This window comes from Stegodyphus dumicola, chromosome 3 (assembly GCF_044657685.1).
Source record: "Stegodyphus dumicola isolate Sdum_Otavi_A_Nest chromosome 3, ASM4465768v1".
Taxonomy (NCBI): Eukaryota; Metazoa; Arthropoda; class Arachnida; order Araneae; family Eresidae; genus Stegodyphus; species Stegodyphus dumicola.
In genome coordinates, this window is record NC_140770.1 from 146,477,232 (window position 1) to 146,549,320 (window position 72,089).

Sequence of the window (72,089 nt, forward strand, 5' to 3'; positions counted from 1 at the left end):
CAAACTTTGTTCCCCGATGGTGATGGTGTCTTCCAAGACGACAAAGCCCCTGTTCACACAGCTCACATTGTCCAGGACTGGTTTTCTGAGCACGAGGATGAGTTGTCCCATCTCCCCTGGCCACCACAGTCACCAGACCTGAATATTATCCAACCTTTGTGGTCTTAGGTTAGCTCCTTTAATGGAAAAAGAACAAAATAAAAATGATATACCTTGAAAACAAGAATACTATCTGAATAGTGTTGGCTAAAATTTATTCAGATGGTTTTTTGCATTTATTCAAACATCTCCGCATATAAATGAGAATTAATTATATTATATTAGTTTTAAAAGTAAAACTTTTATAATATCATTCTATATAAAGCTGTTTGATGTACTCGTATAATGGAAAAAATTCAATTACTGCAGTATGTTTTAATAAAATTTGAATATAATAGACTGAATTGCACTACATTAGACCAACAAGCAAAACATTTTTATTTATTTATCTTTATTTTCACTATATGTGTTTGTCATATGTTTGTTACTAGAGGACTTATTTTATAGATTTGAAGCTAAAGAATATTTTTATGTTTTTACTTATGCAAATTAATTAATAAAAAGAACTGTGATTCAAGTATTGTCTTTGTTGTGATATAGATTGAATCTTATTATGTTATGGAATTATCATTTAAATATTCAGATACGTGTAATATTAAGAGCATATGTATGTAAGTATAATTTTTCCAAGTATAATAAAAAGTAACCATCAACAACAAATAAACTTATAAGTAAATAGTATCTGTAAATTCTGTATGTAAAGGTATTATTTTTATTTTTATTTATTTGTGTGTGTATTATTTTAATATTGTTTATAGCTAAGTAAAGAAAAAAAAAATAATGGAATTTTTTACTCTATTAAATCTATGAATCCCACAGTCATCTGAGCATTGAAGTAATTTTTATAGCATTTTGCACTTCATTCTAAAAGCATTATAATTTAAAGGTGTATATCTTGAATCAGTATTTAAAATCATAAAGAGTTTAGCAGCTTTTTCTGGAAACACACACAAAATAACATTTTTAACAAATTTGCTACAGTAATAGACGTTTGATTCCATGTGAGCAAAATTCAAATAACATATTAAAAATAAAAAACAAAAATTAAAGATTAAACCTTATCCTAAATTAATGGAGGTTGAGGGATTTCCCTCAACCATATTAAGAATGTGGTTGAGGGAAAGCTCTTGTCAAAAAATACATTTTGAGATAAATAACATTATGCGTGTATTTAAAAGAAAAAATTGAAAATTCAATAAAGGAATTCAAAAAGAAAGCATTTTTAACTAAAAATACAAATTTGAAATATGATATGTGAAAATGTTTTAGAAACTTTTAAAATAACTTGAATCATACGAGAAATTTGGCAATTTAAAAAAAAAATACGAGAAAGAATCTGAACTGCAGACAAAAGAAGGGGAAAAAGCCACACATCTTTATAGGAGTGCAGAAAAAAGCTGAAATTCGGATTCTCTAGAATGTTAAATTTTAGCGGACAGCGCTAAAGAGCCAAAGTTGCCGCTCCACACCTAAATTGCAACCCTAAAGCTTAGATTCAAAATGGCTGACGAGTCAGCCTGTATCTCTAGTAGCTCTACCTAGAACTAAGGCTCCTATATACCAGGCTGAATCATCAGGCATTCGCTATCCCAAGTGGGAGATTAAATGGCGGCTGTGTAGTTACGGTGCAACAATTTTTTGTGTTTTTTTTTGTGTAAAATGGGCGGATGTGCAGCTATTAATTGTTCAAATCATTCACGGAAAGGTCATACATTGGTAAAATCTCCTAAAAATGAAGAAAGAAGAAAAATATGGGTAAATAATTGCCGAAGAGACAATTGGAAACCTGGTCCAAGCGCTGAAATTTGCTTAGTAAGTATAATGTTAATTACGCCTTGATTTAGAGTTTATATCTTCTCTGATGTTTATAATGTGTAAGTAAAGTGAAATTCTTGTGTACAATAACCTAAGTATCTGCTAATTTCTGTAATAATAGCTATAATTAAATTAGTCTAGGGTTAATGTACCCGTCGCCAAACATCGCCAATGTGGATGTTTTGAATGTGGAAAAGAAATTTCTCTTCTAATATAAAGCGCAAATTTTGTTTTCCTGTGCTAATTGTGGAAATTATACTAATGTAACATGAAAATCATTAGCATATTGAATTTATTAAAAAACAAATCATAATTTGGAAAGTCAAGATAAAATCTGAATGTTTGCTAAAGATATATGTAACATTATACTATAGTTGCAATATCGTTGGAATGATATATAATTTTTTTCTTTATTTTATAATCACTATTGTTAAAAAGTTAGATGAGTTTTTTATGCACGGTGCCCACTAATGTTTCTTGGTTAAAATAACTTCCAGAATTTTGACATTGACATCTGAAGTCAATAGAATAAATTGAATAGTATGAGACAAAATATATATAATCTGACTTCAATAATTGCAAGTACCATATATTTATAATCACAGTATTATACAATTTGGCAATGGAATAAAGATTTAGAAATGAATGCAGAACATTCAAATAAGCACAGAAAACTTGTGAAACTGCATGTGTATTTTTCAAAAATAATTGTAGTGTTTTTAATGCATGTGTAGTGTTTAATGCTTGCATAACAATCAAATAAATCTGCCTATAATGATGAATTTCAAAGGCCAAGCCAAAATCCTTTCATGAATTTGATACTTCTAAAGAATGTGATCTCGTCAAATTAAATCCTCATGACATTGATAAACAGTTATTACTGATATGTGTTACAAAGCAGATTTTTATACATGATAAATAATATTTTCTGAAGCGTTATTTTGTGTTGTCATCTCTAAATAAGAAATTGCCTACAAATTCAGAAAGCTACTGAACTACGTTCTAGAGTTTTTAATAACTTTAATTGGATATGTCTGTGGGGATGTAATTTAAAAAATTGTCGTTTAAACTGGCCTTGATGCTTTTTAAAATGCATGTTGGCACTGTGCTTCGAAATTAGGCCTATGTTTTGAATGATTAGAGAATTAAAAATTAAATATTTCAATTAAAGCAATAAACATTACTACAATTATAACAAGAATCATAGTCTGCTCTAATTATAAATGTATTTATCGGCCTAGTATCTTAAAAGTTGGGTGAAGTGAACTCATATTTTCTTATCTATTGTAAGAGCACTATAGCAAGAAATATAAAGTTTTATTTTAGTTGTTTTTAATTTTATAGCAAAACACTACTTCATTTAATTTTTGGATAATGTTCTAAAGAACACTTTAAATTATAGGCAAAAAATAAATATTGGATAATTAAATTCTGCCCAAGCTTACAAGATGCTGCTGCTGATATGTTAGACATGGTTTGTTTATTGTTTCAGTTTTTTATAATACTGGGCCTAATTTAATTACCTGCATATTTATTTATTGCCTATACTTACTTACAGTTCATGCTTGCTGCCTTTGACACAACCTCACTGTGTGAAACACTTTTCTCACATTTCTTTCGTGTGGTTTGTTTTTTGTACTTTTATTTATTTTGTATACTTTTTTTTATTACTTTATGTATTTACAGGATCATTTTGAGGAATTTCAATTTGAGTCACTATGCAAAGATCGTTAAAAACTAAGAAAAACTGCAGTACCAACACTCTTTAGCATTCCAAATCCACCACCATCTGTAACTGACAAGAGGATAAGAGAAGTAAGATGTCCTAAGCCAAATACTGAAGTGGTAAATTATTTAATATTCTCCAAAAAAATTGTTGAAAAAATCATTGTTATTACAAATATATTAATTCAGTCAACCATTGTTTAAAAAAATAATCACAGCATAACATGTTTACTATTTCTTTTTGAATTTAGGAAACTCTACCTGCTTCAAATGAAGAGTTGTTAAAAAAAATAGAATTCCTTGAGCAACAGCTTCAAGAAAAAGATGCAAAATTGACATCATTTTTGTCCGATGAGCAAGTAGGAACCCTTGCTGTGCAGTCAAAAAGGAACTGGTCAGAAAAGTCCATTATAAAAGGACTGAAGATGCGATTTGCTTTGAGCAAACATGGATATAATTACCTCAGAAGTACTGGATATCCAGCACCATCGTACAGTACCTTGAACAGGAGGATTAGGGACATAAAAATTAATTTCGGCATTTTAGAAAATTTGTTTTTTTTCCTCAAGACAAAAGTTCATTCATTGGATGCTCTTGATAGGAACTGCTGCCTTTTAGTTGACGAAATGGAAATAGCTTCATATCAAGATTTTGATACATCGTCTAAGTCATTCATTGGAAATGTTACGTTAGGAAGCTAAGCATTACACTATTGTAATGCTTAGAGGCCTTAAAACATCATGGAAACAGATTGTTGCCAATGAATTAACAGGGCCTTCAACATCAGGTTCTGACATGAAAGATCTAATTCATAGAACTGTAGTAGCAGCTACAGAAATAGGTTTAACTGTAAGAGCCTCTGTTTCAGATATGGGAAGCAATAACAGAGCAATGTGGTCGTCATTGGATGTGTCTGTCTCTAGGAGAGATAGGAAGACAAATTACAACATTGGAGGACCTGATGTTTTCATTCACAGTATTGCAGATGTACCACATCTCATTAAAAATATGAGAAATACATTTCTTTCAAGTATTATAATATTACCAGAGGAATTTCGCCACCAGCATGCCTTGCCATCGAGGATAGTATCTTCAGTGTATGTGAAACGACTCTGGTCAAGTGAGATAGAAGCAGATGCTGCCCTGAGATCTCTACATCACTTGAACAGAGTTCATCTCTTCCCAACACACTTTTCCTCGATGAATGGGGCATCTGCTGTGCAATTGTTTTCTGTAAAAACAGCTGCTGCTATTGAAAAACCAGGTATTTTACACCAAGTTGCAAAAGAAGCATTAACTTCTGCATGGTGGCTGAGACTTGTAGCAGAATGGTTTACAATTATGACTACAAGGCATCCAAAAAAAGGCATCACTATCAAAAATCAAGATGAGAAATTTAATATTTTATTGAAATTCATTCATGTGACTGAAACTGTTCAGTTTGGGAAAGCATGGAAGCCATTTCAAACTGGCATTATTATGAGCACATTGAGTGTTGTGAAACTCTCAAAAGAATTATTTTCCGAGGGGTTTACATTTTTCTTACCAGGCAGGTTGACACAAGATGCGCTGGAAAATGCCTTTTCACAGATTAGACAAAAGTTGGGTGCAAAGCCTACTGCTTTGCAAGCCAAGAGAGCACTGAAATTAGTGTGCCTATCACAGTTCATTTCAGATATCAATAATCCAAATTATTGTTCTGAAAGTGACCACAGCCTCTTTGATGCTTCTGAATTAGAGGTTGCTATCAGAAAGGAGGTCTTGCATCCTATCTCCAATTCTGTAGTGCCATCTACCTCTTCTGCAGTGGCAGTGAAACGTCGCTTGCCCCCAGCTGTGGAAGAAAATGATATACATTACATCGCAGGAGCCATATATAATAAGTTGTTGAAAAAAAAAGCATATGTGAAAATTGTAAAACAGCTATGACCATTTCAGAGGACATGCTGGAACCTGACATACCCGAGCATCGCACAATTCTTACAAAACATAGCAATAAAGGTGGACTGAAGGTCATCTCTTCAGGAATGTATCAAATATGTAGGGAAGCTGAACGAGAATTTCAAAAATGTAAAGATGTACTCCTTCGTTTACAATCAGCCATCACAAAATAATTAGTTGAAAGAATAATTGATAAATGTACGCATGTGGCCATGCCAGAATGCTGTAATCTTAAGAAAGTAATTATTGATAATTTTTTTATTACTAGATGCAAAGGCCTTACACAGCATCTTATCAACAAAAGAGCCCATAACGTTTCATATTCATCAACATCGGCCAATAAGAAACAAAAAGTAAAATAATTTTAGAAGGTATGTATGTTTTATATTAAATAATTTATGTGTTTTATGTAATATGTATTACTTTTTCCTAGGCTACGAGTATATAAATTTCTGTGTTTGATGTTATATATGTTACTTTCTGCTAGGCTATGAGTATATTATTATGGTATTATTTTCTTGTTTCTAATATATAGAAATATAGCATATTTTCCAGTATAAAATTTCAGTTCAGTTTTACTTAAAAGTATGCGAAAGCAGATTTGTTTCATGCATGATCTTTATAATACTGGTATGAAATGAATGAATTTTAATCTGTAAACAATTTTTTGTTAATATTGAAATGTGTTTCCTTGGGTACATTTTTAGGCACTTGTGGATCATGTCAGACAACATGCAATAGAAAAAAGATGTCCGTGTGCATAAATTTTTCATTGTGTTACTTCATTTTATCTAAATTTCAAGGATAATTCTTTTCATTTTTATATGGCATGTTATTAGTATAAAGGCTAGTGAAAATAAATTGGTATGTGTATCTGTTTTTGAAGTGTAATGCTTAAATAAAAAGATGGTGTGTGTTTCTTCATTTAAATAAAATTTCAAAGATAGTATTTTTCAGCGTTGTACTGTTTGTTATTTCTCAATGTAAAGGGTAACAAGGGGAAAAAAACTGGTATGGTACATCTGTTTTTTAAGCATGATAATTTTATTTATTTCTTTAGTGATGCATATATATAGAGAGAGAGAAGGTATTTGGTCCAACTGAAGTTATAATAAATCTAATTTTACTAGATCTCTCCCTCCCCTCAGGTGTAGAAAATTTTCAAATGCAGAAAGTTTATTTGCAGAATTAATTCATTTCTGATAAACTTATTATCATTAATTTTTTATATACCATGTTATTAAGTTACACGTATGACTACTGTGTAATAAACTTGTATTTAGGGCAAAAAATTAACTGTTTTGCAGCTGGTGACTAATATCATATGCTTCTAAGAATATTACTTTAACTTTTTTCATAACTTTTGTATTTCAGGAACATGAAACTGTTATTTTGATATACTTAAATAATAAAAGTGTGTATCTGAATCAATTAATGGATACAAATATTTTACAGTTATTTTTAGAAGATATTTGCCATATCGCTTCTAATAATTCATAAAGTATATTAAAATATAGGTAAATAATTTGGTGCAGAATTCAAATTTAGGGTTTGAAATATAGTGAATCATGAGACTAAATGATTTTTATTGTCATGATTTGCCTGGGCTTAAGAATGTACTTTTCGCCCGGTGGAAATTGTCATCAAACTGTGCTGAACAGGCTTTTTGTTGATAATAACTTCCAGGCTTATCAGTACCTCCTTTTGAGTGGAGGGTATACAAATATAGTACCCAATTTAAATTACATTGTGATTGTAATAATATTGTGGTATTAAATAAGTGATTATAATTACAATTTAGATAATTGCTTTGTAATTATATTACATTGTATCTGTGAACTCTTAATTTCATTACTTTATGCAATTATGTTCTAAGTGCATAATCTAATTGCAATAATATAATCTATTCACAATTACAAAATAATTATAAATGCAGTTACATCTTAAATAGAGGCCATTTTAATACTTTTAAATTTTTGCAAGATAACTTCCCATTAAGGTTCATTTGGAGGAAACTATGCAAATACTAAAAAAGAAGTTATGTTAAATTTACATATTTTGTACAGTAGTTTCTTGTTATAATGCTGTTCAATATATCTTCAATACTTTTGTAAATTTAACGACATTCTTTGCAATTACTGTGGAGCTTTAAAAAGAAGTTTCTTAGTTAGGCTTTCTAATAAGAATGTGTTAAAAATTAAGTATTATGTATAATAACTAACAATTAAAAAAACTTGACTGCATGAAAATCTTGTAAAACTCGAGTAATCGTCCCCGACACTATCATCTTTATGTATTTGAGTACTATATTATTTGTAGAAATTAAACATTGGAAATTGTCATTATGAAATCGAAATCAAAGTAAAGTTGAAATAAACATAGAAGATTATAAAAAAGATAAATAATGCAAACTTTGCAAAAACAAATCAAAGAGAACATAAAAATAATATAAAAATAAAATAGAAAATAATATAAATAAGATCAGTGAATGTACATGAAGATATAAAGGCCAGAAAGGTATTAACTTACATTCTTTCTAGTGGGGGAGTTGGCAGTGTGTTCTCTTCGTGTCTGACTCAGAAGTGTAGGGTGTCCGAAAATTCTTAGCGGCAGTAGGGGCTTTGAATTATATCAGTCGGCAAGACCTGGGTGAAGAAATTTATGGTAGTGGGTGGGACTTGGAATTCTTGAGGGATGTATTTTGTGGAGTTCTTATCTGAAGGAGACCGTCTGTTAAGATTTTTTTAAAAATACTAGTGAATGGAAATTAATTAATTTCTGGCTAATTGTCGTGTCGCAATGATTAAGAATTTAAGAAAGGAAAAAGGCATTTTCGCTATCCAAGAGCTAGTAGACAGTCTAAAGGCAGGAAATAGGCCCATTTTTTTAGTAACAGTATATGTCTGAAGACAATTAGCTTTTTACAATATATACAATTGAGTAATTACACTATATACAAATCTTTCAACTGACAGTCATCCAACTTATACCGCCTTCTCAGGTTTAGGAATAAATTATCATATCCCTATCAGTTAAATGATTTAGAGTGAGTATTTAACGCCTGCTCTTTTAAGGCAATGGTTGATAAATTGAAAGGGAATTAGATTATTTTTGAGAATTTTGATAAGGATCAAAATTTCGCGTTGTAAATCTATTGTATCTGTGCATATAGTTTTAATTCGTTGTATTTGATTAATTATAGTATTGTTAATTACTTTTTTGGGTATGTTGGAGTTCCAATTTATTAATTTGTTAGTATTGAAATTGAAGTTTCTTGTTTTGTCAAAAAGTAAAATTTTTTTGTAGTTAATGATTTGAAGATCTAGAAAGTCTATGCTATTTTGTGAATTATTAGTTTTATTAAGTTTAAGACAATTCGGATAAATGTCGGAGTTTTCAATTTTACCAAAATTATTAATTGTAATAAGGTCATCAATAAATCTGTAGGTGTGTTTGTAGTAATTTAACTCTCGTGGTTGTAGATTTTTTTGGAAGTTAAATTCTTTGACAAATAAAAAGATATTACAGATCGAGGTGCTGGAATGTAAGCCCATTGGCAATCCTCTGACTTGTTTAAAAAGTTGATTTTGAAACTTGATGTAGTTATGAAAAAGTGTGCATTTTAGGTAGGTTTTCCATTTGTCAAGAGTCATGATATTGAGTATATTAGGGAAAAGTTTTGGTAGATCAAGTAGACTGGTATAGATTTCTTCTAGAGGAAGTGAGGTATATAAGTTTTCAAAATCATAGCAGTTAATGTTTTGGATGTTAATGGTATGAATGGTATTAATGACAGGAGTGTTATTATGAATGATCCAGCAATAGTTATGATTAGTGTTACAATCATTGAAAATAAATATACAGATTTTATTAAGTTGAATTGAAAAATAATAGTCTATATTTTTCTTGTAATTATTAGTTCCATTAGCTATAAATCTAAATTTTAATGGTGTTTTATGGAATTTGGGAATCGCATAAAGATTAGTAAATCTGTTGTAGTTTGCATTGAAAGTAATATTGAGTTTCTTATGAAAAGTTTTAATCCTGTTTATTATAGATGTTTCTGTAAGGTTGGCTGATTGATAAGTAGTTGCGTTGAGAAGTTCTTTATGAATAATCTCAGTGTAGAATTGTTTTCATATAATGCTAAAGTTATTAGTTGCTTTATCTATTTTTGTAATAGTAAAAAAGCTGTTTTAATTTACTAATATCAGATGTAAGTTGCGACCAGTTCAGTGTACTTTTAAATTTGAGGTGACTGATTTCTGTGGATATGCGTTGAAGAATTTTAGCTTTCCATTTTAAGAAGGTATCTATGGGAAAATTCAGTTGATAGCTTGCTTTAACTATAAATTCGTTGATGTTGTTTTCGAAAGTCTTGTAACAGTAATTTGTAGTCATGTTTCTGACTGGTCTAAATTTTGTACCATAACTCATTAGTGTTTTTAGTTGATGGTTTTGTATGATATTCAGGTTGCCAGTAATTATGTGCTGGTGATGAGAATCTACGTAATTGCTGTAAATTGGTGTCTTACAATGTCATTCTGCAGTTTCATCTATTTCATGGTGGTTAGTAAGCAAGTTGCTTAAGGTCCTTTGATATTTAAATGCAATCATTGGTATAGTGTCAACTGCGGGGAAGTAATCTTTACAATCTCTGATGATTCTTGAGAAATGAATATTGTCAAACTGCGGATGCAGAAAATTGACTTTAAAATAAATTTTGCGTTGAGTGAGACTATTAGAGAGTCTGAAAAGACTAAAATCAAGAATCATGTCTTTAATGATTTGTATGTCGTCGTAGCTTTCTTGAATGAATTTTTTTAGTTTGATAAGGAATTTATTAGTACAGGAGTGTAACCAGTTGAGAAGTTTCTTGGGAAAACAGTCTGAGTCAAAAAAACATTTCAATTGTTTTTTCAATGCAAGTGTATCCAAAGTGGATAAAAATCTCGCATTATTTTTTATTTTGCTTCCTCTTTTTCCTCTCTGCGTTTTGATGCTGTAGAGTTTAAATTGGCTGAAAATATATATATATATATATATATAAATCCGAAGACCTTGAAAAATCTTGATAATATATCTGTAACTAATACCAATTTTGTTTCTGATGTTAATGCGAAAAAATACGCTATTTAAATTTTTGTGAGTTCATGCCTGATATTCTTAAAATTCACTTAATATAACATAAATCATTAAATATGAAGTTTTACAAAATCTTGTATTTAATTCTAGTTTAGATAATTAAATCCGATTATAACAATCTTTGCATGCAAGTGTTTCGTATTTTTTGTAAGTAAATAATTAAATTTATGCAACACTTTATTTGACAAAAGAATTTTCTATCTAATTAGACATTATTCTTCAAAACTAGTACCTGTTTCACTTTATACAATTAATAGATAAGTATGATTTTCTTTCTATTAGTCGTGAATAAACATTAACTTATATTATTTAGTAGAATAAACAAACCAAAATATGAATTTTTACCTGCTACAGGGAATGTATGCATTTCTATATATTTGCACGCATTAAAATTTACGAAATTCTGAGTTTCATTTATTTTTTGTCAAAGGTATTCATTATGTATTCCCTCTTCATTTACTTGTATAGTGCAATATCAATGCAACTTTTCTATGTGTATATGTTAAAGTTCATGAAATTTTTTTATTGTGTTTTGATTTTTAAATTTAATTACTTCATATATATATATTATAGAAATATCTGAAAAAAGAAAGAAAATGTCGACTGTTCTTATGGACGATTTCTGACCAAGTGACCTTCAAAACTCCGGAAATCCACCCACCACAGTCCTGGGTGGGGAGAGTTAAATGAAATACAATCCCTACTGACACTGACGTCACACCTCCTCCTGGGAAACGTGCAGTAGCCTTGAGTTAGTTCTAGGAGGTGTTGATGAAAGAGAGTGAGGTCCGCACTAGCGGCGGCGAAAAAAGGGGGGTGTCAAGTTCAGTGTCGTTATAAGATGTAGCCGCGGGTGGTAAAACCGCAGCATCAGTTTTGCGTGAATGAGTCAATAAAGGTTGCAATTCTCATGTGGGTAGGATGTAACAAGGGTAACGATGTTTTTCTCTGGGACGAGGCAGTGTCTGAGAGTGCTAATAAGGCTATTACTGTGCGTTTGTACTGAATAAAAGAAGTTGACCGCTAATCGTTTAATATACTCTTGAATAAGTTCGATTCGAAGGTCTCTGTGAATATAGATGTTTGAAATATACCAAGGAGCATTGATGATTTCTCGTAGAATTTTATTTTGTAGAATTTGTAATTGTTTAATATTGGTTTTAGCTGCATGTCCCCCAGATCGGTGCTGCATAAAGGAAGGCTGGGCGAAGTATGGAAATTATATATATAGAATTAATATATAAATATAAGTTAGATAGATATAGAATTAATTTGTTTGTAGTAGATAAGTTTCTTTTTCTACCAAGAAGAGGTCGCATAGTAGCTGTGGTGATTTTAAATTTTTGTACTACGGACCGGAAATGGGTTCTGAAGGTAAGTTTTTAGTCAAGGGTGACACCAAGGTATTTGGTTTCATTAATCCAGTCTATTTCTTCGTCAAATATTTCAGGGGTTGGAGGATAGTATTTCATGTTTCCTTTACGGAAAATTATTGCCTTAGTTTTATCAGTGTTAATTTTAATTCTCCAAAGGGTAAGCCCTTTTTCCATTTTCATGAGATAGCTTTGGAGTTGGTTTCTTACGGCGATAACTGTGCAGGCTTTAGTAAGTATGGCGGTGTCATCGGCAAAGAGTGCAAGATGAACAGAAGGGTCTTTAGGGATGTCTTGTGTATAAATATTAAAAAGGTACGGCGAAAGTGCCGACCCCTGTGGGACACCAGCATTGATTACTCTGGTGGTAGAATAAGCAGTAACGATTTTGATTCTGAATGTTCTGTTGCTGAGAAAAAAGGCTATTAAGCGAATAAAGTGATCTGGAAAATTAAGAGTGATTAGTTTGTAAATAAGGCATCGATGCCATACCCTGTCAAAAGCTTTCGCGATATCGAGAAATATAGCATCGGTCGGAATTATAATTATCACGAATACAAATCAAATAGTTTTCTGGTTGCAATTTTCTAATTTCGGCTATGCGTAATGTATGCTTTACGCATGCACGCGTTGAAAGAAATGTTGGTACTTTTCCGTTTCGCCAGCGCAAATCTCGCCAAGCAGACTTTGTTGGCGACAGCATACACTATACGCATAAAAAATTTTAACAAATGTTAGTTCTAAGTGTTTTTTATTTTGATATGGTTTGATTTTTATATGGTTTAAAATTTTGTAAAAAGCAAATAAATAAAGACAATTAATTTGTAAAAAGACATTAATTTAAGAATTTACTATGTTTTCATGGTTCAACATCCCGAATCGCCGGTTCGTTTCACGTGACCCCAAGTGATCTCATCCCACGTAAACTACGCTACAAAAATGTAATTCTCTCAGTAATTATCTACATTAATTTCAAGTTAAATCTTAAGTTGGAATCATAGTTTAAATGCAAGAATTATTTCAATTTGTACGAATAACTTACTCAGAAATTATGTAAAACCGCAGTACTTTACTTTGCTAGTGCATTCTCATTAGAATTGATGAATTTAACCCTTGATTATGCCTTTCTATATATACTTATCTAAAAATAGCACACATATTATATAATTCAATCACAGCATAAAAAAATAAATACGATTTTAAAATATAATAACTAAGCCAGAAGAAAGAAATTACCAGTAATTATAACATGCAATAGCAGCTGTAGAAAACAAAAGAAAGTAATATTTCGAAAGTAATTTTTGCTATTTTTTTAAAAATATCGATACATTCTATACACAATTTAATCATTAAATGTAAAATTTAATACATAAAAAACAAAAGAAAGATAATTTAACCTTAAAATTATGTTCAAATTTAATTATAGATTGCCATTGTTTTCTATAGAAAAACACAATAACAATTTTCACCGAAATGAACAAAAATTTCTGAAATAATGAAAATATAGAGAAATATACCCTATGTAAGAAATATAGGGTAAAGTTACAAAATGCTTTTGTGAATTCCTTACGATTAATATGTTTTACTTGATTAATTTTTCATTATTGTTAACTTAGAAGGTATTATCATAGTAATAGTTTATGAAGGGAGTATAGTTACAAAACTGTGTGAAAACTGTTATTCCTAAAGTTTTGAAATTGCTTAGAAAAATAAATAACATATCTTTAATAGTTTTAAGAATTTCATAACTGTTGACTCTTACCAATTGATACTTACTGAATGTCAATTATTCAACACTGAAATGCAAATTTCTGAAAACATTAATACAATCAGTATTACTTGTGAACACATACTGGACCATCCTAAAATGAGATTTTTTAATACTTTTTATTTTTTAAAATTACGATAAGCAGAGTTCTATTTTAAAGTAAAATATATTCTTTATGCAAAGCAAAATATATTCAAGGAACTTTGCAAACAATACTAAAAAAGTGCAAGAAACTAAACGACGAATCACGTACGATGCTATAATACACTATTAAAAGCAAAAAATGGCTGCAGTTGAAACACAAATTTTACTCCACAACGTGCTTTTCCGTTTTAACCCGAAATCCTCTAATTCTGCAACGCCATTGGCTGCTTACAAATTCTAGGATTTTCCTTGGGTTTCAACTCGCCAAGAAGTTTTCGCCAATTCCTACGACAACACCAAGGATTTGGGTCAGAATTGAGCAAGGAGGTTAGAATAGAAGGAGGGAGGGTTCGCAGTTTCCTCCACTATCGGGGAATGAAACTCCGCCGAACAAGCGGCGTCCATGTTTGTGACTTCAAAACATTGCATTACGGCAGTGACATGTACGTGTTTCTAAGCTCTTCCGTGCATTTATTTTCCAGTAAAAATATGTTAAATTTATAATGAAATCCTTTGCTATTGTTGAATTTTTGTTTTAAAGTAATAAAGATGATATCCATAATTTACTATGTACAGCAAATTATTAAGAAATAGTTCGAAATCTAAATGCATGCGCATAACATTAAAGCCTTTAAAAAATGATGTTTCTGCATATTTCACGAATTTGCTTAGGTTAGAAAATAAATCTTAATAAAATAAAACAGATTTATGTGAATTCATTGATTTCAGTTTATGCGCATTTCATATTTATTAATCTCAAAGAAACTGCCTTTAATTAAGTTGAATTACAGAAATACACCTATATAAGTTTTTGGATACATCTTTCCACATGTTCAATTGTGTAAATATTTTACTTAATTTTATCACTATACTGCCCAGAAATTTGTAAGTTTATGCAAAAAATTTTTAACAACAGAACAGTTTTGTTAGCATAAATTTAGGTATTTTGCATAATGAAACTCGAAAGGCATACGAAACGAACGTGCGCCAAGGTATATATATTGGCGAGAGAAAGTAAAGCTCGTGTGCAATACAGTATATTTGATTTTCACCCTAGCTACTTGTACCTGGCCAAAGGTCTAATCCAGTAGTACTTTCTTCTCTTTCAGGTACGGGGCCCACCAGCGGCCGAGCGGTAAAGACGCTGAACACTGGTAGTTCGGTCTGAGGTTCGAATCCCGCGAACGGGCTGGCTGCATGGGCGTTTTCGTGGTTTTCCCCATGTGTAACGTGTATACGAGCCAGTTTCCTTTAGAAAGTCCTCCACGAAAGGCATCCCTCCCTTTAGGCAGATAGCCCTCGTGTGCTTTGCCATAATTAAATACACCTTAAATACACCTCTTTCAGGTACGATGGCAAAGTATGTTCCTGTTTATTTTTCTTATTGCCTAAAATAGGTAAGCCTGATGATATTTAGTACTGATGATGATTCTATGTAAGTTCTCCTTTTCAATACTTCAGTGTTTTAATGTCCTTGAACATTATTACTTTTTGTTATGCTTAAGTTAAGCAGAATTATCCTATTTTATTAAAATAAAGATTTCGTAGTTAATCTTTTGACTTATGATTCTTTAATTCTGTGCTTGAGAAAACGTACTCATTACGCCTTCAGTGCTAATGCACAACCAACAAAAGATTATGAGACTGAGAAATTGAAATTTTGAAATGTTGTAAGATTCCAGGGGCATAAAGTGTTAAAACTCTCTGTTGAAAAAAAAAACTAGTTACAAAGTTTATAAGAATAATTGTAACAAATAATAATGTCTATTCTAAAAGAATCAATTTGTATAGAAAAATTAACAGATGAAAATTATTCAGTGTGGAAATTTAAAATAAAACAACTTCTAATAAAAGAAGGTTTAGATGATGTTGTATTCGAAGAAAAACCGGAAATTGATACTGATATTTGGTTAAAGAATGATCGTAAAGCTAAAGCTTTAATATGTCTAAACATTTCGGATTCGCAAATTATCCATGTTTTACATAGTAAATCTGCAAAAGAAGTTTGGCAGAAGTTAAAATGTGTCCATGAACGTGTAAATTTAACAAATAAGTTATTTCTTCTTAGAAAACTATATTCCATTAGATATAATGAAAGTTCTAAAATGCAGGAACATATCAAAGGAGTACTAGAATTGGCTGAAAAGCTGTATAGTATAAGTGAAGAAATTAAAGAAAATAACTTAATAGCAATACTACTATGTTCTTTACCAAATTCATACAACTCCTTAATAACTGCAATAGAGAGTAAATCGGAAGCTGAATTGTCGCTAGAATATGTTAAAAACAAACTAATAGATGAGTATTGTAGACGCGTGGAAACTAAGAAAGTTCAAAAGTACGATTCAGTTGCTTTAAAATGTAAAAGCGAAAATAAACCAAAGTATGTTACACAATTTTGTACTTATTGTAAGAGAAATAACCATACGATAAATGACTGTTTTCATTTAAAACGCAACGCTAGAACTTCCCCGAAAACAGATGTAAATAATAGTAAAGTAAGAAATTATTCTCAAAATTATAAAAGTAATGCATGCCAAATAGCAAAGTGTAGAAAACATAACAAAACTTAAAGAAAATAAGTATTTTAAAAGTGTTGAAATTGAAAATTCGCAGATTCAGTTTAATCAAGTTCTAAAAGTGGAAAATAAACATGAAAACACGCAAACGCAAGAATGGGTTATCGACTCGGGAGCCTCAACTCATATGACAAGTGATAAGAATTTTTTCTCTCAGTTAAATGACTCTAATAAACAAATAGTAACTGTAGCCAATGGTGCTAAATTAAATTCTTATGGTATTGGTGGAGGTTATTTTAAAGTTCAAAACTTAAAGGGTCAGGTTACACAAAAAAATTGGAAAATGTATTGTATGTACCAGGTTTAGATAGAAATTTACTTTCTGTTCAATCTGTTACCAATAAAGGTTGCATTGTTACATTTGATAGTAATAAGTGTTACATAAAGCGTAACAATATACTCGTAGCCGACGGCAACGCTCAGCAAGATTTATATAAATTGATCGTAAACCCAATTGATGAGAAAGCATACTTAGCTAATAATGTTTCATGTTCAAATACGAACTGTATACTAAAATGGCATCAAAGATTAGGCCACAGAAATATAGATGCCATAAAAACACTTGAGAAAAATGATTTGGCAGACGGCATTAAACTTGGCAAATGCACTCATAGTGTGGAATGTTCTACTTGTGTAAAAGCGAAACTAACTGAAACACCTTATCCCAAAACTAGTTTTAGATCTAAAAATCCACTGGATTTAGTGCACACAGATGTGTGTGGGCCAATTGAAGTCAACAGCTTAGGAGGGAAAAGATATTTCGTAACTTTCATTGATGACTGTTCGCGTTATACTCAAATTTATTTTATTACTTCAAAAGATGAAGTATTCGACAAACTTAAACAGTAAGTTGCATCGACAACAAATAAATTTAGAAAGAAAATAAAGGTTCTCAGATCCGACAACGGTATAGAATACTGTAACGAAAGTACTGAAAATTATTTAAAGAAACTCGGCATTTTTCACCAAACTTCGGTTCCTTATTGTCCGGCACAGAACGGCGTCGCAGAAAGGAAAAATCGCTCTTTAATAGAAATGACAAAAGCTATGCTAATAAACTCTAAATTACCGAAAGGATTCTGGGCTGAAGCGGCAGCTACTGCTGCATATCTTCAAAATAGGTTACCAACTAAAGCCACAGATAGAACACCATATGAATTGTGGAATGGTAGAAAACCAAACTTAAGTCACTTACGAGGATTGGGCTGTAAAGCATTTTATTACGTGAACAAACAAAAACGGCGTAAATTCGACAACAGAGCTGAAGAAGGAATATTCGTAGGATACGATTTACGAAGTAAGGGATACAGGATTTATGTAGGTGGAAGGAATATAATAGTAAGTAGAACTGTTAAATTTTCAGAAAACGCGTCTTTACCTGACAAACTTGCAGAAAATAATGCTGAAGATTTAGAATTAATTCACTTCAATAACTCACAAGAAGATGAAGAAAATAATGAAGAAACATCTCTTGGCGATGATTTTACAGAAGATTAAAAAATTCCGAAGAGTTAATTAAATGTGAAGAAAATGTAGAAAGAAGGGTTTCTAGCAGATCAACCAAACGGGTCCCACCGGAAAGATTCTCTTATAAAGCAGAAGTCGAAGAATCAATATTACTTAAAATTAAAGATCCAGAAAGCTTTGAAGAAATTCTAAACTTACCAAAACGTGAACAAGAAGCTTGGATCAAGGCTATGCAAGAAGAAATACATTCTCTAAAAGAAAATGAAACCTATAAACTTACAGAATTACCACCAGGAAAACATGCAGTAAAGCAGCAAATGGGTGTTTAAGACAAAATATGATGAAACTGGTAAAAATATAAAATACAAAGCACGTTTAGTAGCCAAAGGATTTACTCAAAAATACGGCAGTGATTATGATGAAACCTTTTCACCAGTAGTGAAACACACTACGATAAGAGTTTTCTTAGCATGGGCAGCGTATAATAATGCCAAGATATATCAACTAGATGTTAAAACAGCTTTTTTATACGGCAACTTAAATGAAGAAATATATATGGAACAACCAGAAGGATTCGTGGTTCCGGAAGAAAGACATAAAGTTTGTAAATTACAGAAGTCGATTTATGGTCTCAAACAAGCAGCTAGGTGCTGGAATGCAGAAATTTAAAATACACTGAAGAATCTGGGGTTCAGTCAAAGCAAAGCAGATCCGTGTCTTTTCACAAAAGTGGTTCGTGATAAAAGAATTAATTTAATAGTGTATATTGATGACATCCTAATAAGTTCTACAGAAGAAGGACTAATTCTTCAAACAATTAATGATTTAAAGAAACGTTACCAAATAACACATCTTGGTGAAGCTAAATATTTCTTACGCATGGAAATAAATCGCAAGGAATATGGAAGTTATCTCTTATCACAGAAAAATAAAATAAATCAACTTGTCAAGCAATTTCAACTTGAAGAAGCGAAACATGCTGGCACACCAATGGAAACGAACTATTATAACCTAAATAAGGAAGAAAATCTCCTAACTTCGAATGATAAATTTCGCCAAGCTATTGGAAGTCTTTTGTATATATCGTCTATCACAAGACCAGATATCACAGCTTCAACTCATATACTCAGCAGAAGGTGTAATAATCAACGTCAAAAGGACTGGAATGCTGTTAAAAGAATCATTAGATACTTAAACACGACAAAGAACCTATCCTTACAAATTTCGTCGAGTGAAGAACCTAATATTACAGTTTATTCAGATGCTGATTGGGGACAAGATATTGAAGATAGAAAATCTACATCAGGAAGTCTTATTTTATTAGGAAGGAACTGTATTTCATGGTTTTCAAGAAAACAAACTTGTGTTTCTTTATCCTCAGCAGAAGCTGAATATGTTGCACTATCGCAAGCTACGCAAGAACTATTATGGCTATTAAAATTAACAGAAGATTTCAATCTACCCCAAACTCTACCGATAAAGGTATTTGAAGATAATCAGTCTACTATAAGACTTGTAGAATCTGAAAAATTCAGTTCACGCACAAAACATATTGATACAAAAGTTCATCATATACGTGATTTGAATAACAAAGGAATAGTAAAACTTGCTTATCTGTCAACAGAGGAAATGGTTGCTGATATTATGACTAAACCAATTCCTAAAGCTAAATTTCAGTTTTTCAGGAATGAATTACAATTGGTATGAGTTTCATTAGCAAAACAGGGGCAATGTTAGCATAAATTTAGGTATTTTGCATAATGAAACTCGAAAGGCATACGAAACGAACGTGCGCCAAGGTATATATATTGGCGAGAGAAAGTAAAGCTCGTGTGCAATGCAGTATATTTGATTTTCACCCTAGCTACTTGTACCTGGCCAAAGGTCTAATCCAGTAGTACTTTCTTCTCTTTCAGGTACGATGGCAAAGTATGTTCCTGTTTATTTTTCTTATTGCCTAAAATAGGTAAGCCTGATGATATTTAGTACTGATGATGATTCTATGTAAGTTCTCCTTTTCAATACTTCAGTGTTTTAATGTCCTTGAACATTATTACTTTTTGTTATGCTTAAGTTAAGCAGAATTATCCTATTTTATTAAAATAAAGATTTCGTAGTTAATCTTTTGACTTATGATTCTTTAATTCTGTGCTTGAGGAAACGTACTCATTACGCCTTCAGTGCTAATGCACAACCAACAAGTTTATCTTAACTTAAGAAAATGAATAATAATTAATATATAAAGAAAAGCATTGCTTTATTTAACACCTTTACAATTAATAAAAATAGTAACAATTGATTTCTTACTTTTCATGAAAGTTATAAAACGAATTAACTAAAACGTTCAAATTATACAATTTAAATCTTACCATATAGCATTGTATCTTAAGGAACGAAGATACCAGCTATAAACAGAAACATTAAAATGCATTTAATATATTTTGATTATAGTTATATTAAATAACCTATTTTAAGTCCTTTTTTTCACATCTGGAAAGAAAACCACATGACATTGTGATATTTTTTGACATAGTTGTCGTATTACATAAAAAAAGAAAATTAATACTTAAGTGTGAAAAATAATGCCCGGAATTTCTTTCGAGAATCTATTTGTGCATCCATATGCAATACAAGCTGACATGCTCCAAAAAGAAAAGAAAAAAATGTTGCAATGACAGACTTCCTTGCACAAGTCACGGTGATAACAGGAAGATGGCTGCCAAGCTTCACCGTTTGAGTTGAACCTTCCCTCCTTCTATTCTAACAGACAGACAGACAGACAAAGTAGACAGATGTCTTTTGTTGCACCCGCTAAGTCTTTCTGCACCGATGGGCGAAAAATCAAGCATAGGTGCGAGTAATCAGAGGAGAGTAAAAAGGAACTTCGTATATTTTATACGAGTTCGAAAGGCCAGGAAGGAAAGATGGGACAAAATAAAGTAAAAAAATAAATGGCCCAAAAGAAATGGAGAGGAAAAAAAATTATTTATAATTAAAAAAAAGGGCCTATAGAAAGAAAAGGAAAGGAAGAGAATTGTGTTTAAAAAAAAGAAAAAAAAAAACCACGATTGTGTTCATGAGTGTAGTCAAAGTTGTTATCATTTACATTTAATACAGTCTTCCAGGTGTGTGTATTGAGTGTGTTTTGTAAAGCTGAATAGATGTAAAGATGGGGGAAAATTAATAATAAAATAATAAATATTGGGGGGTCCAGTCACATGACAGTATAAGTCTTTAGAAGCTAACTTTTGCTATAACAGGGAAACTAAAATTTAAAAATTTTAAATTTAAATTTTTATTTTTTTAACATGGAAACCAATATTAGCCTCTACCTTGAGACACAGTAATAGAAGACACATAAGATCAAGATACATATAATATCATGCAAAGTTATACATTAAACTAAGTAACATCATCTACTGCGGTTTCCAACATATTTATATACTCAGAAAACACCATCAGATAAAATCATAAATCCAAAACAAGGCGAGAACATATCAGCAAAAATAAATAAGTAAATAAATTACGGAGTTTTTTTTAATTATTATTAATTAATTTTTTTAATAAGCATTTTATTTATTTATTAAGTTAATGGTCATAATTTATTATATGTGTACTATTTTATCAATTTGAGGCACATTGTATTAATATATGCTTTTAATTTAAATAGATAGGAAATATAGATTAAAGGAGCAAAAACTACAACTCTGTACATTCATTGAGGCCCGAGATCGTGTTTTTCCCTCTCGAGCAATTCCTCAAAGGAGCCCCAGTGGGTAGGGCTAACACTATTGATAAGGGCTACTGATAAGGATAGTGTCCCTACGAGATGGTAACCAAAAAAGAAGCACATGATTTAATGCAATTACTAAGTATTTAATGCCAGAACATTATAAAATGAGCATAATAATAATAATGATCATAATAAATAAATGAGTACTTTAGTGGTATTTTAGTGACAGATATTTGATTTAGCTTAGAGAAAAGAAGTTCTACTTATCTGAACGCTCCGTCTTAGTGCTGCAAAAGATTGCAAGGAAGACAAGACCCCCCAGGTACAGGAGAACTCCTGGCCTTGAGAACGAGACAATGCAGAGGATATTCGCGAAAATTTTCTGAAATAAATGAAGATTTTCCGGAAAACACCTTTGAAAATTCAGGAGCTCTTCCAAGATCCTGCCTCCATCGTACATGATCACAGCGCCCCACCACCCTCTCCTTCTATTCTAACCTCTGGAATTGAGACGCTCCTGTTATTCCGATTCAGAGATCTAACTGCGTAACCAATGAGCTTTAAATAAAATTAGAGCTCACTGATCGTTACAGATTTTTTAATTTTTTAGAAGCAGCAAGAATTATTTGCCAGGGTAAATTTAATTTGAATTTTAAAAAATATTTATTCAATACTCATTTTTAATAAAAATTTAGTCATAAATAATATTCAGGTCTCAGCAAAATTAGTCATCACTGTGGCTACACAAACTTACTAAGATGACGAAATGAAAGAGTTTTGTCGTCTGTAATAATGGAGTTTTCGTTTATTTGCTTCTGTAAGTGTCTGCACTGTGTTTAATTTTTGCGAGAACTGCTTTTCGTTTTTAGAATATAAAGAGAAACTGTTTTAGTTAATTATTCAGAATTAGAGAAAAGTACTAAGACTTCTGTTGTCAACAAGTGTGTGTCACAAAATTTCCTTATGCAATATCATCGGCTTCTTATATCGAAGTTAAAATGGCCAAAGAGACAAATAGTTGGGAAGGTATTATATTTTAATTTATAATTTTGAAGTTTTGTGTATTTGAATTTGTTATTTTTCAGTTTTATAATTTTGAAGTTTTATGTATTTGAATTTTTTTTTTTTTTTTTTTTTTTTTTTTTTTGTTATTTTTCAGCTCACAAATTGCAAATTGTTTTTCATTTATTTGTAACGTATTAGTTTTGTCTGAAATTTGAGAAAACTGCCAGAAATTTTTTCTAGTTATTTAGAAAGTATCTAACATGAATTACTCTTTAATATTAGTTATGAATTGAATAACCGCATTCTATGTAAAACTTTATAAAATAATATATCAAGTACCTTCTATTATTTGTATCTGTAATTTATATAAAAACGTATCTAAAACTTATTTTGTATTTTTATTAGGTTTGTCATAAGTGTGAGACCCAAAAGCTTCTCCGATCAGTAATATACATTTTAAAGCTTCTCAGACCAGTAATATACACTTTAACTTTATGAATGAAAGTATTTCATCCATAAATAGTGAGAAGGTACTCTGCCAACAGGGAATTAATGCTTTATGTTTTCCATGTTGTACATCTCAGTCCATATCTTCTAAAATACAAATATCCCCCCTTCCATTGTAGGACATTCACACCAAACACTAGGTGAGAAATTGGGAGAAAGTGCAGAATCGCCCACTGCTTCACGTGTTTTTAAGAATTGCACATACACGGTATCCATGTACACGTCGACCTATTTTCACTTATAAAACATCCCAGAATTGCACAAAAATGGCATTGAGTACACGCTTGACTTTATCCTTGTACACATCGACCTATTTTCACTTGAAAAGTCAAAGAAAATTGACAAAAATCCAATTCTTCTTACTCTTGTAAAAAGCGCCAAACAAATAAATGGGCAATTCTGCACTTTAGCAGCGAAATTGTTTCCAAGTGCTTGTTAGCTAAAATCACAATCGGAATTTTTCGGAAAATGTCACATGACATGTCTCGTGATCTCATTTCTCTGAGACAAAATAATCTGTGATTCAAACTGTGTACTTCTCAGATTATTGCTACCTAGTAACCTTTATCGCCCTACCAAAATGTCGCGAAACTGCCTGTTACCATATTCCAAATATTAGCCGAGCATGGTGAGCATTTATTTATATTGAAAGTAGGGCAATAAATGACTGATTGACAATCATTGTTTAAGCAGAGACCAAATTAATCATTTTACAGATATTACTGTTATTACAAGCAATGCTATTCTATTTTTAAGGAAATCATTACACTTAAATAACTAATTGAATATTTTTGATGCTGTCTCATTTGACAACCACAACCTGCAAATAATGAAAACTTGCAACGTATGGGTGAAACATTTATTTATCTTTCAAAGGCTATAATTCTGTAACTGCTGCTATTTAGTCAGATATTGGTACTTTTCTTTACCCATATTTAAACTCTGCACTGTCTGATGGAGCGTAGCTCTTCAGCCTAACAGTATATGAAATGCAAAGCATATCCCATCGACTGTGGACGAAAATTTTAGCAATCGTCACCAATCGTTACTGTGAAATTCTAAAGGAAGAAATCATCCGTAATTAGTGCTAAATTGCAGTACTTGCTCGGTCAATGGGATAATAAATAAGTACTGAATTTTGAAACTATGAGACAAATTATAAACCAGAATAGATTTTTTTCCTTCTCTCTTCCTGCAGTGTTTCACGTTGCATCTCCAAATAATTTAATTCATAAAAAATAATTTCATTTGTTACCAATTTTTGCACTTACACTCAGTACATAAAACTACCTGCATTTGAAGAAGGGGAATGCTTTTTTTTTTTTTCAGTTAATAGCAATATAAATATGGTTAACATATTTGGAGCAGGATAATGAAGGATGCAAAAGAATAAACGATATTGCAAAAAAAAAAAAAAAAAACTTATCGCTTGTTTTCCACTTTCTGAATAGTTAAAGAAAGGGTTGATCTTTAGATTATGGTAACTTGGCGATTTTTTGGCAAAAATTTGGCGACCAACTCTCCTACAGCAACCCTCTATTTTTTTTTTTTCCCCCACCGCCATTTTGTCTTCACGAAGTAAAGACATGTTTATTTTCTTTTTATCTACTGAACACTTCTTCCAACAATCTACTAGCCGAATTACACTTATGCTAGAAATTTTATCTATCAAAACTGCTTAATCATGACAAATATTCACTGCAAAATTGGGGAAAAGGGCACAATACCATACTCCTTACGCGTTTTTCAAAATGACACATACACATAAACCATGTACACGTCGACTTTTTTTTACTTAAAAAAACATCCCAGAATTACACAAAAATGGCATTGCGCACACTCTTCACTATATCCATGTACACTGCTTTTTTCTCATAAATTAGAAAAATTTCACGAAAATACATGACAATTTTCTGAATCTTTAAACCCGGTAAAAAGAACATATATATAATTACCTGATCGTGAAAAAGTATATACCCTTTCCAAATATGAACATTTCAACATATAAAATAAATAAAATATCCAAAAACTTTTACCTCTAAATCATCTCTTATATTATAAACATCACCAACGAATTCATACCGCAAGCATTACAAATACTTAGTGTCAAATATTTAAATTATTTCCATGCACGTTTACTTCAACTAAAACGGATACCAAATTCCTACAAACATAAAATTCACAAAATAACTATCATTTAATTAAAATATAATTAAATTCAAAAACACTACTTAAAATATAAATAAGCACATACATTAAATTAATAAAAATTAGCTTACAATCCTAATTACTTTAAACTAAATCATTGCTAATAACAATTTTCCCAATAATACCAAATTACAGTCAAAAGTTGTTAATCTGGACTCGTCGGGACTTTGGCGATTCCGGATTATCAATTTTTTCGAATTATAGATCATCAGTTTAAATTGCATAAGATGGCATGCAGAAATTCTAAAATTAAAAATATGAAACCGTAATTTATGAAATAAAGAACAATTATGATCTAAAGGGTATCAAAATTTACAAAAAAAAGCTTAATATTTATTTGTTTACTTTATTAACCATTTCTTTCAATGTAAGTTGTTTAAGTTGCTTCGTTTTATGCGATAATACTTTCTCTTTAATTCTATAAACAGACATAATTTTTTGTTCACTTACAAAGTTCCGCTGTTCAAGTGCCGTTAATTGCTGTGCCGAGAATACCGACTAACTTGTCAATCGAAATTTTTTCGTTTTCACTAACCTCTCTGTCACATTCTTCATGTCTTTATCCATTTTTTGCAGCAATTCCACTTTTTGTTTGATGGACATCGAAGCATACTTTCGTTTTGTACGATCCTTTGGGAGCTCCAGAATCAAAAATTCTATTTGACATAATCGAAAGTTCAAGTTTACTTTTATAGTACAGTCAAAAGTTGTTAATCCGGACTCGTCGGGACTTCGGCGATTCCGGATTATAGATCATCAGTTTAAATCTCGTTAGATGGCATGCAGAAATTACAAAATTAAAAATATGAAACCGTAATTTATGAAATAAAGAACAATTATGATCTAAAGGGTATCAAAATTTACAAAAAGAAAAAGCTTAATATTTATTTGTTTACTTTATTAAACATTTCCTTCAATGTAAGTTGCTTCATTTCATGTGATAATACTTTCTCTTTAATTCTATTAAACAGACATAATTTCTTGTTTAGTTACAAAGTTCCCCTGTTCAAGTCCTATAATTGCTGTGTTGAGAATACCGACTAATTTGTCAATCGAAATGTTTTCGTTTTCAATAACCTCTGGGTCACTTTCTTCACTATCGGAAGCGAATTATAATGACGAGGAACTTGATTTAAATCATATCAAAGACGGAGTATATCGAGATGAAATACTACACTTAGTACGGAATTATAAACCAAATAAAATAAAAACATCTGCCCTGAAGATAAGGATAGTGCTGACAGATCAACTTCCAATCCGCGGCGTGAATTTGATAAACAGATTTCGGATTTCAAAACATATTTTCGCTTTGTAGATACAAATTACATATTAGTAAATATATATTGGAAATTCTATTTGACATTATCTTTCTAATCTATCATAATCTAATAATGACATTTCTGCCCCCCCCCCTGCCGCAGAGCAGCGTGAAATTGATAAACAGATTTCGGATTTCAAAACATACTTTCGCTTTGTAGTAAGTATATATCGGAAATTCTATTTGACATCGAAAGTTCAAGCTTACTTTTATAAAATTGCTCTAACAGTCTGCAAAAAATAATAAGCCGGATCCAATTCGAAGATTAAGGAACAACGCAATCTGCAACATTAACTGAATTAGATAACTTTAGCTTAGCGTATAACTCCGTTACACATTAAACGCGCATGCGCACAAACATATTCGCAGCCGTAAGTGCTCTCGTAAACGCCTGTGCGCATGCGTGAATGCGACGCATGCGCAGAAAGTTTGTAGCTTTAAGGTCCGGATTATAGATCATTCCGGATTATGGGTGTCCGAATTAACGACTTTTGACTGTATTGCTCTTACAGTCTGCAAAAAATAATAAGCCGGATCCAATTCGAAAATTAAGGAACAACGCAATCATCAACATTAACTGATATAGATTAGATAATTTTAGCTTACACCGTCCGTTATACATAAAACGCGCACGCGAAAACGTATTCTGCGCTTGCACACACGCAAATGCGCAGTCGTAAGAGGTCTTACGCGCACGCGTAAACGCCTATGCGCATGTGTCAACGCGCCGCATGCGCAGAAAGTTTTTAGCTTTGAGGTCCGGATTATAGATCATTCCGAATTATGGGTGTCCAAATTAACGACTTTTGACTGTACTTTACTTCCACCTTACATTTAGAACAATGCATAAAAATAATATCCTCAAATAATTAAAAATACTAACTTACCTAATCTTCTTCAGAATCTTGATTACGTGTCCGATAAACTTTTGTTATTTCCTCCGCTAAATAAAAAGCAAGCATATGTGCGCCTGTTTCAGGATCTTTAAAACCATACTTATAGTTCACAGCAAGGTAACAGGTAAAATAAATAACTTAATAAAACATCTTTACTTCTATCTCGCACAACCTTAAAGAAGCACTTATTACTACCCCTTTCAATACCCATTTCGAATTCACTTTAGTTAGGGCCATGGGATCCAAAAATTAATGAACACTGTTTCACACAACACAGAATAAAGCCAAATACAAAATTTCCCGATTTCCCCCCTTTTCCGATTAAAGAACCGTAATTCGTCCATTAATATCACATGATCTCTCATTTCCCTCATACAAAATAATGTGTAATCGGAACTGAGTACTGCTCACATTATTACCAAAGTCCCAGGTAGTAACCTTTATCGCCTCCAAAATGTCGCCAAACTACCAGTTACCATATTCTAAAGATCAGCCAAAAATGGTCAACATTTTAAAGGAGAAAAAAATCAGAGGAATAATAAACATCACACAAATCAGATATGTTGCATGTTATAGATATCACAAAAAATTACTTTCTTTTTGAATTGATTATCAGTTTAAAATTATAAATATTTTAGAGGGGGAGAACATTGAAGGTGGAAGCTTTTTAATCAAAACAGTCTGAAAATTAGTTATGTTTTAAAGGGGGGAAAGACTTCTGGCAATTAAATTTACCAACTGTGACAACTAATCTTCCAGTTTTGGTGACTGATAGAGGAGACTGCTTCAACAAGAAAATACTTCTTTTTTTAATTCATCTTACTTTAATTTAAAAAGTCATATTAGAAGAATATATGAGAATAATCATTCTCTGTCAAACTAAAGCATTTACTTGTCATGTATATTCCTTTTTCATGATCCATGGTACATTCCTTCTTAACAGCATATAAAAATTCTAAATATTGTATTTTGTATACTTGCTTCTGTTTATTTATTCATTTATAATTAAAAATCTTTTTCATTTGATTGATTACAACTTTAATTTCAAATCTGGAATTTAAATTTACAAGAAAATTTAATTTCTCATATATTTTATTATATCATTCTCCTTTAATTATCATTTTGAATTATGTTTTCTTGAGAAGCTGATTTTTAAATATTATAGGAATGTTTTTTATATATTGTTTACAGTAATTTTGTATTTTAAAAATAATTTTCAGAACTGAGACGGCAAGCTAGGCAATTAGAAAATGAGATAGATCTGAAGTTAGTATCATTTAGCAAATTGGGAACAAGTTATGGAAGCCAAGATTATAGAAATGAAAAGTAAGATCTGAGACTTGTTTTCATTATCATAATTGTTTTCATTAAAAGAAACTCTAATTTTGAAATATCGTTTAAAATCCATGTTAGTTTTTATGTGTGATTTGCTTCACAAGCTTTTGTTTTAAGAATTTTTCAGGCAACATGCAAAGAGTATAAAGTTGTTAATTTACATAAACTATTGATATGGGATGTTATTTATATTTATGTGCTTTCTTATACTTATTCTTCATTTATTCTGGATAAGATCTAAAAATTGACAGTTATGTATATTACGAACATTGGCTGAAGGTATTAGTAATACATATATTGGTTACATTTGCTTTGATGTTATGTTTGTGTTTCTGTAATATAATGTGCAAGATACATTTGCCTAATATTTTAATGACTTTTAATTTTTATATATTTTTAGGTTAATCTTTGGAATATGGTAACAGGTAGTTTGGCGACATTTTGGTAGGCGATAAAGGTTACTACCTAGGACTTTGGGAATAATGTGAGAAGTACTCAGTTCCGATTACGCATTATTTTGTGTGAGGGAAATGAGAGATCATGAGATATGTCATGTGACATTAATTGACGAATTACAGTTCTTTAATCGGAAAAGGGGGGAAATCTGGAAATTTTGTATTTAGCTTTATTCTGTGAAACAGTGTTGGTTAAGTTTTGAATCCCATGGCCCTATCTAAAGTGAATTCGAAATGGGTATTTAGAGGGATTGAAAGGGGTAGTAATAAGTGTTTTTTTAAGGTTGTGCGAGATAGAAGTAAAGATTGCTTATTAAGTTTTATTAAGTTATTTATTCTACCTGGTACAATGATAATATCTGATTGCTGGACCTTATATGTCTGTTTGGAGGATGAAGGTTTTCAACATCTTGCTGTGAACTATAAGTATGATTTTAAAGATCTTGAAACAGGCGCACATACGATTGCTTTTTATTTAGGGGAGGAAATAAGAAAAGTTTATCCGCCACGTAATCAAGATTCTGAAGAAGATTAGGTAAGTTAGTATTTTTAATTATTTGAGGATATTATTTTTATGCATTGTTCTAAATGTAAGGAGTAAATAAATTAATATGGTATTATTGGAAAATTATTATTAGCAATGATTTAGTTTAAAGTAATTAGGATTGTAAGCTAATTTTTATTAATTTAATGTATGTGCTTATTTATATTTTAAGTAGTGTTTTTTAATTTAATTATATTTTAATTAAATGATAGTTATTTTGTGAATTATATGTTTGTAGCAATTTGGTATATGTTGCAGTGGAAGTAAACGTGCATGGAAATAATTTAAATATTTGACACTAAGTATTTGTAACCATTTTTATTGTTTGCGTTATAAATTCGTTGGTGACGTTTATAATAGATAATTTAGGTAAAAGTTTTTGGATATTTTATTTATATTATACGTGGAAATGTTCATCCTTGGAAAGGGTATATACTTTTTCGATATCAGGTAATTTCATATATGTGCTTTTTACCGAGTTTAAAGATTCACAAAATTTTCCTGCATTTTCGTGCAAATTTTTGTAATTTATGAGAAAATAGCAATGTAGATGGATAAAGTCAATAGTGTGCGCAATGCTATTTTTGTGCAATTCTGGGATTTTTTTTCAAGTAAAAATAAGTCGACGTGTACATGGTTACTGTGTATGTGCGATTCTAAAAAACGCGGCAAGGAGTTTGCGATTCTGCACTTTTTCCCAATTTTGCAATTAATATTTGTCATGATTAAGCAGTTTTGTTCCATACAATTTCTAACATAAGTGTAATTTGGCTAGCAGATTGTTGGAAAAAGTGTTGAGTAAATAAAAAGAAAAGAAACATGTCTTTACTTCATGAAGACAAAATGGCGGCGAAAAAAAAATAGAGGCTTGCTGTAGCAGAGTTTGTCGCCAAAAAATCGCCAAGTTACCATAATCCAAAGATTAACCATTTTTTATATTTTTGTAATGCAGTTCTCATTGCCTAGTTAGAAAAAGCTGGTGCCTTAGGCACGGTATCTTTTAAAGGGCTTTAAACTCTCACTTTTCTTATTTTCATGAAAACGAAAGGTAAAAGTTATTTGAAAGGTATATCGGGTGAAGAATTGGAGATTTTGGTAACATTTTTAAAAAAGATAACCAGGCTGTCAATATTTATCAAAGCCTGTAAACGTTATCAGTATTTCCAAAGAAAGCACTTCAGCAATATAAACTGCAAATTTTAATTATTGGTGAAAGACCACTTTAATGGCCATTAAGACCAAACTAGAAGCCGGCCAAAGATGTTTCCTCTTCTGGTTAACAAGATCCATTTTTCATCATATGTCAAGATTTGGTCTGGGAACGAGGCTGTATCATGGTGTGACATCAATGACAAGCAGATCTTCAACTGTTGGAGTTTGTTTTCCTGAGACAGGACATGATGAACCCAACTGCTTAGTTATAATGTCATCCCTAGGTTATGAATATGTAATCGAATGGTTTTATTAGATCGCCAAAAACTGTGTGCAAACTCCTGGCAGATTTCATGAGGATTCTGCTTGATTTTCTCCTCTAGCTGGACTCAGTGGATGACAAATATAAGGCTTGTCTTTAAGGATCTCGTCTCTGGAAGGAAATTAGCTAATCTCTTTTGAGCCATTCATTTATTCACTGACATCTCTCCGGACTCATAGCTTATTCTTCTAGTGGCCTCTGCAACTTTGTTTCCTAATTTGTACTCGCAAACAAATTAGGCCTCAATCTCCTTTTCCAACAATATATTCTTTCAAAGATTGATCTTCACACAAAACCGATAGCAAAACGTACAATGCACTGAAAAGCTTTACTGAATAAGGTTTAAAACGAATGTAAACATATGATGTCATCAGAATCAGTTTGACTACACTAGCGCATCAGAAGTAAATGTTCTCAAAAACCAAACAAACTTCCTTGATTACCTGATATAAATTAGAAATTTCGACAAGTGAATTATTCTTGCCGCACATTGAAAAAAAATGCTCCAATATTAATTTTTCTATTTCTCAGTACGTTTCTCACCAAGTTTTACAAAGTTTAATATTTAAGCATAATTTGAGTCATAGACTCGAAATATGGGAAAACATAGTATATCATTTCAGAAAAAGGCTGATTTGTGTCAAAATATCCATGTTAGAACAATGCTGTATATAAATCTAATATTTGTAAGTTGCACTTTCGAGGCATGGAAAACACTAGTTAAATTTCGTCTATTGGCCAAGTAGAACAGGACATACAGACCTGCCCCCTTTTTTATTTATTTTGTATGTGTGTGTGCAGGGTATAGAACAAAGTTTTGAGTTTTCCTTTGATGTTCAAGGTGACCCTTGACTTCCAACTCCTGTAAATCCGTTTCTATATTGTGTTATTCAATGATGTGCCAACTATTTCAGTATTACTCTCTCAGAAGGAGAGATTTTTATGTATATGAATGAAAATCAATTTCTTCAGTATGTTTCTTAACATCCATGTTCCTTTCCATTGCTTAATAATACTGTATTTAATTTTAGCAGTGACACTGTTCCATTGCTCAGTAGTACAAATAGTGATCATATGTTTGAAACAATGGCTTTGGAAATAGAACAACTGCTTTCAAAAGTAAGTTTTTAATTTACTTTTTAGAAATCGGTGTTGCTTATGTATTGGTAGTGATTACACTAAATAATATGTTTAAACTTTTGGGGGGAGGGGGGGAATAGGCTCTCTTCTCTCCTTTGCTGGAGTGAAAAAATTATAATGTTGATTTTTATTCTGAAACTTCGCCTTGTCACTGTAATGATGTTATTTATAAATGTGTGTGCTTTTATTGAGAAATGATGGAGCTGTCAGTAAATATGTGCATTTAAAAGGCAGACAATATTGTATTATATACTTGTAGTAACTAATATAAAATAGATAATGCAAATATGAATCTTATGAAATTTTTAATGATTTGCATTGTTTTCTGGCTATAAAAAAAGTTCCCTTAGATAGTCTTTGAATTAAATGCCTACACTCTGAATCACTTTCGCATAATAATCCCCAAATATAGTTCACTATCATACTGTCATTGTATAATTTTTGGTAACAATATTCATAATCCAGGCAGCTTATGAATACTTGTGTTTACTTATAATTCAGTAAGCTATGTGTAGAAAATTTCCATTTTGAAAGAGATTCTGTAGTCTACTCTGCAATACCTTTTCACAAGTTTTGTCCATGGTTACTTAAAAGTCATTAAACACTTAGCTGATGCAGGTCATCTCAAGCCTTCTTTTCAGTTTCAGTAAGTTTCTAGAGGAATTCTCAACATGCCATGATCTTCTTATCCTTATTTAATGTGTGGTGAAGACTATTGTATTTATTGCTGCATATACTGTAGAAAATTAGTTTTGGAGGTATCTGAAAGAAGCTGTTCTATACCAAAAGCTTTGACAAAATGGTTTCATTTTAATGTGCAGTGATGGCTTCGACACTTTTAGGGGATGCAGTAAGGGCTCCCACTAGCATTGTGAACACCTGTAAAAAAATTAGTAGGCCAGTCAGTAAAAATATATTTACAGGTACTCCTTGGCAAAAATTGGCGATTTTTGGCAATACATGTATACTGAGTTAGTGCAATTCTTTGACTTGTTATTTTGGCTTGTGCCAAACTGGAAGTTGATCTGTCAGTGCTATCCTTATCTTCAGGGCAGATATTTTTTGTTTGGTTTATAATTCCTTACTAAATGTAGTATTTCATCACGATGTACTCCGTCTTTGATATGATTTAAATCACATTCTCGTCATTATAAATATCACGAATACAAATCAAGTAGTTTTCTGGTTGCAATTTTCTAATTTTGACTATGCGTAATGTATGCTCTACGCATGCGTGCATTAAAAGAAATTTTTAATAAAGTAAACAAATAAATATTAAGCTTTTTTTTTTTTTTTTTTTTTTTTTTTTTGTAAATTTTGATACCTTTAGATCATAATTGCTCTTTATTTCATAAATTACGGTTTCATATTTTTAATTTTATAATTTCTGCATGCTATCTCACCAGATTTAAACTGATGATCTGTAATCCGGAAAAATCAATAATCCGGAATCTCCGAAGTCCTGACGGGTCCGGATTTAAGACTTTTGACTGTATTAATTTGCTGTTATGGAATTGGTTTGTTGACGACAATAAAGAATAAAATTTTTGAAGCTTTTGCCAGCAAAAGTGTTTTTAATTTGTCTCTGCACTATAATGATTGTTGAGTCTGGAAGGGGGAAGTTTAACAAGATTTTTTTTTGGAGGGACGGCTTATACCAATTGAAAGTTAATGAAATTCAAATAAGTAATTATTTGTGAACAACATTTGTAAAGATATAACCTGTGTAAATAATTGTGGGTATACAATATAGTCTAACTTGTGAAACTTTTCTGTTCTTGTAAATAATGTGCTTTTACTTTCATATTAAAACACTGAAATTTTTTTTTTCTCAGAAAGCTTCTTAGAAATATTTAATTCTGTAAATTTCAAAATACTATGTGTTTTAATATTCAGTATTTTAGGGAAGTAAATTAAATGCAATATTTTTTATGTAAGTTTTAATGAGAAATGTTGGTCTGTTTTCTTAATTTCGTATTCCATGTAAGAAAATCAAATATTGTAAAACTACCGTAATTTTGCACGTATAGTCTGCGGACTATCTGTGTTTAAAATACGAATTTTTGAAGCTGCGGACTATCCACTAGTGCAGATAATACGCTGGTTGTTCATGGTTAAAATCGTTGAAATTTAAAAAACACGCTGTCGTGAACTGCCGATGGTCAAATATAAAAAAAGCGCGAGATTCCAAGAAAACATTCGTATGTATCGTATCGATAGTAAACCATAGAGCATAGTGCAGAACGAATGAGTAGTAGCAAGTAGATCTCCTTAAATCCAGGCTGGCACATCAAGCGATGCCGGATATGAGCACTCAGCACAACCAGAGTTTTGTATCCCAGTATCCTTTGCACTGCTTTAGCGCAACTGCCGGGAGGGGGAAAAGTAGTTGATGCGTCAGCTCGATTTTCAGGAGCCTTAGTAGCAAGTACCCGGAGTACGAAAAAAAAAACCGTGATTCGTTTACTTACAAGCGTGGTTTGGCAACACCGAGTGAGTGGGGTCAAAGGTCACATTTCATTACCACTTATCACAAGGATACCATGTTGCACAGTATTTTGTTTTCGTATTTTGTCTTTCATCTTTGATGACGTTGATGAAACATCGCCGGAGTTTTACTGCCGAGTTTAAACTCAAGGTAGTTGAGAATGAAAAAGGTGGAAATATAGAAGCGGGCCATTATTTTGAAGTGGACGAGAAAGCGGTGAGAAATTGGCACAAACAAAAGGATGTGTTAAAAAGCATGGGAAGAAAGTGATCCAATTGGCACGGAAAAGTAAAATGGACAGCTTTAAAGGAAAATTTACTGAGATGGGTTCTCGACCAAAGAAATGCCGGACGCTCCATTTCAACAGTTAAAATCCGTCTCCGAGCGAAGTCCATGGCAGAAGAGATGCAGATAACGGATTTCAAGGGAGGGATAAATTGGGTTTACCGCTTCATGCGTCGTAAAAACTTGAGAGTTTGCAGCAGAACGACAGTGTGTCAGGCTGTTCCGGACGACGTAGATGAAAAAAAGCTTCTTTCCTTCAGTTTACAAGGAAAGTTATTGCAGAAGGGAAGTATTCCCTAAAAAATATTATAAATATGGACGAAGTTCCATTAGCATTTGATTGCCCACCGAATCGCACCATCGATACTTGTGGAGTGAAAACAATATCAATAACAACAACTGGTCAAGAAAAGACCCAATTCACAGTGATACTCGCCTGCTGTGCTGACGGCACAAAGTTGAAGCCGGTCTTAATCTTTAAGAGAAAAACAATTCCCAAGGAAAATTTTCCTCGAAGCGTTGTAATACGGTGCAATGAAAAGGATTGGTGCAATGAGGACATTATGCTCGATTGGTTTCAAGAAGTTTGGAAGAAGAGAGAAGGTGCCTTTTTCAATTCCAAAGGAGTATTAATTATGGATTCCATGAGGGCGCACATAAAAGACAGTGTAAAGGCGGAAGCTAAAAAACAAAACGTCGGTGCTGAACTTAGCGTTATTCCAGGAGGTTTAACAAAAATCCTGCAACCTCTGGATATTAGCGGGAACAAAAGTTTCAAGTCCCACGTACGTGCTTGCTGGGAGATCTGGATGTGAGAAGGTTTACATACTTTCACAAAAGGAGGAAATATGAGACGCGCTTCATGCAGTGAAGTTGCCGAATGGGTCGATAAATCCTGGAAAAGTGTTAAAGTGTCAACCATCCGATCGGGAATTATAAAAGCCAGGATTGTTAGTGAAAGCGAAGAAATTACTGACAGTGAAGATACTGATGCTGAAAATGAACTTTCGGACACTCTTCCTGAAAGTATATTAGAACTGTTTAATTCTGATACCGATGAATCGGACTTTGAAGGTTTTCCTGAATGTAGTAGAATGTGTGATTAATTAATATGTGATTAATTAGTAAGCACTGTTTGTATTTGTATTTAGCGTTTTATTTCTGAAGGTATATTAGTAAGCAAGTACTTTTTTTCTATTTATACTTAGTTCTTTGTTTCTAAAGAACTAAAAAACTTTCTAAAATACATTAATATCGCCGTATTAAAAAAACGTAATTTCGGACGTATAGTCCGCGGACTATTCGGTGGTGCGGACTATCTGACGATTTTTGAAATTTTTTTATATAAAATCGTGTCTGCGGACTATACGTGCGAAATTATGGTAAGTCTTCCTCCCATGGGAAGAGCTTAGGAAATGTGAAAAAAAGGGATTTTTAAATTATTATTATGAACATTTAATGAGCAATGCAGTTTCAAATTCTTTTAGTAAAATTAGTCAATAACATTTTTTTAATTATTGAAGAAGTAAGTTTTATCAATTGCTAATTCATTTAATTAAAAGCATGCAGTTGTTTTCTATGAGTTTCAGAACTCTCTTTTCTGTATTTGGTCAGCTTACAGATGTTAATGACAAAATGATAAGTTACTGTCAAACACAAGCAGCTCCTGGTGCTACAGTTACTCATACTCTTCAGCGTCACAGAGACATACTACAAGACTGCACACACGAGTTTCAAAAGACTAAAGCTAACATCCAAGCTAGAAAAGAACGAGAACAGTTGTTGAGCTCTGTTCGCAAGGATATCGAGTATGATTTTGTAATTTAAAAATTTGTATAAAATTAAGCAAGAAACAAACTTAGATATACATAGATTTTAGAAGTTTTCCATCAAATTTGTGGGTGGCTAATGGAGATCCCTTTTCTTCAAAGAAAAAAATTAAATTTTATTAATTTTATTAATCCATTTTTTCTTTTTTTGTTGTTATTTTTATATTTTACATCAGTGTGTGCATCTCCTGTGATAAATAAGCAATTTTGAGAATACATAGATATTTTGTGCAAAAGCCCCCCTCCCTCCATATTAGTCCTACTTGAAATCAGAGTTTTATATAAAATCTACTCCAATCTAAGATTGTTTCTTTTCCTAGTTGTTTTTACTTTGAACTGTGTGCCTTTTATAAAAAAATAATAATAATAAATAAAGAATTTATGTAATTACTTTTTAAAAGCTTTTATGAATTTTACGGAGATAACCGTATTTAAAAACATTGAATATCCATATAATTGGTATATTCTGTTCAAAATATCAAGAAACAATAATTTTGATTATTTTACAATAACATTCAAAATCAGAAAGGTACTTGCATATTATCCCATCGACTGTTAAAGTTGGCTACTATTGAACCATGAAAGTTGGCAGAGATACTCCAAAGTTGTTCCAATCCTTACTATGGAATTCTCAAACTAAAGCTTCATTAGACTAGAAGAGAAACACACTAATGTGACAATCAAAATCATAAAAACAACCTTTTATTTAGCGTAGGTATAATGAAACACTCAATCGATTTCGAGGGCAGCTAAAGGTCCCTCCTCATCGGGAGAAAGAAATACATAGAAAGAAGAAAATAAAGGAGAAGAAGTCACAAAAACACGTGCTCCTTATCAGCACTGCACGTGGTTCACCTCTCACTCCCTATTTTAACTTCACTAATTTTTCATGCTCGATCAGATAGCCTGGCTCAGTAAAAGTCCAGTGCAACTCTGATTAAAAATCTAGTTATAACCATGTGCAGTGCTGATAAGGACCACGTGTTTCTGTGACTCCTTCTCCTTTATTTTCTTCTTTCCATGTATTTCTTTCTCCTGATGAGGAGGGACCTTTAGCTGCCCTCGAAATCGATTGAGTGTTTCATTATACCTATACTAAATGCAAGTTTGTTTTTACGATTTTGATTAAAGCTTCATTATTTAATGAACAATCAGTATTCAACTCACTTTGCTTTTGAAGTTCCAAAAAAGACTCGTCGATTTCTATTATTTTGTTAATCCCTTCAGTTTTACCAGAAACTCTGTTGACAACACCATGATTATAAACTTCCTTGTTCCAGTCTATTATTATTTTGTTGACCATATTGTTTCCATAAATATGCAATTTTTTTTAATTACGGAATCCCATAATTTTGAAACAATCCACTGCTTTTTGTCTGGTGTAGAAGGCAGATCTCAAATTTTAATCATCTTTTTTTTTTGTGTGTGCGAGTTCAAAGGGGTTTTGTCCCTGAGGGACTATTATTTTTGTTTTACGATATTGCGTTGAATCGCGCTGAATGTCAGTTTCACTTTTCAAACTGTTGCCACCAAATGTTAGAGTCTTATATTTGAAGAAATTAAATAATGAAGAATCTGCATAAATGTATGTATGTGTCTCGCAGTGTGATAAAACAACATTATGTAGAGCCATCTAATTTTGAATGACGTCATCCTACTGCCAATATGGGCATCTGGAAGCCCAAACTTGAAATTTAGAATTTGTTTTATTATCGATTTCATATTTTGTAAAACTTTAACGAATTTTTGATTAAAAACTCAAGGATTTCAAAGCGAGCATTGGTAATATTGTACAGGGGGGGGGAATTTACCTCCACTGTGTGAGACTGTGTATCGGAAATTCTAAGGATATATGTTCAATTTTAAAATTAATTTGCGATATTGCTCTTGAACTGAATTTTATGGTTTAAGTATAAAGAACATGATATTTAATAAGCAAAGGTAACACACAAAATGTTTTAAAAAAATGCCCCTTTGGACGTAATTTAAAATCTGAAACTTTTCAAATCCCCCCTTCCCAGAATGTAAGAAAAAATACAGCAATAACAGTCATAACCATGCTAAAGGGGCTGCAGTCGCCCTTTCTGAATTTGTAGTGTATATAGAATACAGTTACGAAAAGGTAGATTTTAAAGGTCAGTTAAGCCAGTGTCCTACTAAATGATGATGAAAACACTGAAGCTAGGGATTTTATTTAGAGACCTGCAAATAAATTGAAAAAAAAAAAAATTAAGTATAAATGGTTGCAGAAATATAAATGTCATTCTTATTCTGGAAAGGCTAAAAGTGCTTGTTGTTCCATGTGTGTTATTTTTAACTGTTGAAAAAGTAAGTAAAGGAAAACATGAAAAAATTGGAACTTCTGTTCAGGAACCCTACCGAGATCTGAAAAAAGTGCTGCAACCTTTGACATGAAACAAACATCCACAAAAATGCAGTGTTAGCCAAAAGTAATATCAAATCAATCTTTGAAAGTTAAATAATATAGACTAATAACTAGATAATAATAATAAAAAAAAAAAAAAAAAAAAAAAAAGATAGCATTAATGGATAATAAAGATTGTGGTTATATAGTAGATTTAACAATGCTAGAGGAAAATGACAAAATTTTCAAAAATAGTACTAAGATTTAGAGCCAGTAAAGTAGATCAAATCTGAAAAAAACCTTTTACTACTGTCAGTGAAAAATGACTTGTGTACTAACCTCGAAATACAAAATGAATTTTTAAGCTTATTTGGCTATCTTATACAGTCAAAAGTCGTTAATTCGGACACCCATAATCCGGAATGATCTATAATCCGGACCTCAAAGCTAAAAACTTTCTGCGCATGCGGCACGTTGACACATGCGCATAGGCGTTTACGTGTGCGCGTAAGACCTCTTACGACTGCGCATTTGCATGTGCACAAGCGCAGAATACGTTTTCGCGTGCGCGTTTTATGTGTAACGGACGGTGTAAGCTAAAATTATCTAATCTAAATCAGTTAATGTTGATGATTGCGTTGTTCCTTAATTTTCGAATTGGATCCGGCTTATTATTTTTTGCAGACTGTAAGAGCAATACTATAAAAGTAAACTTGAACTTTCGATTATGTCAAATAGAATTTTTGATTCTGGAGCTCCCAAAGGATCGTACAAAACGAAAGTATGTTTCGATGTCCATCAAACAAAAAGTGGAATTGCTGCAAAAAATGGATAAAGACATGAAGAATGTGACAGAGAGGTTAGTGAAAACGAAAAAATTTCGATTGACAAGTTAGTCGGTATTCTCGGCACAGCAATTAACGGGACTTGGAACAGCGGGACTTTGTAACTGAACAAGAAATTATGTCTGTTTATAGAATTAAAGAGAAAGTATTATCACATAAAATGAAGCAACTTAAACAACTTACATTGAAAGAAATGTTTAATAAAGTAAACATAAATATTAAGCTTTTTTTTTTTTTTTTTTTTTTTTTTGTAAATTTTGATACCCTTTAGATCATAATTGTTCTTTATTTCATAAATTACGGTTTCATATTTTTAATTTTAGAATTTCTGCATGCCATCTTACGAGATTTAAACTGATGATCTATAATCCGGAATCGCCGAAGTCCCGACGAGTCCGGATTAATGACTTTTGACTGTACAAATAAATATTAATAACAAAGAAACAAACAATATTAAAAACAAAGAAAAATAAATAATATTAATAGTTAATGAAAATCAGTTCTTTTCAGTATCAGCTGATGAAACAACTGGCATTTCACAATTAGGGCAATTTTTCACTTTGTATAAGGTACATGAATAACCATGAAAATAATATTCCATGTCTAAGAACCTTATAATTATTAATCCCAATATATGATGCTTCTGGCAAAGTACTTGAAAATGTAATTATTGAAAATGAATTAATTTACAACGCTTAAGAGGACAAAGTTATGATGGAGCATCAACAATGAGATTAGAATTTTAAAGAGTGAAATCTATTATATAAAATACATATCCAGAAGCCTTATGTACACGTTTATCTCATTATTTAAACCTTTATATGAGTGATTCTTCTAGAATTCAAGACAGAAATGCTATCGGAATTATTCTCTAAATGTGCTTTTTTTTCCATGTAAATCCTAAATGCTTTAAAGTATTAGAATACAAAATTAAAAAGCTGTTCTTTCAGTGGACAAGAAACAAGTTTAAAAGGTATGCAAAACTAGGTGATGTGAAAAACATGAAGCTGTACTTCCTTTTAAAGAAATTTTTGAACCGATTGTTCATTCTTGAACTGTTGTAGAAATCAAAGATTCATTTGCTGATTATTCTCAAAAAACTGTTCAACTACAAAAATCAGCATTATATTTTCATATTTTCCCAGGACGAGTTCCACTAATTTTACCAAACCATCATCCTCAGCTGCCAAATCGCAAATGAAAAAAAAAAAAAAAAAAAAAAAAAAAAAAAAAAAAATGTGCTCACTATGGCAACAAAAATGGCAGGCCAAACCAGATAAACCAAAAACTTAAGTTTAGCTGTGATTTAGTTAGCAGGCTGTGATTTAATCATTTTCCCAATATTCAAATTCTATTACTGATTTTGGCAATACTACCAATTTCACTGTGACAGTCAGGAGAATTTTTTGACTTTAAAAAGAATTAAAAAACTTAAGAAATAGTACAAATGAAGAACATTTTAGCTCTACTTTCAATTCATTGCAATTTAAGCATTGAAGTGGATAATAATGCTGTTACAGGTCATTTTAGCCAAAAATTGCTCAAATTTAATATATCTGTATAGTTAAGTTTATTCAAAAATATAAAAATTACCGAAGTTTTTCATGGTGTTATGTATAATAAAATATGAATAAAATAGAGCTTTGTTGTATCTAACATGTAAATGACATTTGGTACTTACGTATTATTGCAACCAGGTTGACGCTATTTATCTTTTTGGTTTCGAATTTGAATAAGTTGCAGAATTATTTTTTCGGCGGAAATCTTTTCGCTGTTGCTTTTAGCACTGATTGAAAATCGTATTCACCATAACCATGTACACGTCGACTTATTTTTACTTTAAAAAAAATCCCAGAATTGCACAAAAATGGCATTGCGCACACTCTTGACTTTATCCATGTACACTGCTATTTTGCATATGGAGATTCACAAAATTTTCCTGCATTTTCGTGCAAATTTTTGTAATTTATGAGAAAATAGCAGTGTACATGGATAAAATCAAGAGTGTGCGCAATGCCATTTTTGTGCAATTCTGGGATTTTTTTTAAGTAAAAATAAGTCGACGTGTACATGGTTATGGCGAATACAGTTTTCAATCAGTGCTAAAAGCAATAGCGAAAAGATTTCCGCCGAAAAAATAATTCTGCAACTTATTCAAATTCAAAACCGGAAGGGTTTAATTGCTAATAAATTACAAAAATTTGCAAATTACAAAAAATTACAAAAAATGCAGGAAAATTTTGTGAATCTCCACATGCTCTTTTTACAAAACTACGTATAACACGTAGGGTTGTCGTAAGTAGGGTCGCCAAATTTTACAATTTATCCGAATTTTGGCCTGGTTGTGTTAATACGTAAGTACCTGACATTTAATGTGATCTCCTGAAAATTATAAAATTGCAGATATTTACAAGTCGTAGCACCTCCCGCTTTCTCTCAAAACTAAATCTACCTGTGATAGCAGTTAATTTATTTCTTTATGCATAAAAAACAAAGAATGGCTTTTCAAGAGTTTATTGTGGTTACGTTATATGAAAGTGTAGATGTTGTGATTGTGTCGTATTGTATGTCACAGTTATCCATAAATGGCATCAAATCGTGCTGCTTGGTGATAATTTCACAATCAACAGGATAATACGCAAGTACCATCAGAAGTAAAATCAAAGCTTTGTAAGGAAAATGTTCACAAATATAAAAGATTTGATATTTAGAAAGGGGGGAGAGCTATGTTCTATTATTCATGTTCCTTCCTTATTTCCTAAGCCACATTTTTTGTGGGCATGTAAAGCAGATGTTTATTTTGTAAGGCCCATATCACACGACGTTTGTTTCACTCGAGCAACTGTTTCGGACAATTTTTTTCACTAGTTTGCTATTGAAAGAAAGATGTGCGACTTTTTCCTTCCTTTCCAAAAAAATTGCAAGTTGTTCGTTTTCAACCAATCAGCTATCAGTTTCGAATGCTATCAGCTTGTTTGTAATGGGGAACCAGTTTTCCCTGTGTTAACCCCAAAGCGATCTATGGTAATTGGCTGTTGGGACAAAGAAAAATTGTTCCAAACAGTTGTTCTTCCGAAACAAACCGCCATGTGATAGCAACCTAATACTCTAATTTCTAGTTTTATTTTAATATTTGATATTTAAAATTATATTTGTGAAACTTTATGGTATTGTGATAATTAGAGAGTTTTTATGACTAATAGATTCAAGGTATATTACTTTAATATTTCTGGTTTGGTATTATTTATAATAATTGGAATAAAAATGTACTAAAATATTTAACTGTGATGTATGTTAATATTTATGTGCGTTTGACTAGTTTCTTAATACATTAAATATAAGCGATTTTTTTTTAAATGCCACTAAATCTAATACTAAAACTTTAAAAAGAAAATATGTTTGTGTGTGTGCGTACACACACTTAGTTTTTGATGATTTTCATTTTACCCTCCTCTGCTAAATGCTTTCACTGTAGTGGGATTACAAAATGTGTTTAGTTTTACAAGCGTGTGGAATTATTCATTCTAATGATTTCTTATATTTTAGTGCATATAAAAGCTCATCTGGTCTTAATCGAAGATCAGATTTGTACCTGAAAGAGCATGAGCATATAAGAAAGTGAGTTTATTGATTTTTGTTTCTTTTTAAAATAAAATTCTTTATTTGTAATTTAAATACAAGAAGTCAGGGTTAAATACATCATATAATTTAATAATACTGCATATGACTAAGTTTTATCTCTGATCAATCTTTTTTAGAAATTATGCATGGTTAATTTGGATACATTCTGTTCTGTATTGTTTATTTGAACATATAAATTTTTAAATACAAGGTATATTATGTTTTGTATTATCTCATGTATTCTGTATTTATACTCTCTGGTCAACAGCAGGTTTTTAGTAACTAAATTAGTAAGTCAAATGTTTTTTTTTTTTTATTATTATTTTTTTATTTTTATTTTTATTTATTTATTTATTTATTTATTTATTTATATTATTTTCATTTAACATGGTAGGTCAGTGCTGTTCATGCATACTTTTTTAATAGTCTGTTCTGCTTGAGTTCATGTCACTAGAAACTTATAATGACCTAGCAGTAATAACCAAGCACTGTGTGTTATTTTGCATTTCATTTTATTTTTCAAGAAAATTCATTCATGAGTAATTTTAAATTAATAGTGTTAAAAATGATAAAACACCATTTCAAGGAGTTTTAATTAAATTTTGCACATTGCACATTTTATACAAATTTATTTATACTAGAATATTCATCATGGATGCATTCAAAGCACAAAATATTTTGGCTTCACATATGTTGAATATATGATAGCTTAACCAGTACCCCCCCCCAAAAAAAAACATGAGTAATTGCATTTTGAAATATAATTTTTAATTTCATAAAAACATTATCAAGCACACAAATTTGAATGATAGATAAGTTTAAAACTTCAGACTAATGCTTACTTTTTTAAATACTTTGGAGATATTGTTTTATTACTTAAGGGTTTTTCAAATGGATTATTTTTAGAGCCTTGTGTAATTGCTTGGAGTTAAGGTGGAATTGGTATGCACAATTGCACACTTTTCTTTCTGACCTTGTAATGCTTGTGTTCAAGTATAACTCAGTGATATTAAAATTTGTGCTACTTAATAGTATGTGATACCATGTGAACATGTGCTATTTGGGAGTGATTAAATATTGTCATGCACTTTTCAAGATTGGCTAATGAAAGAAATATTCAAATTTTAATTACCTTCAATTTTAAAATGGGTTGTTTTCTCAAAGTGTAATGAGTGTTAAGGTATGAATAATGTGACTGGATGCATACCAAAAAAATAAATTGAATTAATTTGGAAAAAAGCCTTAAATGGTTTCATCTTTTAAACCTCTTTCAGAAGAACTTCATGAAAAATATGATGCAAGAGTTATGATTAATCTATGAATTTAATTATGTAAAGAAGGCATAAATAGTAGTGCGTTATATGAGGCTCACATGAGCCGTTTGTTAAAAATTTCTCTGTTTGGTTCACTTTGCTTGCTTGTTTATTTCCAGAAAAATATATGTCTTAATTGTATGACTGTACTTATGTAATCTTTCTCCTCTAAAAATGAGGGTTTTGTATAGTTTCATTTAAGTTCAGTCAGACATGTTGTAAGTAACCTAAGGTTTAAACAGATCCTGGAAAATGGCATCTAGTGAAACTCCTAAATAAGTAAATAAAGCTAATGTTATTGAGAATATTGTAATTAGTAGCACTGAAGTTCGTCGAGCTTTCAGAACAATATTTCCACCAGAAGATTGCTTTTAATTGTGCAACATATACAAGATCTAATGACAATCTCCATAAACTGAAAAACATTTTAGAAAACTTAATCTGAAGCATTTTCACAAAACACTTTGAAAATATTCTCGAAAATCAATTGATTGGAGGAAGACAAACTTACATGTGATAGCTTCTGACAAGAATTGTGCTGCATAATTAAATTTACTGTCTGTATGATAAAATTTCTGTGGTATGTATTTTGTAATTAATCCCCCCCTTTTTTTTATGTTTTTATGATTATGCACAATTTGTATTTTCTGTTTCTCTCTCTTCTTCCCCCCCCCAAGTCCAAAGGGGCTTTGTTCCTGGGGACTATTGTTTTCCTTTTCCAATTTTGCATAAAATCACTCTGAATGTCAGTTTCACTTTTCAAACTGTTGCCACCAAATATTATTGCCCAGTTTGCTTTCTCAGAACTTAATGAGTCCCAATGATCAAAGCTGTAATCAGAACTTTAATTAAAAATCTATTTCCCAACACTGCTGAAAGATCTATAATTGGGCTGAAATAAGAATAATAAGAATAATTCGGCTGAAAAATGCTGTAACTTACCCAATTAATAGCACCAACTTTTCCATTTCTTTATAATTTTCGTAACACTTCAGAAAGTTCTTTAGTTTTAAGTCATTAATGTAAAGTCTTCCTATCCTAGCCCTTTTGCTATGCATTTAATTGTGTAATTTAAGTTCAATGAACTGAACACTGAATAAGAGTTTTATAGCGAAAGTTGTGTTTTGCAAGAGTCAAATATGATGACGGTATCTTTAACACATGAAAATGTCCATTCCAGCTTGCTAAGAGCACTGTGCAGTTGTAACACCAGGAAGCGCATGAATTGCTCAAAACAATGTGATAATATACTCCAATATTATTAAAATTTTAATCTGGAACAAGGCACAGAACTGGTAACAGTTCTGGCCATGAAGCATAATATTATCACCCTGTATCATATTTGAAGAAATTAAATAATGAAGAATCTGCATAAATGTATGTATGTTTCTTGCATTGTAATAAAACAACGTACCTAGATCCATCCAATTTTGAATGACGTAATCCTACTGATATATGGGCATCTGGAAGCCCAGATTTGGAGTTTGTTTTGTTATGGATTTCATATTTTGTAAAACTTTAACAAATTTTTGATTAACAAACTCAAGGATTTCAAAGCGAGCAGTGGCAACGTTTTACAGAAAAAACATTTTTATCACCAGTGTGCGAGACTGTGTATCGGAAATTCTAAAGATATGCTCAGCTTAAAATTACTTTGCAATATCTCTGTTAAACTGAATTTTATGGTTTAAGTGCGAAGAACATGATGTTTAAGAAATAAAGGTAACATGCAAAACGTAAAATTAAAAAAAAAATTTTTTTTAATGGCCCTTTAAACGTAACTTAAAATCTGAAACCTTTCAGTTTTTTTTTTTTTTTTTTTTTTTTAATGTTTAACTAGATTTTGATGTTTTGTTTTTACAAGGTAAAATGCAGGCCCTTTGTTAAAATTTCCATCTTTGAACATATCTCTGTATCTTGGTATTCTATAGTGAACAATAAACTCTTAAGGATATTTAACTTGCACTGTATGTCTAACCATTGTTAATCAGATTTTTAATTTAAATGTTTCATTGTATATACCGTATTTACGCGAATCTAATGCGCATTGTTTTTGGCCAAATGTAGTACTCAAAATTATGGTGTGCATTAGATTTGATGGCGCATTAGATTCGAGTGCAAAGTTCGCCGATGACGTCAACCGAATTTAAATCGTAACAATGGATTACTGTATTTCTCGACTACATTTATCGTTGACACATTATTGCATACTGCAGAGTACGCAGTCACGAAATGGAGGGCAAGCAGAGAAGAATGTCATATGACGCTACTTTCAAACGGAAAGTAATTCTTTATCCTGAAAGAAATGGCAATAGAAAGGCTGGGAGAGAGTTAAACGTAGCTGAGAGCAATGTTCGCTTGTGGCGGCAACAGAAATTGGCACTGTTTGCAACTAAAACTAGTAGAAAGAAATTCACTGGCCCTCGCAAAGGAAGACATCCTAAAATTGAAGAAAAAGTTTGGAATTTGTACGTGAAAGGAGGAAGAATGGACAACCTGTGACTAGCGACACTATAAGAAATAAAGCAAAAGAGGAGGCTGAAGTTCTTGGAATACCGAAACGAGAGTTTAAAGCTAGCCGTCGATGGGTGGATCGGTTTATGAAGCGGATGGGCTTATTTCTAAGACGCCATACAACAATATCCCAAAAGCTTCCTGCAGATTTTGAGGGAAAACTATTAACATTTTAGCGGTATCTCATCACACTTCGGAAGGAAAAGAATTTTTCAATGGGGCAAATTGGCAACGCTGACGAGATGCCAATTTGGTTGTTTGATATGCCTCGTAACTACACCATTACGGAGAAGGGGACTAAAAAAGTTATCATCAAAATAGTGAATAAAGACGTTTACTATTAATCACTGATTGTAGAAACTGTTAGCTAGATAGAAATGTTACCATTTATTTCATGTTCATACTTTACGATATGTACCGTATACAGTCAAAAGTCGTTAATCCGGACTTGTCGGGACTTCGGCGATTCCGGATTATCGATTTTTCCGGATTATAGATCATCAGTTTAAATCTGGTAAAATGGCATGCAGAAATTATAAAATTAAAAATATGAAACCGTAATTTACGAAATAAAGAAGAATTATGATTTAAACGTTATCAAAATTTACAAAAAAAAAGCTTAATATTTATTTGTTTACTTTATTAAACATTTCTTTCAGTGTAAGTTGTTTAAGTTGCTTCGTTTTTTATGTTATAATACATTCTCTTTAATTCTATAAACAGACATAATTTCTTGTTCAGTTACAAAGTTCCGCTGTTCAAGTGATATAATTGCTGTGTCGAGAATACCGACTAATTTGTCAATCGAAATTTTTTTGTTTTCAATAACCTCTGTCACTTTCTTCGCTATCGAAAGCGAATTATAATGACGAGGCATTTGATTTAAATCATATCAAAGACGAGATGAAATACTACATTGAGTAAGCAATTATAAGCCAAATAAAATAAAAACATCTGCCCTTAAGATAAGGATAGTGCTGACAGATCAACTTCCAATTCAATGCACGCCGCGGTGTTAAAGATAAACAAAGTTTAGATAAACAAACGTTAAAGTTTAGATAAACTTTATCCATTTTTTGCAGCAATTCAACTTTTTGTTTAATGGACTCCGAAAGATACTTTCGCTTTGTATATCCTTTACATATTAGTAAATATATATCGGAAATTCTATTTGACATAATCGAAAGTTCAAGCTTACTTTTATAAAATTGCTCTAACAGTCTGCAAAAAATAATAATCCAGATCCAATTCGAAGATTAAGGAACAACGCAATCTGCAACATTAACTGAAATAGATAATTAGATAATTTTAGCTTAGCTTATCCCGTCCGTTATACATTAAACGCGCATTCGTAAACGTATTTTGCACACGCAAATTAGCAGCGGTAAAGGTCTTACGCGCATGCATCAACGCGACGCATGCGCAATAAGTTTGTAGCTTTGAGGTCCGGATTATAGATCATTCCGGATTATGGGTGTCCGAATTAACGACTTTTGACTGTATACGGTAGTGGTAATTAACAATGATTGTTTCACATAACAATAGCCCACTAATAGGTTAATTCTGTGTTCTGTTACTTTATGTATAAATTCATTGTTGTATAAAATATGGTATCTAAATTTAAATAAAATTATCATACCATTGATTGATAGTTTATATACAAATCCATTGTTGTATAAAATAAGATTCAATAAATTCCTCATACCATTGATGCGCATTACATTCGCCGACAAACAATTTTTTTATTATTTAAAGTTTTAAAATGGGGATGCGCATTAGATTCGCATAAATACGGTAATCATTTTCTAATTATTATCTATTAATACATATAGTTCATTGATGTATAGGATGTTTTAAATGAAAGATTTGAGTTTGTGTACTCTAAGGAATTTGCCTTAGAATTTACCGGTGACCAGCTCCATGCAGGATTTTGATAATGTCAGATTAGAAACCTTGTAGGGAATGTGTCTTTTACTAAATGTAACTTGTAGCCAATCCTCACTAGATTGTGATGTATCACTATGTCTAATATGAAACAGAAACTAAGAAGGGTGTAAAAGACCCTTTTATTTAAAACTGAGTAAGCTGAACAGAAGGCACACCTAGTGCTTACAAATCAGTAGGCATTTAAGGTGTGAACTCAAAAATAGAATTTTAAATTTAAAACTAAATCTAAGTATTTATTTTCCAAAGACTGTACAGAGTAACTTAAATATGGAAGTTGGCTCTTAAGCTGAAGGTGGCTTGGCTTGACAGCACTGTCGGTAAGAATAAAGCAACACCAAAGACAGGAAAGCTTATCTTAGAATAACAAACTAGTTATGTGGTCTTCAGCAAGTAGAACATGTTCTATCTAAAAAAATCTCTAGCCCTCACTAAATACACGCAAGCTAATTTGCATGCTGGCGGGAAAACGGAAACAGAAATGACAGCACAAATTTAGAACATAGAATAACTGATTAATTAATCCTACAACCTGATGTAATAACATGATCATGTAGATGTTTCTTAATGTACTGTAAAAATGAAATATATATAGTAATCATACATGGTGCTTAATGACTGAAAGGTATCCTTGTAAATAAGTTCACATTATGTATAATTTAATATTTTTAATCATCTTATATTTTAGAATCTGTTGTATTTCTGTTATGTGATACATTTTCATATTGAGTTCAGATTTCCACCTGCTTCAAGCATTCAGCTTTTCTTCTCCACCTCATAATTATGGTACAGAATATGAAGATCTACCGTAGATTATTATTAATTATTATGAAGTATCTTACTAAGTATTCTCTTCTGAATGGTTATGAAAAAAAGAAAATACTTTTTCTGTGCTGTAGGTGTTATTTTCAGTCTAAACATTTCATAAATACCTAATTAGCATTTCAGCAAGTTTATGTTAAGTGATTTTCTGAATATTCTTATTATCATTTTGCATTTAACTTATTCAATGGTTTAACACAGTTTTATTACAGCAGCTTGTATTAATCTTTCAGAGTTGATTCACTTGTGTCATCTTGAAACTATTCAGTAATTTCTTCTTTTGAAAAAGAAGAAAACTTAACATAACTTCTTTTTTTTTTTTTTTTTTTTTTTTTTTTTTTTTTTTTTTGTAGTTGGTGAATTGTTTAGAGAAGCACTTAGATCAGTGGGTCTCAACCTTTTGACTAACGCGTACCATCTAAACAAAAAGTTAAACCTTTAGTACCACCTCTACATTTTACAATGATTATTTTTCATTTTCTCAATAGAAGTATAAAATATATTTTGCCATTTGAACAACCTATTGGCTGGCTATTTGTATTAAATATGCACACATCAAAAACATATTAGATTAAAAATTGTTTACCATTTTAATTATCAAAATTTAAATTATAATACTTTAATTCTAAAATTAGTGAGAAATTTGGGACTGTTTAAGAAAGATCAATTTCTTTGTCTCATCTTATTTCACTCAGTTTTAACCCTAAAATAGGATCCACTTTTAATTTTGTTCTGCATTTATTTTTCAAATGTATCATAGAAGAAAATCCTTGTTTGGACAATAGTTTATCAAAAAGGCAATAAAAATTTAATAGCTCTATTTGAAATGCCTTTAAACAGTTCAGTCAAAAGTTAACAAGTGTGTTATTTTTTTAATTTTTAGTTGGAGTTTGTTCACAGGAAATCTCTGTCAATTGTTCATTTTCTTCACGAGATAAAATTTCAGGTACATTTGAACAAAATGGTTTTCTAATCCAATTTCCTTTTTACATAAATGGTGGTGATATAAAGTATAGATATGTTAATAAATCGATCAACTCGAAAAGAATTAACGAGATACTATTATCTTTTTATAGCAGCCTATTTTTATTTAGTATTAAATACAACATCCATTTCTAATAATCCATTTCCTTCTTTTAAAAATATCATTTATGGCAAGTTTTTGTTATGCCTATGGCTAAAAGAATGTTTGTGAAAATAAAAACAGATTATTTTGCTAAAGTCTCTGAGCGGCTATTGACCTCAAACAAAGCTCAGATCGCAAAAATTCATGAGTGTTAAAGAAACACTTAAACAGGATGTTATAGCATTTAATTTTTAATTTTAATAGTTAAAAATACTTTGTTTCTTTACTTACCACCTATTTTTCTCTTGTGTACCACCAGTTGAGAATCACTAACTTAGATAATTCACATATACATATTGATTGATCATACAAGTAATATTAATAGTAATTTTTCTACCTTTGGTTGAATTTTGCTTCAGAATATTCAGATATAGTTTCACGAAACTTTGTATAACATATTTGTGCATGTATCCATGTAATGCATCAGTGAAAATTCTATTATTTTTGCTAAAGATCACTTATAATGTATACAATTTATCTTCAGAATATTCTCAAATTACTTGCATGTAGCACTTTTAGATAGCAAATATGTTGGTATATCATATTATTATCAAGTATGTTAAACCATTTAATGTCTGGTTATCAAACTTTTTACTGTATCTAATCAAATTTGTATTTTTATTCCATCTACTAGTGTGGAATAATTGTGTATAGATTCATCATTCTTTATATTCCTTTACTGTCATTGAAAACAAAAAGATAGTTTAATACTGTATTATGTTTAGTGAGTATTTGTTTTTAAGCATTTCATGAATGTGTATTATCTGCAAGCTGCTAAACATAATTTTGGATTTTGCAGCTCTGAGAAACTTGTTGATGATCAAATAAGGTAAGCAAATTCATAAATTTCTTTGATATTTCTTTATTTGAGAAATATTGAGTATTTTCGAATAGTGATTTTTTCAAAAATTTGTGGTTATTAAGCAAATATTTTGACTTTAAATAGAATAATAAAATTTCCTTAATATGTTAAGCAGAACATTTCAACTTTGTGAAAAAAGTTCATTTAAACTTTTGTGTATGACAGATTGTTTGCATAAAAAATTCGAAATTCCTTCGAAAATACAGCATGCGTCAGTAAATTTGGCTAATCTTCCCTCAAAATTATGTTTTAATTCCATTTAATTTCTACTTGAGTATTTATTCTTGATTAATAAAATTTTAAAAGGTTTAAATATATTTTTAACTCCTTAAAGTGCTTGCTTCACATTTATTACATCTGCATAAAAAATTTACTATCCTGCATTAGCAAAACAGGCCTTCTCTGATTTTGACATAATATCCATTCTCACAAGTAATCCAATAGAATACTAATTGCCAATCTTGTAAAAGACATTTGAAAGATATTTGATGGGACTGAGATCTGGAAAATATATTGCAACTGCATGTAAGCAATACCTGTGCTCTCAAAATCTTCATCCCTAGCTCTGCATTTTATGAAGGACAGATTTCATGGTTATATTATCAAATAAAAATATATACCCTCTCTCTCTTTGGATTTAAGGAATTAATACCAATATCTTTCTATTGTCGCACTTCCTTCTGTAAACATGGGTTGGGGTAATCCCAAAGAAAAATTCAGTCCATATTAAAAGCAGTAGTAATGTGATGTCTTGAAGATTGTGATCATTAATATTGTAGTGTTCAAAGATATGTTGGGCTGTTTGCATGTGTATACGTTCTCTATGGAACATTGTATGTTAATCAGTTTAAGTCTAATTTTTTTTCCCATTTGTGAAGAGACTACATTGAAGTGTAGTTTATCTAATTTATATGATAATGGCTCTATTTTAATTTTTTCTTTAGCTTAATACTGAAAGCAGTGCAAACTTGGCTATCCTGTGGCATCAAATGCATCACAATATTGTAAAAGGTTATACGTAAAGTTGGTATCTCAGTACTAATTTACAAGTTTTGTGGTCATTCCTTGAAGATTCAATAAAATTATTTGGCAGTTGCATTTGACTAGAAATGTAATGTCATTTTCTGCAGAGAATGCTGTATCCTTAGGATAAATTAAAGTGTTCCTCTAATAACTGTTCTATTTATAGTGAATTGTTTTCATAAACAATGAAGCTCTAGAATCAAATACTGCATGGAAAGGAATTAATAACTTCCATAACAAACTGTTATTGTTCCATGTTATCAACAGCATACTAGTGTTGAGAATCTTCTAAATATATTCTTTTTTATCAACAAAGCGTATCTATCTAAAATTAATTTTAACACTTTTATTTTTTAATGTTAAAATTGTTATGGACAGTGGAGTTATTTTATTCTTTATGTAATTTGCATATCTCATCAGCGATAAGAGTAAATTTTTATCTGTGCCATCGCTGTTTAAGAACTTAAATTCCGTACTTAACGTTTATGAGTATAAAGGATGTGTGTATCAAGATCACATATGAGACCTTATCAAATTTCTCATTATTCATAATGCTCAACTAACATTTTTAAAAAAGAAACTGTAATTTTTATATGAGGGAAAGGTGAAAACTTTTGAGGGTTATTTGAGCTACAGTTTCTCATTATGATTTCCCTAAGTAATCATCTCTAACATTAATGCAATTATGTTGCATTCTGTTTTGAATTTGGTTACGTATAAAATGATGAACTACTGATAGCAGAATGATATGTCTTAAGTCTCACAGCACTAAACAGCTGCTTAATGACCCCACTGTCTATGTTGAACTGACATCCCCAAAGTGAATTCTTCATAATCGGGAACAGATAAAAACCTGACAATTACAAATCGAGGGAATAAGGTGGAAGAGAAGTTAAAATTGATTGTTTGTGCAGTTGCGGCACAGGGAAGGTGCATTGTCTTGAGATAGGATTACTCTAAAAAACGTGAGGAGAACATGTCAGTTTCATAAAATTTTGTGCACTACATCATAAAACTCCAACCTGGTATCCTAGAAAATTTTCGCTACCTAGTTTCACTTCTTTTCTAAGATTCAAAATTTGTACCCTTCTTTCATTTGTAGAACGCTGGCTTTAATATTTCGAAATAAAAACTGCTTGAATTTAAAAAAGTAGAAATTCCAATGATTGTTGGGTTATGCAAAGAATGCTTTACCCTGTACCATACAATGTAAATCTATTTCATATGATAAAGTTTTCCAGAACAATAGGTGTGCTTATGGTTAAGTGGATTGCTACGTGTTGGACATGTGTACCCCATCATTAACTGTAGCTAGGACATATGTGTCCCAGCCTTTGGCTTGAAAGCCATTTGTCCAAACATCCCTAATGCTAAATTTACTTTATTTATGACATACAGTGTCTCAGAAAAGTGATGGGACACTTGTGCTTTACAAAAGGAAACTGCAATAAAATAAATTTAAAAAACGTGTAAACTTTTTGGTGGGTGTGTTTCATACTTAAATTTAGTAACAATTATTACATAACATACATTTTCTCAAAATATTAAAATATTAATTTAATAAAAATAAAATTGTTTAGAACGGAGCAGAAAATGGCTCACTTAAGTGATGGGACACTATGTACTATGCAACAAAAATCGTCTGAAGTAAGCAATAAAAATATCTTTTGGGGTATTTATTTTTACTCAAAAGCAATTGCCAATAATTTATCAAATCGTCTGCAGTATTTCTCTCCAGTTTGTTTTGGAATTTTTGTGTTTTTTAGCTCTGTACAGCCATGAATGCTAAACGAAAAGAAACTTTGCCTGGAATTCGAAAATTAGTTATTAATTTGCATATTGAATGTGGAAAATCTATTAGAGAAACTACTGAAACAGTTAACTTCAGTCATTCAACAGTTTTCAATATCATTAAACGATATAAAAAGAATCATATGATTCAGGATAAAAGAAGACCTGGCCGACCATCAAAGCTATCCAATGGAATAAAGCGAATTATCGTTCGAAATATTTAAAAAAAATCCAAGAATGAGTGCTCCTAAAGTTGCAGCTGATTTAAAAGCATTATATGGAGTAATTGTTAATTCTGAGACTATTAGAAGAGTAATTCGATCTACTGGATATCACGGTAAAGCAGCCAGGAAAAAATTCTTCGTAAGTGAAAAGAATAGAAAACTCAGACTGGCTTTCGCAAAATCCAATATAAATAAGAATTCTGATTACTGGAATGAAGTTATATTTGCTGATGAGAGTAAATTTAATATATTTGGTTCTGACGGTAGAATCTTGGTGTGGAGAAAACCCAGGGAAGAATTTCGCAAACAGAACTTGGTGCCGACAGTAAAACATGGTGGAGGAGGAGTTATGGTATGGGGGTGTATGTCGTCCGCTGGAGTTGGTAATCTTGTTTTTATTGACAGTATAATGGATCAGTACAAGTATATTGACATTTTAAATCAAAATTTGAAATCTTCAGCACGAAAATTGAACCTTCATAACTATTTTAAATTCTACCAGGACAATGACCCCAAGCACAGTGCTCTGAACGTTAGACTCTGGCTGCTGTATAACTGTCCTGAAATAATAAAAACACCTCCACAATCTCCACAATTAAATCCCATAGAGAATATTTGGCAAGAATTGGAATCAAGAATTCGCAAACACACCATTTCTTCAAAACAACAATTAAAATCGGTGCTTCAAGAAGAATGGGGTAAAATCACTCCAGAAATCACAAAAAAATTAGTCGAATTCATCCCAAGAAGATTAAATCATGGTTTAAAAATAAAAGGAAATCCAACAAAATGGAATGACTGTTTTTTACTGCCTTCCTGGTGATTTTATAGAACTGGGACAGTTTACATTTTTCCAATGGCTTATTGTTCCCAATGTTTGTTACCCATTTGGTTCATTGGTGAATGGTTGGACTGTAAAACTCAGTATTTAGTATTGTATTCTAGCTAGGCACATGATGGTTTGTACTAAAATACAAATAAAACTCTTAAAAAATAAAATACAAATAAAACTACTTGGATTTGAGTAATTGAGGCATCATTTCTAAAAATATGATTATGCAAGCATGTTGCTATCTAATTTACAGTTTCATACCTACCTGTTGAAGTGTTGTATCTGCTAAATGTAAATGTTCTTGAGTGCAGCTGTGAATGTTATCGCCTAATATTGGCCAAACCATAGCCATTTTAAAAATTTCCTTGATGGATATCATATGAATAGCGGTGTTTAAAGTTAGATGCTTTTAATTAATCAGTTTTCAATTTCTTTTTCCAGTATTGCTGTCAAGACAAAAGAAGAACTTATTAACCAGAGAATTGCCATGAAAGCAATCCAGACTAAAATGACAACATTAGTTAGTATCCTTTTGCTGTTTAAAATTTTTCTTTGAGTTGATTTAAGTTTGCAAAGCCTATGTTGTAAAAAAAAAAAAAAAAAAAAAAAAAAAAAACTAAGGGCTTGCACATTTTATATCTTTAACCCTTTGACTACTAACAGGACATATATTTCCCACTAAAAGTTAAAAAAGAAGGAGAGAATTAAAATTCACGTAGGAGAAGGAGAATCTCCTGAATGTTGGGGATCATCTTCCAATAGTTGGAAAATCAGCATGCCACTGTGCTTGTTGTATGCGAATGAACATAGAAAAGAGAACAAATATGAGTTACCCAATATATAATGTTGGGTTATGCAAAGAATGCTTTACCCTGTACCGTACAATGTAAATCTATTTCATACGATAAAGTTTTCCAGAATAATGTGCTTATGGTAAGTCGATCGCTACGTGTTGGCCATATGTATACTCCTCCATTAACTACAGCTGGAACATATGTGTCCCATCTTTTGGCTTGAAAACCATTTGTCAAAAAATCTCAAATGCTAAATTTATTTTTTTATTTGTACATTTTGTTCACTTGGATAGAAAACGAGATTTAAAAAAAAAAAAAAATTTAAATTCGTAATCAAAAGGTTAATACTCAAAATGCCTTATTATTTTGTAAAATATACTGAATGTTTTATCTACTTTATAAAGTTAACCTTAATCATTATGAAGATCGTTTTCCTGTTATTAACAGTATAATCCAAAGGATCAATCTTAGGAAAAGAAGGGACTCTATTATTTTGGCAATAGTCATCAGTATTTGCTTGATTTTGTTCCTTATATACACATTTCATTGATTGAAATATCAGTACTGAGTTTTTGAAACTAATCATTTATTTATCTTAATATGTGACATAAATTTATATGTGTTTCTATCATTATTTTATTGTCTGATTTTGTGTATAAAAATTAATAAAATTGTAACATTTCTATTTTGTTTGTTGTGATAATTTTTCTTTCTGGGAATACTTATATAAAAATCTGCCTTAGCACAAAGATAAAAGGAATCAGGATCTGATTTTAAATATTATATTTACTAGCATATTTTCTCTCCCCCATGTCCTACTGATTTTACTGCTTGAAAATTGTGAGAAGAATTATATACAGTGTATACACCATCTGAGAGAAATGTTCCAAGATTGAATTAAAATTAGAAAAACTTGAGATGAAATTTTAATGCTTCAAATATTCTGCATAGTCTCCCCTCACTTGACTACAATGCATAGAATGTTAATATAATCGTATGAAACTGTCAGAGAAATCCTTGTTTGAGATATTGTTCAACTTGCATGTCACTGTGGCTTGAATATCGATTACGTTGTAATAGCATTGATCCTTCACATGAAGTTTGATTTTCGGGAATTTTTAAACAACGAAGTTCTCACAATGCCAAGTCGGGTGAATATGGAGGTTAGCTAAAAATTAGCACACATGTTTTCCCTAGAAACTATACCCCACCTACTGCTTTATGAGGAGGCACAATGTTGTGCAGCAAGAAGAAATCCCTCTCCTTCCATTGTTCCAAACAAACCTGCTGAATTCGTTCTCACAACCAATCCATCGCACCTGGAGATTATAATCTGTCTTAAAACTTATATACAGATAGTATGCTATTTCTGAAGAGACAGCTTAAATAATAAACCTTGCACATTAAAAAGCCATAGATAAACTAATATAAGTATGTTATTGTAGTGTGCATATGGATTCATAATGGATTGGATGCACACAAAACTCATGATAGATTGATGAAATTTATTTTACCAAACAAAACACTTTACAGTTTTGGAACTTTCCATAAAAATACTCATGCAGCTCTTCTCACTATCACAGATCACAATCAGTAGTTACACTTCAAACTATGAAGAATGTTAAACACAATGCTATGGAAACCGCATCTAAAAGGCAAAGTTCTCGCTAATATCTCAATGCTCTAAATTAAGCTTTAAACTAACACTACTGAGAAACTGATGCTCTCCTTCCTGTTACATAATTTTGCCCTGACTGCCGAGAATCCTTAGTACCTTCCAGTTCTCCAAATTACTGGAAGCATAAGAGGGTCAGATATGGTTACAGTTACATATAGGGATCAATTACAGTTGTTCAATTACAATATCCATTCTAGTTATACAGGAACCGGACCAAAATGTCACCAAGTTTAGTGATTTCTTGCCAAATTCATCACCAGCTTGGCAATATCCTACCAATTAAGTGAGATAGCCATTTATCTCAGTGTTAAACAGACCTGTCCCTGTATTCTTATTTTTCTAGCAGAGCTTGTTCTCTTTCAAGTATTTTATGTTACATTGTACCAAAAAAAAAAAAAAAAAAAAAAAAATACTACAATTTCACTAAAATTTTTTACATGTATATAAAATCTGTAACATTTTGTGTTTCAAAGGACTTTAATTCATGATTAATTTCTACAGTATTCTTTTTACTTACAGAAAATACTTTACTATTTGTGCATACATTTTGCTTTGCAGAAGTTTCTAAATCATATGTTGAAAAAACTAGGGGAAGAAAAAGAGTAAATGTGGTATTCTAAATCAAATATGGAAATATGAATGATCAAATTCAGGGTTTATTTTTAATGTGATGTATAAATACTAAACTGTATGAAAAATAACCAGAATGTTAGTATATTGATTTGTATTAATCTATTTCATACTAATTTACTTATCTACTTTTTTAATTTAACATGAATAATATGAAAAATAATACTGGATATTGGTCAGCATGTTTCTTGAATTTGCACAATTTATTAATTATATCCTGTTTGTGTTTAACATGTGAGGGGGATTTTATTTAACATAGAAAAGACAGAAATAATTAAGTTTCTTAAATTTTATTTTGGTATCCAATAAGTAATATACAAATAGAAAAGATGAAAAGGAGAATATATGTAGTAAATAAACACAAAATTGTTACTTTAGATTGAAAACCTGAATAGATAAATTAGACAAAAATTCAACTTTGGTCTTATTTATTGGGTGTGTTCTAATTGATGTTTATGGCTGGAGCATAGTCTGTACATTATTATCCTGGCGGTATCATATGTGTACATTAAAATTCATGTGAAATCTTTCAAAACGTCATTTTCCCAACCATATAAATTGTTAGCTTATTTCTTGTATTGATAACCATACAGTAAAACCTTGGTCAATCGATTGAAACATTAAATTTTGATAATATGTGCATTTGATATAGAATAAAATTTCATAAGCAGAGAAACATAAATGGGAATTCCACATATGGAAAAAATATGTGTGTGGTGAGTTTTATTTCAAAATTTTAAAAATCAAACTTTAAGACAAAGCTTCATATCTGGGTTGTGAAGATAAGGGAAACAATAAAGTGTCTGAACTTATCCAGATACTTTTTTTGTCCTCAAAATATTACACTAGCTTCTGCTTGTACAATAAAACGTTAAAAAATTTTAGTGCTTTATGTTGTTTTTAATAAGTAAATAAATATAGTAGGACTTTAAATAACCAGAGTAATTGGGACCACCATCCATCTGGATAACTGCATTCTTTCCTCCAATTCTGAACACCAAATATGCATTTACTGTAAGACAATACTTCATTTTTTCATATAGCACATTTGATTTTGACAAAGATCATACAATTTAAAAAAAGATTGTTAGATGAAGTGCAATACTTCAGTACAAGTATTTTTATATCAGATTGCAACGAAGTGCAATGTATTTTTATATCAAATTAACTCTATTTCATTTAACATGAATTTTATAACAATTAATAAAATATGTTAAGCATGTACTTAAACATATTGTCTTATAATGTAAAAGATCCCTGAGCTTTCCCCAAGGTGGGGGCAGTTTCGTTGTACGACTAGCTATTTTAGTTGCATATTAAGGAGTGTGCTCAGATCCTGGGAAATATGGATTCCTGCAAATGGTTGCACAATTAAGTTATTGATTTGTTAAAAAGTTTCCTTATTATTTTCATCTCTTATAAATTTGACGAGGATTTTTCCAATGTCTTAAATCTACATCAGTTAACGGAAACAGAGAATTTGTGCTTTGAAAAATATGAGGCATCATTTTATAGATGTGTCTGTGTGTCTATTCCCATAATAGCTTATTCTCAACTGAACACCAATTCATTCTCATCAAGAAATTCATTCTTTAAGAAAACTCGTACTAAATTACTGTGTAACCAGAAACAAAATATTAGCTGCATCCTTACTGCATAATATATTGTTTTCATCATGATTTATTAATACTTTAGTGCATAAAATATTTTTTCCATCAGGACTTACTAAGCACAATTCGCGAGAACAACCGCTGAAACCTTTCAAATCGGCCCGAGTTTAAATCTGCTAATGGACAGACTGCAGGTTTTGTGGCTTTTCTCATGAATAACATAAATACGAGCTTTTTTTTTTTTTTTTTTTTTTTTTTCTTTTTAATCATCCACGAAGGCAAACAGCTCTCTTGTGCTTTAATCTCATTTTGCCAGGATCCCTATTATTTTTCTGCACTCCTAGATGTTAAACGCATCTGGATTTAGGGACCTCTGGCTTAATATTCAGAGTAATAAAAAGCGCGGGTTATTTGCTTAAGGAAATCAACGCCTTCGTGAATGGCTTTCTAATGGAAATAGTCTCACATTTACGTTGCACATAGAGAAAACCACTGCAGCAGCGATGTAGCCATCTTTTCGCCGGAATTCGAAACCGATTGGAACTACAGTGGAACCTCGAGATACGAGCACCTCTACGAGAAATTCGAGATATGAAGAAAGCATGAGCAAAAAATTCGTCTCTAAATACAAACATTGACTCGAGTAAGGAGCAAAGGTAGGCGTTCGTATGGCCCGTTTCCCGACTCGGGGAATCCCCTCGTCAGATCACTCAGTGTACTTTGATCTACATGTTTGCGCGTTTATTAGTTAATTGTTTTTTACTTTTAATGTGAAAATAATTATTTCACTATGCCTCCCAAGAAGATTATTGCCTCAGATAGTGCTGAAAAGAAGAAGGAAGCCATAGCCGTTGAAATTTAAAAAATCATAAATAAACATAAGAGCGGCGGAATTGGCGAAGACTTACGGCCGTTCCACATCGACGATCTGCACTATTCTGAAGAATAAAGAAGAAATTAAGAAACTTGATGTGGCCAAAGGAGTTACCGTTACATCCGATCACCGTTTAAAACTCCTAGAAGTTGTTGAGAAGCTGTTGTTGGTGTGGATTAACGAGAAGCAGTTAAAAGGAGATTCGGTGTCGGAAGCTATCATTTGCGGTAAGGATAAGAATCTGTACTTGGATCTTCTCCGAAAAACACCAGATACGTCGACTGAAGACGAGATGGCAATGAGATTTTTGTGGTGTGGAACAGATTAACTGGATTTCAATTATTTTTAGTGAGAAAGTTTTTTTATAGATACGAGAAATTCGCTATATGAGCTCAATGCTGGAACAAATTAAACTCTTATCTCGAGGTTTCATTGTATCATGCTTTAACAGTCTCAGTTCTGGAGACTTTTGCTAAGATCAAATGTAAACAGGACAACTGCTGAAAGTTGAAGGGAAATTTTGTTTTGAAAATATGGGTTATGACTAAACGTCACTGAAATGCGTTGTACATCATAAGACTCGGGACTGCGATAAAGGACGCTTAGACGTCCCTAAGTGATGCAACTGTGGAAAAGAAGGTCACCCAGCCTCGCATAGGGCTTGTGAAAAATTTCCTAGCCTTAAGAAACCTAAAAAGCCCTCTTCTGATCGCCGCAATGGTGTGAGTTATGCTCAGACTTTAAAATCAGGTAGTGAATAACAAAATGCCAGTTCCTCTTCGGAACCTGCTGCTATGGACCTAATTTTTTCTATAAATCTCACTAACGGCACGAACTTGCAGTAGTTTGCTAAACGGCAGTAATCTGATGGAATTATTGGAACTAATGAAAATTCTATCTGAACTGCAAAGAGCATTTGGAACTAACCTACACAAGGTCACGCAAATTTTTAAAAGTAAACTGCCTGTTATGGAGGCTGCAAATGACTTAGGTACTAAATCTAACATCCTCTACTCCGTTATGTCAGGAAATAAACGTTTTAAATTAACTTCCTATGTCCCTTATTTTGTGCTAATGCTTAGTTGGTCTCTCAAAAATCCATTTTATAATACATTTATAAATATATGTAATAAAATGTTTAAAAAATATGTAATTTTCTGTATCTAAATGTTTATATTTAACTTTTGGTACTATCTCTTGCTTTGGTTAAGACCGTTCGGTATTTTTGCTTCCTCCTAAGTACTCCTCATCTTACTTGCATTTCCGAGCCTAATTTGAGCGTCGCCACTGGTGTAGCCCTGTGACGTTTCATCGAGGACTTTTTCCACTTCCTACACTATTCCTGATCGACGTGATCTTCGGAAACTCTATAATTGCTTTTCCCTACGAGTTTTTCAACCTAATGTTCTCCCTTTTCCGTGCTCGGACACATTACAAATCGAAAATCGTCAACATGGTTAGCCCGAGATAGCGCTGCCGCGCGGGTGCCTGATGTTTGCGAACTGCGTTCGCATGAGTCGACTAAACGTCACTACTGACTCCATTCCGTTAGACACGAGTCATTGCAAAATTAACAAGCAAAAAAATCTGATTTGGACACCACATGAGTTCCTTGTAAGCCCTATTAAATTGTCAGAGTAATCAATGCTGGTGTCCCACAGGGGTCGGCCCTTTCGCCGTACCTTTTTAATATTTATACACAAGACATCCCTAAAGACCCTTCTGTTCATCTTGCACTCTTTGCCGATGACACCGCCATACTTACTAAAGCCTGCACAGTTATCGCCGTAAGAAATCCAAAACTATCTCATAAAACTGGAAAAATGGCTCACCCTTTGGCTAGTGCGGACCTCACTCTCTTTTTTCCGCCTCCCACATTTCCTTCTACCCTACTCTTTCTCCTCCCACCCGATCCTTATCAGAAGTCGAGTAAAAAGATGTTTCTACATTTTGACACTTGAGAATAAAATACGATCTCTGTGTGTGTGTTAAATTGTGCACATTTTTCGCTACAGCTCATTTAAACCTATTTCTTCGAATTTCATTAGAGATATATATCTCATTCAATCAATTTAGTTCTCACTTCAGTTAGTTCACTTCGGCTAGGCAAAAATACATAAATCAAAACATCTTCATTAAAAATTGTAAAATGCAAAAAGCATTAAATACCAAATACCGTTAAAAAGATTTTTTTTACAATTAGAGAGAGTTTGTACGCAAAAACAATAAATTCGGCCAACGGGCAAAAAGACGAAATTTCCGTGCAGAAAATTGGAAGTTAGTAGTTTTTGGTGCTACTGAACACAAAGATATTGAAGTTGATGCACCACTTGACTTAATTCACTACTGAATTGAAAAATTCAAATTTAAAAAAATAGCGGCCTCCTTAGGCTAGCGCCACTTTTAAATTGTTGATAATTCTACAACTATTGAATGCAGGTTATCCAAAGTATAATTAACTGGCACATAAGAACAACATAACTCAATCACATTTAAAGCAAACAATGCAAAATTTATTAACATATAAGAATAAAAATACAGAGCTCACCGAGCCTGGTAAGAGGTTGTGTGCATATATATATATACGTTTGTTATGGCCGATTGCAATAAAAAAGGACGTGCACAAATAGATATTATAGCAGTCCCGTATACAAAATTTCAACATTCTATGTCTAATCGTTTTAAAGTTATGCGAGATACATACGTACGTACAGATGCCACGAAACAAAATCCCTTCTGAATCTATTTTACAATTCGTTTTGGAAAAAAGTCCTTTATTCTTTTCGTATTTAGAGATGTCACACAAAAAAAAAAAATCGTCTAAATGGATTCGAAAGCTGTCGAAATGGGTATTTCCGTTGAAATATGAAACCCAAAATTTTTCGCGATTAAAATACACTGGTTATCATAAATTAAGGAAAAATCACGATTACTGAAGAAGTCACATGTATAATTTTATGAAACTTACCCACAATATACAACATACAGTAAGGTATCAAATAACATAAAAATAAATTACCAGACAATTACGGTAGCATAGAAATTAGCACATGTATAAAATGAACAAATCGAAGGTGTCAGTTTGCTATAGGAAAAGTACCTTCAATATGGAATATGGTCGCCTCTAGAAGCAATACAGCACATACAGTGATGTGTGATGCTTTCAATTATGCGGTCTATCAGTTCCATAGGAAGCGAGAGCCATTGCTCTTGCTAAGCAGTTGCAAGCGTGACAAGGGTCTGAGGGGGCGTATTGAGAGCAGCTAGACGTCTCTCTAAAGCATCCCAAACGTGCTCGATAGGATTCAAGTCCGGGGATCGAGCTGGCCACTCCATGCGCATAATTGTTTCCTGTTGAAGATAACCTTCCGGTGGCTGCAGCAAGGTAATATCTAACAAGAGTCGGAGTAGCGGTTATATTCCTGCATGCACATAATGTCAAATATCGGTCATCGGCGCTCGTCGTAGCAGTTGGCCGTCCTTGGCTTAACCTCCTAGATGCCGAATCTGTGGTTTGAAATCGCCTCCAAAGTCTATGAACCACAGAAGGACTCACATTTAGCCATCTGGCCACTTCTGTTTGACTTTATCCTGCTTCTAGTCTTCCAATGGCTTTCCATCGTAGTTCTGCAGGCAAATGATGCCTGGAGGTCATTGTTACGAATTGGCTATGTCACATTTCTGATGTCACTATCCCAGTAAAATATGTGGGCTTGCTCTCAAACATGGAGTTTTTTTCTCCTCGCAGAGAACGTATTCCGAGTGCAGCGCCACTAATTTGCATATTGCAGTTTTACTCAGCTACTCTTACTTGGCAACATATTCAAATTTTACACGGTTTGGCTTATTTTTGAGGGAGTTTTCGCTATTTTTGTGATTTTTGCTTAATTTAGGATAATTAGTGTAGTTCGTTTACTTCGTGCAAGGAACTAAAAAAGAAACCTCAAACTGAAATCACCTGTAAAAGGGGAATGGGTAGGATACTGGCAGTTGCTTTTAGCCCGATGGCAAAGGGCGAATTATCGCGCTTATTATACTTGAGATATGTAATCCCGAAGTGAAAAGAGAATTTAAATTGCTAGTACTTTTTACATCTTTTCTTTTTTTGATAATAGAGGAACATTTAACAACAGAAAAAGAGAGTGACTACTTAACTTTAAAAATTTTTACATTAAAAAATATTTCTAGGACTTTAAAAAAATATATACTTTATGCGTGTTTCGAAATTTTAAAAGACCAAAAGCTTTCATTGCAAAATGTAAACAACCACTAGCAAGCCCACCAGTTTAGAAGGAACGGCCATATTCAGCTAACAATGGCAACAATAATGCCATCTTCAGCTGGTAAAATGTATGTTCATAAACATTCTTTGTTAGAACCTTTTTTATTAGCTGAGTATTCAGAAGTCTCTCTGACAAAAAACTACTGCCAAATCGCATTCATGGAAGAAGTCCAAACCCAACGCCCAACCGGTATAGTTAGCGTCGCTGACTGCCGAGCCAAAAGACCCAAGTTCGAATCCTGGAGAAGGCACTGATGTTTGTAAATGTATAGTGTCCGTGCGGCATAAAGGCACTCGAAATATGTGACGAGCCTTAAGGCCTCTCGAGAGGTTGGTGGTAGAGCAAGAGCGGTGGGTAACCGTCGGAAGTAAGCTAAATCGCAATGTTATCTGTAAGGTGCTCAACGCTGTTGCCAACAGCAGGTGCTGTTTGCGCTGCTATACGTCAGACAAGTAAACAACAACAACTCAAGACCCGAATGAAAGTTTTAGTGATTGCATCTGGACACGCATACAAAAAACTGTTTTTGTGAGTGTCATCACATTAAAATTAGTTTTATTAGATGCAGTAATATCTTTTAATGATGGTGTGCAAAGCCGCAATAAAGTTATGGAATTATTAGGAATACAACCAGGAATTTATATGGTAAAGTTTTTGCGAAAATAGACTGCGATAGAATTCGTTAGGCCCATCTCACTTACCAAAAGCTTTCTAAAATGAAAGAAACACAAGTTAATAAAACAAAACAACTAAATGAAGAAATGCTAATTCAAGATGATTATGGTGCAAGAAACTATTAAAATTATTTTTTTAACTTACTAGTGTTTAAATGGTTTTTTCAGTTTTTTTCAAAATGTGTTTTTTTTTTTAACTTTCAGTGCAAACATTTTTTTAAATTTCGGTAAATTTTAAAATTTTAAAAAACCTTCTAGACTAAAACCTAGAAGCTATAAATTTTTTTCCAATTGTTTATCTTGACTATTTCTTTGAAACTACGCTGAATATAAAATTTATAAAATTTATGATCGTTAGTTTTGTATATAATAAAAATTTAATACGATTTCTTTCCATGATTTTTCAAAACATTTTACTAAGTTTTTTTTACTATTTTTCCTTTTTAAGTAAAATGTAAAGTACTGCTTATTATTCTTAAATGATATGTTTTTAACCATCATGTAACATTTAAAGGAGTTTGATGCAGTATTTTTTAAGAAACGTATACCAAACTAACACACTGTCACAAAAGATTTGTCAAAGGTAAGAGAAATCAAACAACTGGTTTTTAAAAAATTAAGCTTTAAATTTATGTTTTATGTGGTTTATATAATCTACAAGCTGTCTATTTTAAATTAAAAAAGAATTTAGAGTATACTTTTATTTGAGAAAAGTTACACCCTAATAACTTTTGTCCCGAAATAGTTGCATTTCGCCAGTCGGTCTGTCACATGTCCCCTTAAGAAACATTAGGAAACGTTAGGAAAAAAAAAACAATTTAATCATCTGTTGCTCAAAAAATCACATTTTCCATCATTCTGCAACCAAAATTATTCAAAATACTTCTTCCGTTGGCGAACTAGGCTTTTTTACATTTATAAAAGTCTTTGAGTTCTAGTTAACGATCCCAAATCCAGTCCACCTTTGTTCTCAGCTTGTAAGGAAATTATTTCACAGTTATTTTCATTTTTATCAATAGATGGCACCAGCAGCATGACCTCTTCCTTGTCATTGTTATCACCTGAAGATCGACTTCTCTTTCTTGATTTACATTTCTGCAGCTGAAAATTAAAATTCTATATTTAAACCTTCGAAACTAGTCCTGCAAATTTATGAGTATTACCTAATTTTTGCTATGTTAGCGCCTCCAATAATCGTTATTCGGCGCGTTATTTCAATTCAGAACTTACATCTTCTTTGACTTAATAGCAGCAGCAAAGAATAAAAACGAAAAGAAACAAGGTCGTAAAGGATTTCTTGAGGTATATGTATATAATTAACGTTTAAGGAAAAGGGAAAACAATATGCATAAAAGATTCAGTCTGTAATCCATCCCTTGAAAGCTTAGTTGGATTCCTCAACCAAACTGCTGCTTAAATTCATGAATGCAGGGAGTACTTTAGTGCAGCTGTCGTCGACCCTTAGAACTTCACTACTAAATACATTTATACAGCAAAATAGAATAGCTAAATGCATTTATACAATAATAATCTGCAAACTACATGTATTTCGTTCACATTGAAATATTACATAAAAAGTACAAAAATCTTACCTTCTTATACAAAAAGGTTCACATTTCCATATCACTGAAAAGGACCTTCACGAAAACCAAGAACAAATCGGCAAAAGCAAAGCAATATTAATAAATTGATAGTGTTATGCCGCTAATATTTAATTATTGAAACATAATAATCATCGCTTACTCAGCAATGGCGCCATCGATCAACAGTTACACAAAACAAAAACGGAAACTTCCAGTGATGCAATTATAAACAAGAATGCAGATGGTTCTCATAAAAAAACCATCAAGTTGCCTATTGACACAGAGACGACAACATTATTACCGACTACAATAACAAATATTTGTAATTCAAAAGGAAAGAGAATTCCAGTTCGTGCTAATATTGATAACAGCAGCATATCCAAGGATGGCAACTCTCACTTTCAAATGTCGCTAGATATACCTGCAAAAGTAGCTATAAAGTCGCTAAATTCAGAAGGAATTTCATGAAAATTAGTAGTTAAAATTAAAAAAAAGTAGAATCCATATTCCATAATAGGTTTTGTTACTCGTCATTTTTTAAACTTAATCTTTATAAAAATATAAATAACGTTCTAATTTTTCTGCGGACCAGCAAAAAGTTATCACGGGCCATCAGTGGTCCGTGGACCACCGGTTGGCGACCGCTGCTTTAGTAAAGATATAATTATTTCAATGTCTGAATCTGAGCTCTGATTTTCTGCAACATTTGGTACTGCGATTTATTGTGCTGAGTGCATAATGGTACTGTGATTTTATTTCATCCTTTGTTTGATTAATCAATTAATCAAAAAAGCAAACATTTGTTTGCATTACGGAGCTTAACTATTTGAATGCATTTCCTACGTTTTTTCCGTTGTTATTAAAAACTACTTCATTAAATTTGGTAAAAAATTCATATTAGTTATATAATAATTGTTTGTTACTTTCTGTTTTATTAGCCCAAAAGAGCTAGAAGTCTCAAAATAAATTGATAATAAAAAGACGAAAAGAAAAGTTACGAAAGTAGTCTTATTAAGAAAACTACACATGATGAACTGAGAAAAGAAAAAAAAAAAAAAAAAAAAAAAAAAAAAAAAGAAAGAAAGAAAGAAAGTAGAAAAGTCATGTACCAGAACTAGACACTGCATCGGGAATTCTAAACATATAGTGCTATACTGCTTTTAAAAACTTGTGATTTTGCTTTGGAATAGTATAGGGTGTAAGTGAGAAGAAAACGAATCTTAATAAAAAAAGCTAAAAAAAATGGATAGGAAGAATGAATGGAACAGCAGTAGACTGCGAGCTGAGCGATAGCGTAAAACCTTAACACTTTTGGGTGATCGTTAAAGTCTTAAAACTTTCAATTTCAAGGGCTATTGTTTTCGTTTTCGAATTTGCGTTGTATCTCTATAAATTTCCGTTTCACTTTTCAAACTGTTGCAACCAAATGTTACAGTCCTGCATTATGTTTGACGAAATTAAATAATAAAAAATCTGAATAAATATATGTATATTTCTCGCATTGTGATAAAACAACGGTACATAGAGCCATCAATTTTGAATGACGTAATCCTCCTACGAATATGGGCATGTAGAAGATCAAATTTGAAATTTGGAATTTGTTTTAAGATCGATTTCATATTTTGTAAAACTGTAATGAATTTTTGAGTAGCAAACTCAATGATTTAAAAGCGAGGAATGGCAACATTCTACGGTGAGGGGGGGGGGACTTTTTAATCTCCAGCTTAATCTGAAACCTTTCAGATATTTATTTATTTATTTTTTACGATCTTTAGTCCCAAGGAGCTTTTTCCCTGAAGGACTACTGTTTTCGTTTTGCGATTTTGCGTTAGAAACTTTAAAGGGCTGTAACACTTTTCAAATCGTTGCCACCAAATACTTTCGCCTGTATTATATTTGAAGAAATTAAATAATGAAGAATTTTCGTAAATGTATGTATGATTCTCGCATTGTGATAAAACAACGGTACCTAGAGCCATCCAATTTTGAATGACGTAATCTCACTGCGAATATGGGCATCTGAAAGCCCAAATTTGAAATTTGGAATTTGTTTTATGATCGATTTCATATTTTGTAAAACTTTAACGAATTTTTTATTTACAAAGTCAAGGATTTCGTAGCGAGCAATGGCAACGTTATAGAGAAAAATTTTTTTTTTTATCTTCAGCGCGTGAGGCTGTGTGTCGGAAATTCTAAAGATATGCTCATTTTAAAATTATTTACGACATTGCTGTTGAACTGAATTTTATGGTTACGTGCAAAGAACATGACATTTAATAAATAAACGTAGCACAAACGCCCCTTTGGACGTAATTTATAAAATAAAAGGTTTCAGATTTTAATTTTTTAATTTTTTTTTACGATTTTTTTTATTATTTCTTCTTTTTCCTTTTCCGTTTTCCTGTTTGGTCCAACACTTTTCATTTAAAATTTAAGACAGCATATCAACAAAGGTTCCTATATTTTACGAGATAGAAAGGATAGAACATGTGAATCCGCAGATCACCGATTTTGATGTTTCTGACAGGCTGGCAGTATAGCGCGCACTGGAAGTAAACAAACATGTCATACCCCATTAAACTGTAAAATTTCTAAAACCAAGGGGGGGGAGGAAATGTTTATCCTTCTGTTTTTTACTTTCATATGTACGCTGACCACATTTCCGTCAGTCCGAAAGGGATATTGCCGATCACACAAATAACAGAAAAAGAGAAAATTATGACAAGGAAAGGTGACAGGAAATGAGTGAACATGTTGAACTTTCCGTTATTGTTCAATAACAGAGCATATTGAAAAAATTAGGGTACTTCAGAAGAGATTTCGTCGCGATTGTAATATGAATATTTCTTTCATGTGTTAATTGTCTTACAGAGCATTTTGGTCATTCTGGGCCAATTTATTAAATCCTCTGCATTCAATGACACATTTTTGTCATAATTTAGAAGAGGTTTCATTGTTTTATTGCTTGTTTTCTCTTTTGACAACGCGTAGTCTGTAATAGAAAGTATTCATTATTGATGTATTATGCTAAATACTGTTTTTAGATAATTATTCATTTCTTAGATGGCACCACTAAACCGCTACCTTTAAGTATGAAAATTAATTAAAACAAATAAGAAGATAAAAAGTAACTGATCTCATTAATTAATTTAATAACCTATTAAATTTTTAGTTTTTGTTTTTTTAAACTACTTGCAATTTTACAAAACAAAATCATTTTTGGTTGATCTTTGGATTATGGTAACTTGGCGATTTTTTGGCGACCAACTCTGCTACAGCAACCCTCTATTTTTTTTCGCCGCCATTTTGTCTTCACGAAGTAAAGACATGTTTCTTTTCTTTTTATTTACTCAACACTTTTTCCAATAATCTACTAGCCGAATTACACTTATGCTAGAAATTTTATGT

The 72,089-nt window shown here is 31.7% G+C and overlaps 1 protein-coding gene across 1 annotated transcript; it reads left to right on the top strand.

The window, feature by feature from the left end:
- Window positions 1–22,522: 22,522 nt before the first annotated feature.
- On the top strand, window positions 22,523–58,034 carry Gos28 (golgi SNAP receptor complex member Gos28). Its single transcript, XM_085813427.1, has 8 exons — window positions 22,523–22,815; window positions 28,944–29,049; window positions 32,563–32,650; window positions 37,059–37,252; window positions 44,030–44,101; window positions 52,623–52,652; window positions 56,997–57,079; window positions 57,775–58,034. Exons 1-8 carry the CDS (start codon window positions 22,788–22,790, stop codon window positions 57,897–57,899), a joined length of 726 nt encoding a protein of 241 aa, XP_085669553.1. The 5' UTR covers window positions 22,523–22,787; the 3' UTR covers window positions 57,900–58,034.
- The last annotated feature ends 14,055 nt before the right edge of the window (window positions 58,035–72,089 follow it).

What these genes read in the sequence shown, in the direction of transcription:
- Gos28 (XM_085813427.1), top strand. Translation starts at nt 22,788, where the DNA reads ATGGCCAAAGAGACAAATAGTTGGGAAG. An exon ending in AGAGACAAATAGTTGGGAAG is followed by an intron (nt 22,816 to 28,943) that starts GTATTATATTTT and finishes AATAATTTTCAG; the next exon opens with AACTGAGACGGCAAGCTAGG. An exon ending in TCTGTTCGCAAGGATATCGA is followed by an intron (nt 37,253 to 44,029) that starts GTATGATTTTGT and finishes CTTATATTTTAG; the next exon opens with TGCATATAAAAGCTCATCTG.